Source organism: Chlamydotis macqueenii, chromosome 2 (genome assembly GCF_036417535.1).
Source record: "Chlamydotis macqueenii isolate bChlMac1 chromosome 2, bChlMac1.mat, whole genome shotgun sequence".
In the NCBI taxonomy this organism is placed as follows: Eukaryota; Metazoa; Chordata; class Aves; order Otidiformes; family Otididae; genus Chlamydotis; species Chlamydotis macqueenii.
Window position 1 is genome coordinate 141,510,746 of NC_141557.1, and position 71,512 is coordinate 141,582,257.

The 71,512-nt window shown below is 43.5% G+C and overlaps 2 protein-coding genes across 3 annotated transcripts; both read right to left on the reverse strand.

Moving 5' to 3' along the window:
• Positions 1 to 2,567: 2,567 nt before the first annotated feature.
• SNX31 (sorting nexin 31) lies at positions 2,568 to 35,482 on the reverse strand. Of its 2 annotated transcripts, none has more exons than XM_086742507.1 (14): positions 35,387 to 35,482; positions 35,266 to 35,309; positions 27,375 to 27,484; positions 26,182 to 26,246; positions 17,500 to 17,610; positions 14,151 to 14,241; positions 12,393 to 12,480; positions 10,461 to 10,530; positions 9,828 to 9,920; positions 8,972 to 9,175; positions 8,379 to 8,474; positions 6,471 to 6,548; positions 5,388 to 5,447; positions 2,568 to 2,778 (listed from the first exon to the last, which is right to left on the reverse strand). In XM_086742507.1, the coding sequence occupies exons 1-14, from the start codon at positions 35,450 to 35,452 to the stop codon at positions 2,683 to 2,685; spliced, it is 1,272 nt and encodes a 423-aa protein (XP_086598633.1). In that variant the 5' UTR covers positions 35,453 to 35,482; the 3' UTR covers positions 2,568 to 2,682. The 2 variants fall into 2 exon arrangements, with proteins under 2 accessions (XP_086598633.1, XP_086598632.1); XM_086742506.1 differs by having other exon boundaries at positions 27,375 to 27,489; positions 35,235 to 35,309.
• Positions 35,483 to 41,839: 6,357 nt separating this feature from the next.
• PABPC1 (poly(A) binding protein cytoplasmic 1) lies at positions 41,840 to 57,789 on the reverse strand. Its single transcript, XM_086741094.1, has 15 exons — positions 57,102 to 57,789; positions 52,065 to 52,258; positions 51,846 to 51,961; positions 49,834 to 49,973; positions 48,443 to 48,537; positions 46,877 to 47,014; positions 46,686 to 46,781; positions 45,964 to 46,236; positions 45,685 to 45,778; positions 45,387 to 45,497; positions 44,380 to 44,534; positions 43,865 to 43,949; positions 43,570 to 43,700; positions 43,180 to 43,275; positions 41,840 to 42,280 (listed from the first exon to the last, which is right to left on the reverse strand). The coding sequence occupies exons 1-14, from the start codon at positions 57,292 to 57,294 to the stop codon at positions 43,183 to 43,185; spliced, it is 1,914 nt and encodes a 637-aa protein (XP_086597220.1). The 5' UTR covers positions 57,295 to 57,789; the 3' UTR covers positions 41,840 to 42,280; positions 43,180 to 43,182.
• Positions 57,790 to 71,512: the final 13,723 nt, after the last annotated feature.

A 71,512-nucleotide genomic window follows, 5' to 3' on the forward strand; every position in this document is an offset into this window, starting at 1 on the left:
ACCCCCTTTACAGTCCTGGCGTTAGCCCTGTCTTTTCAGCACAATAACAATCTCCTTTGCAGCAGCCGATCAAAAACTTCAGTGTTGTCTAGGGAAAAAAAAAAACCTACTCCATTTCCCTTAAAAACAGTAATTACTATTTCAAAGACAGTTTTGAGGGTAGGTTAAAGACAAAAACTCTTCTAGTAAAAAAAAAAAAAATGTACTGCCTTTTAGTTTCACTTATTTTCCTTGTTTTCTCCCGAAAATTACGTTCTAAACCAGCACACCTACACTCGTCCTGCCAGGAGGGGAGCCGCTTTCCTCCCAGTTTCCCTGCCCTCCGTGATGAAGGCTGGCAGGGCATTCGCTGTCCCGCCACCGAAACGACCCCCACCACGCTGCACCCCACCAGGTACCGGGCCGGGCTCTGCCCAGGCCCCAGGTCGCTTTTGCCGCCGCTTGCGGTACCGGTCCCCGCTGGGCCCTGCCTCCGCTTCCCAACCGCGGCAGCGCCCTCCGGCCCGGCCTCGGCCTCGGCCTCAGCCTCAGCCTCAGCCCCGCGCCCTCCGGCCCCGCTCCCAGCCGAGCCGCCCCGCGCCCTCCGGCGGGGCCGTCACGGCCTCGGGGCGGGCTCTGCCGCCGCTGCCCCTCACCTCCCGCTCCGCGCCGCGGCGGGCGCGCAGTGCTCGGCAGGGCCCGGGCCCGCCGCACACACCGGCGGCCGAGCAGCGCCCTCCCCTCGACGCTCTCCACCGACGGACCGACCGGCCCCGCTCCCGCTCTCGCCGCGGACGGACGGACGCGGCCCCTCTCCCCGCCGATACCTGCCTCTCGCCGGCGGCGGCGGCGGCGGCGCGGCACGCAGAGGGCGCGCGAGGGCGGCCGGGCGAACGCGGGAGGCAGAGGCGCGGCGGAGAAGCCGCGCGCGCCCCCTGCTGGACGGAGGCCGCCGCCGGGGCCTCTCGGTGCGGCGGGAACCGAGGGGAGGCCCCTCCCCCCACACCGGGAGAGGCCGGGCCGCGTCCCCAGCGAGCGCCGAGCCAGGCACCGCCCGCCCAGCGCTCCCGGAGGGGGCCGGTCCCGGCCGCGGGAGGAGGCCGCTGCGCTTCCTCGGAGCCGGATCGGGGTGAGGCGCGGCCTCGTCGCGCTCCGAAAGGAGCTGTTTACAGCCCTGCCCGCGTGCTTTGGAGCACTTCCCCAGCCGGTGCGTAGGCGGCCTCCGGCAGCAAAGGAGGGAAACAAACTCTGCCGAGGGCCCCGAGCCGTAACGGGGCCTTCAGACCGCCCCCCCCGCTCGTCCACGGCCTTGGCGAGTCGGGAGTGAACGGCGAGAGGGAGGCACAGAAACGGGACGGGACGGGACGGTCGCCAGCTGAGCGGCAGGAAAACAACAGCTGGAGGAGAAGGGGCAGCAGCTTCAATCAGAAGAATCGCGTCTCTGATTTATGGGAAACAAAATTTCCAAACGTGTTAACAGTTGTCTTCTTTTGTTAAATAAAGCAAACACTACAAAGCTGTCAAAACTCTGCCTCTCTGGGATCTTTGTTTCCAACACTGCTGTGCGCACCGGCCTCCTAACACCACAAAATCCCCCAGCTAAAGAGCCGGGGGGAGTACAACTCCTCTGCACATGGGGGCTGTGAGGAAGTAAATGGGGATAAAAACAAACCAACCAACCAACCAAAAGTGGGTGGAGGGGTGAAGTTATTTGATTTCCCCAAAATATTAGTGTAGCTTTTCTTTATTTTAATTTCCCTCACACCCAATGCTGCCTTTCACAGCAAGGGCAGTAAAAAGACTCAAAAGCTCCCTCAAGCCTGGTGTGGAGTATCATGGGTTGGGCACTTCAATCTTCCTGCAGCAGGAACTAACGTAGTGGTGTGGTTAATGGCACCTCTGCCTTCATCCAGCTACAGCAGGTGCCTGTTCATCCCAGTTTCTGCTGCACAGTTGCCCTCCCCACTACTGTGCTGGAGAGTGTGTTAATGCCTTCACTCTCCAAAGTAGGGCAGCTTTTGAATCAGCGCTGTTGGCATCTCGAGACAGCAGTAAAGGCACCACAAGAGTCTATTCTACTTGGAAGGAGTGGTCGTGGTAAGGGGAATGATTGCAGCAAGCAGAACACTGGCACAGGTTGCCCAGAGAGGTGGTGGATGCCCCATCCCTGGAAACATTCAAGGCCAGGGCCGAGGGCCCAGCAGCCTGATCCAGCTGAAGATGCCCCTGCTCTTTGCAGGGAGGTTGGACTAGATGGCCTTTAAAGGTCCCTTCCAACCCAAGTACCTGCCTCTTTCAGACAGTGCCTAGGTGGCAATAAACTAATTACACCAATCACACTAATTACACCAGTACTCACAGAAACATTATGAACTGATTTGTAAATACTTATTCCTCATCTAACATTGCAGTACCGTTTCTAGTTAACCCTCCCCTTTCTACAACAATTTCAGTCTAGGGAAAAAAAATTAAATTAAATTTAAAAAGCCAAAAAGCATGTATGCAAGATGTCTCCAGATTCTTAGCACCCATTCAAACTGGTTCACTAGAGTTGTGAATACTATAAAGAACACTGCAAAGGCAAGGAATTAGAGCGAAGATTTTTTTTTTTGCCTTTATAATTCAAGGTTTTCACAATGCATTTATTATTCCCATGTTTATTTATTGTTTCTCATTTTGAAAGAGAGTATCTAAAATAAGTTATCACAGGTCCTCTTCTCTTATTTTCTCAAATACAGAGTCCTCTTCATTTGGCCTAACCAAAAATCTTTTCCTTGATATAAAACCCAAATGAACTACCTGCAGTGAAACAAATAAACAGTTAAAACAGTATATGCATTTCAATAATTATATATAGATACAAACATAAGCTAGAAAATCTGACTATACTGTTCAGGCGCAGTGGTTGATCTCTATGTTAGCATTTCAGAGAGAACAATTTTTTTTTTCCCTGCTGGAATAGGACACAAGAACAGTTGTTTCTGCTCTTAAGGTTTACTGCAATGTACTAAATATACTAACATCGGTGTTATTTGGCATTACAGTGGCCACAAGGACATATGTGCAGGCACTTTAACTGCCTACTAGGCCTTCTGAATTAGATTGACTACTGTTAATCACACATTCTTAACTTAAGCCATAGCACCTGCATAAATGATACCTTTCTACTCTGCTTTTCCTAAAGGGTACCAGGTACTGTCTGAAAATTCCTACCACCACATCACCCAGCAGGTATTAGCAGGCAAACCATATGCACCCAAGGTACAAGCAAGCAAAACTACACCCTTACAGTGCACATATCTGCAGTTTTCTGTTGTACTAGGAAAATTTATGGCACAGATTTCTATCTGGCCACTTGCAACATGGTATTTTGATATATATGTAAATGTCTCTCACAAAGCCATGGCAACCATGCTGCAATAACTAACATTAACACATTAGGAAACTGGAACCAAATTTTGCATGGTTTCTCTCTGTAGAAGTTATTTCATACATCTTTTTTCAAGATTTCTAAAAGACATAACAGCAAAATTGCCTAGATACAGGCACATGCTACAGCACAGTCTCTCTGTCTGCAAAGTCTACCTATTGCATATTAGTTAAATCATTTTATCTCTATTCAAAAGATTGTTCTTGATTTTCCTACTAAATCTTACTGCTGCTCTAGATCATCTATTCAAACAAGAAATGTACAGGCTGTTAAAATGTACAGGCTGTTATGCTGATCTAGTACTATCAGCATACAGCTACAGGATCACAAAGAAAACCAAAGTTAAGTTTTTATTCTCATGAATCAGCAGAAAATATTTGGCATAAGTTTTCAGAGTCCTTGGACAGCAGTCAGTTAAACTTCCTGCCAACTCAGAGCAAGACTCTTGGGGATACTAATGGCAAAATTATAAAAACCCAACTCAAACAACACTTTTTTTTTTTTTCAAATAAGAATGCAAAAAGATACACTCTTAATACATTTTTTTCAAGCATCTTGCAAAGATAAATAGAAGAACAGGAAGGGGAAGCCTTAAGAACATTAATATTGCAATCGTAGCATTTAGAAGTTAGCTAAGCATGGTTTAAGATTTTATGTTAATTGTCTGTCTAATAACACAGTTTGGTGCATAAAGACCTAAACCAGTTTGAACTTGCTGTATAGAACGAGGCATAGCATGCCATACTATTACTGGTTAATGCCACAGCATACCTTGACTTGCTTTCACAAACCCCACAGCATACCTTGACTTGCTTTCACAAACAGCTCCATTCAAATTGTCACCAAGTTCACCGAGTTTCATATCAGCAACCAGACACTGGACTAGCAAGACACAGCTGACGAGCCCAGTGGTTTTATGTCCAAGGCTGCTCTCCTCACAACCAAGGAGGCGTTTTAAAGTATGTTCAAGTCAGAACAATTACCTCAAGGCCTGAGTGTCACTAAAGCTGTACCACAGCAAGGCCACTGAACTGCATTCTTCAGCCATCATCCCAGATGCAAGTCTATTTGGAAAGTGGTGTCTCCCTTATTATCTGCAAGTTATTTGTGAATACTGAAGGCCAGAGCTAACCTAGAATGTTGTCTCCAGCAGTACAGAGCACTTAAAGGGGCAAGAAAACCCACCACACAGGTTAATCAATTTGCTTACTGAAGAGCAGTTAGTGATTGGTTTTATGCTGTTTCTGAAGATATAGTAACTTTACTTTTTGTCTGAATTCAGATTAGATTTTAGTTCTCTCTTTTAGAACTACTTCCCCTGTGGCCAACCACAGACTGTAACAGAGGTATTTATTTAAATTAATTTTACATTATTCCCTCTCCATTTATTTATTTTCTCATACTCAAAAAATGACTTGGAAAAGCAACATTTTTTAGCCATTTAGTTATTCAGGAACTATTAGCTATGAATACCGATTCCAGCAAATCAACTTGGAATTACATCTTTTACATGATAGGAATGTATATGTGTCGATACGTAACATGACAAATTTTGCAAATAGGTACAATTCCCAACTACAAAGAAAAATGACTGCATAAACAATCCCAGTGCGGAATCCAAGTACAAGTCTGTAAACTACATCAGCAGCTGCATGTGGGTACACACAGGCCATCTCTGTATATATTCTGGCTTTCTGTAAACTTCCAATATCTCATTCAGAAACACTCGCAGGAAGCAAATAAAGTGAAACAAGTTGTCATTAAACCCATGAAACTAAAATGAAATTTTTATTCAGACATATTTCTTCCCCTCTTCTTCCTTCCAAAATTCAAGTTTAGCTGCTTTTCCTACCCAAAGAAATTACCATTAAATTTATTAGGAGTCTCCCTAACCAGAAAAACAGAGGTTGGGCTAAAGACCACTAGCAAACAAGACACACTGTGTTTACATTTTGGAGATAATTTCTTACTCACTAACCTGCTTTTGTTGGATGCTGGATTTCTTACTACTTTTCATTGATTCAGGCGTCTCTATTTCCTAAATAAGATTGAAAAGTTTAAACTTACAATAAGCTTAATGCTCCCCCAAGTACTGTAACAAAATACACTGAGCATATCAGCATTCAGTTAAATCCAGCAGAAACAGTGTAGGAAATTAACTGGCACATTTACCTTTCTCTCCTAATTCTGTTTTAGTCCAAGCTACCCGGGTACTATCAGCAGCTGAAATATTTAAGTAATGAATGCTCACCTTCATAATTAAAGGTTTACTGTACTTCCATTATAAATAAACTTAGAATGAAAGATGAAATATTTTGCAAAATTAAAGTTGTTTTTTTCTTCTGAATCACTTACAAAGTTATGAAATAACATGCTGTTCACTGCCTCACTGCTCACTGTAATCGGTGTGAGTCTAGAAGATCACACATGTTCCTTCCTTTCTTTCCCTCTTCAAAAATTTGCAGTTAGCAGAGTCTTTAGATGTCACAAGGTTAAACGAAGGCATTACTAATACTGTAAGTTATTTTTAACAACAACAGCAAGTATCTAAACATATTTTCACCATTAAAGGCCTACGCAAAAGAGCACATTTTAGCTACAAATCAGATTTTTATTTTAACACTTTTATTTAAAACCAAAAAGTTTCTCGGTATGAACGTCATAGATCTCAAATTGGTCTAACATTGCAGCAGATGGAGCAAGTAAGTGAAGTGGTGAAAAAGTGAAAGCCAGAAACGGATACAACAGGGTAGAGCAGAACATACAAAAATTACGCCATAGATATCCTTTATCATATGCAGCAAAAACTGAAGTCAATTAGAGAGAATGCAAAACAGATTAATAAAACTGATGATAAACGGTCTTTAGCATTCAGATTATTTCAATAAAACTGAGCAAGGATGTACTTTTTAGCCAGTTAATTCTGTACTGAAATGTTGGAACATGCAAGATCCTTTTCCTCAGTGACATTTCTCTCAGCACATTTGAAAGAATTATAAGAGTAGCAGGCTTATTTCTTTTAAATACAAATTCAGATACCAACATACACACGCACACTCACCACTTCTTGGCCTTCTTTGGCTGCCTTCATCATCTGTTCTGATATCATTTTCTTCAAGCAGCAACTGAGCAAAAAGGCCTAAAGAGGATAAACCAGAGAACATTCTGGTTTCTTCTATTAAAAGATGTACTTGACTTTTCCTTTCCTCCTCCACCAGAAAAATTACAGTCCTTAACTACTGAAATATTACTTCCCTAATTTGGTTAATTTTACTCTGTGCTTAACAATCTTACAGTGAACCAAACTAGCTGCAGTTGCTTAAAGCCCAGCCTCAGCATGACTAACCCCTCACAGCACTGCTCAGAGTGGAGAATAAGAATTTTTATGACTGGTTTTGCGAGGCAAGTTATTCTCTCTCTAGCTGTCTGTGGCTCCTACCTCAAAGGCTGCCAAATCACACCAAAGGCTAAGTAAGGTTAATCAAATGTGGCACTACCACCACCAAAGCCACTTCAACAAATGAAGCAAGCTGGAGTTCACAGGTACTCAGCACTGCTGAAAAATCAAAGCCCTGCTGGTTACACAAGATGGCCACAACTGTTTGTAGACCAGCTCACAGTGCCATCTTGCACCACTAATATGAACGGGGCAGTATGCATTGATCCCACAGATGAGGTATCTAGCAGAGGCACCTCAGAGAGGAGTGGAGGTGTTCTTAGTTCCTTAAGCTGTCCAGTGAGCATGTGCAACTCCTTGGGATGATGCAGCCCAAGTTAAGGTCTTAATTACACCCTGAAGATGCACCTTACTGCTTATTCGCCAAAAGGAAGCATCTCAGGTAGGGCATCAAGCATTGAGAGATGCCTCAAAGACAAAATATTCTACAAGATCAGTGATGGAGGGGGGAGCCATCTCTGAGCAAGCTCCAAATCATCCAATCTTTCAATTTTCTGCAGCGGGCTCTTAGGTCAAACTCTTGTTTCTTCCACACAGCAGCGCCTTTCTGGTGTTTAGCTCTTCCTCACACTTCTGAGGGAAGTGGGACACGGGTTTTTTAATCAACAAGTCACTACATCAAACACAACCCTAATAGATTTCACAGGACAATTAATATTGAGGTAACTTTTTTTTCATTCTCCAACAGCAAATAAACTACAAAGCTGACTGCTTATGGCTCATGCTCTCATAAAACTTAAGCATGCCAGGAAGTTAACACTTATGAATAACTGTGTGAACTGCATCATCACCCCAGAATTCAGAAGTCATGTGTGAGAAATGAACCATTTTGATTTCACTTGAAAAATCCTGTCTGCTGCTGGGTGGGTCTCAGAGGCAAGAGAAGCAGTTTACTTGAATAACAAGCTCAATACTTTTTATAGAAGCTCCATACCTAAACTGAGACTGGTGCTGTCTCTCATACTGCAGAGCCTAGATTATTTGCTAGGCAGCATAATTACAGATGGATGACTTGAATTCCTGGATACCTTTCCCTTTAAAGAGCTGCCTGAAAATAGTGGGAGGAATGGTACCCTATAAAATCTTATTTAAGATTTACTCATATGTAAAAACAAATACTTATGTCGTCACATATTCACACCCTCCATTAACCAGTGATAATATAGCATATATTTTTATTTGAACAATAGGATTTACTGGGGAAAAATGGGAGTCTTTGACCTCAGGTGGGTCTGACTGGTTAACGACTTTAGATACTTACTGAGTCCAGTAAATACTATCCCAGGCTTGCTGCTGAGTGCTAGACATTTTTCTTAAATGGAAAAAGAAATCCTCTTCCCCTTATACTAGAAACTCAAATGCTTTTCCCCTGATAATTCCGTCCCTAGGCTAACTCACTTGAAAGCATAGCCACTGCACTCTGGTAGAGATGGACTAACCACTTTTGAAGATCCCCTATGGCTCTAAGATTACATTTTACTCTGGTCCTTTCCTAAAAGGATGAGAACTAACCTGTTTTGTGTACAAAATTATCCACTGCCATGTGCCTGAATCATTGTATTCAAATCTGAGCTCCAGAGTGTCGTCTTCACCATCCTTTGTAGCACCCTTAAAAAAAAAAAAAAAACAAAAACACATACCAAAACAATGAACAGAAGAAACAGCTAGAAAAAGCATTAAGGTGTTCAGCCTTAAATCAGAATTAGTCAATCAGTATATAAATAAAACAGCTGAAGATATGTACCAGAACATTTCTACTGGGGGAAGGACCAAGTGGGAGGTAGGGAGTCTTTACAAGCAAAGCTGGTTAAAGCAGTTCTCTTGCTCCCACACAAAACTGACAACTCTACCTCCAGCAGGAAAGCAGTAGGTAAAGTACAACATGGAATATCAAGGAAGGGAGAAAACAGAGTAAAGCTAGATAGTTTACTGCTGTGAAGGCTGCCAAGGGAACATGTTTCAGGATAGGTTTGAAAGGGAATAGGGGCAAATGGGAGGGATTTAAACCAGACTACTCCCTTCCCCCTAGATCTGCCCTTCCCTGTCAACCGTAAGTTTTCATGAAGAGAAAGTGAATTCAGATACAAAATCAGTGAAGTACTTACAAGAAAAGTAACCTGCCAACTTCTTAACCTGTTGATTTTAAAGCTGACCTCTTTGGTTTGGTTAGTAGGCAGTTTTATGCAGCAGTTAATCTCATTATTGCCAACATAGATGTCAGCTGAGCAGCCGCCTTCTGGATAGTCACAAATGCAAGGATCAAGCCGTACATATCCATAAAACTGCATTTCTTGAACCAGCTCCAGGAACTGCATCAAAAAGACAGAACTAAAGCAACTTGCTGTAAAGGCAAGTGAAATCTAGTGACATGGGAAGGAAAAGAAAAAAAAAAAAGGGCTATAAGGCTTTCAGATTCTTAATAGTCTTTCTCCTGGGAGGACACAGATTCACTACAATATGTCAGTGCTTGATTCAGAGAATAGTGCTCATAGTCCGGACTTAGAAACTTGATTTTTTTTTTTTTTTCCACTGGATAGTATGAACTGAGTCTTTTGGATGCTACTCGGATATGACAATGGGAAGAGATAAAACTAACCAGTAAGAAATACTGAGAACAGCAGTCCCAGAAGTCTGAATTTCCATCTGATTTCCTAAACTGGATGACAAATCTTTGCACCCAAGTTTAGCAAATAGAGAAGACTAGGATTCAGAGTCAAAAGCTTCTTGCTAGCCTTTGGGATCTAAGTCATTCTGTTGGGATATTTTTAAATGCTAGCAGAGATGACAACCTCCTTTTCTGTTCAGTGGCTCAGTATCTGACCAGGAGATGGGAGACGCGGGTCTCTAGCTCAAACTACTCTGCAAAACCATGGTCTGTTTTTAAAGTCAAAGCCTCTAGCATTATTGCTTAAAAAAACACTCCTTTGATCTGTTTATATTGTTTTTAAAATATTATTTTACCTTTGCTTTGTTTGCATTTTTTTGTAGAAATTCAAGTTCCTGCATTTGCCTTTCTGTTGGTTTAACCCAATTCCTCTTAACTTCCTGGATTGCCTGAAAAGAATTTTTAAAATAGCAAAAAAAGTCAGCAAAAATATGTTTCCTTTCACAAACAAACATTCAGAAACACACACACAGAAAGGTGTTTGTTTTGTTTTTTTTTTTTTAAAAAAAAAGGCCTTTGATTTTGCAACAAGTTCACTCTACATTGTTCTTTTCTTCTGAATGAACACTTTTCAAAGGTAGTACAACTCAGCACACCTACAGTTCCAAAATCAAATGTTCTCATATCATGGCAGAGTGCCTACATATAGAGACATATACATACATACACTTGAAAATAGAGTGGATGGATACCTAAATATGCCCCTTTTGTGCATGCACAGAACATAGATGAGTTAGAATCTCTAGTACATGAGTTTGAAGAAGAAAATAAAAGAACATGATCAACATGAGCTATACCCAGCCCTTAGAAAAGGGTTACAAAGCAGTGCTAAACCAGAACCATTTACAAACATTTCAAGAATTCGTACGAAAGATCAAATTAATGTGGGAAAGTGACCTTTTAAAGTTACAAAGACCTTTCAGTTTTACCTGCATATATAGCAAATTCAGTGACGCTTTACAATCCATCAGCAGTCTATCAAGAGAAGGATCCATATACCTTTTCCAAGCCAAGGAAAAAAATAATAAAATATGAAGATAAGCTTCTAAATATGGCAGTTTGATTTTTCAGCTAAATGCAATGGGAGCACAACCCAGAAAGATCCTATTACTTACCAGATTAAAAACAAAACAAAAAGCAGTTGTGCCCTTGAAGTGTGTACTATAGTCATTCTTTCTACATTGTAGCAGAATGGAAATACCAGGTTATCCAGTCTCTTCACTTTGATTTTGGTGGTACCAAACACAACAGTTACAATTTAGAACTAAAAAAAACCCTTTCCTCCTCCTTTTCTCAAACAATTCCACGTTTGTCTACATAAGTTGGTAGGACTCTCTGAGCATCCACTGCCACGCTGCAGTGCTAACATACAAAACCTAGCCTTAAGCTAGCCAGGTGCAGTACCAACTACGGTACAACTGCTGCAGAATCAGATCAGTACAGCAACAAAGCAAGTTAAATATTCAGTTATCCAAGTGCTACACTGCAACAGCTAGCTTGAGCCATTTTATTTAAAAGCAGCTTGGGTAAGCCCACTTGACAGTACGAGCAGAGCAGTGAGGGCCCCATGTCTAGTGCAGCTGTATTACTCACATTGCACAGGCGATACACTTCCTGTAGCACACAAACAACCCCAGCACTGACATTTACCACCTCTGTGCTTTGAAGCAGTGCTAGATGGAGAAGTATCTACTCAATCACTTTGTCACAGCTTAGAACCATGCTGTTCTTTCATTAGGCTGCCAAGTTCTGCTGTATATAAGGACACATAGAGAAACAGAGAAAGCTTTATAGAGGCCAAGCCCAGTACATTTAAAACTGACAAGTTACAAGCCTCAGTCAACAGGTTTTTGTGTACCTTCAAGCCAAGCAACCTTGCTTGCTGCGACCAGAAGGCATGGTCTGTTCTTCCTCTTCTGCTCCCAACCACGCTCTTTGCTCTAGCATTCACCTGATGCAGCCAATGCAACTCACAAAGCATGCAAAAATCTATTCCCTTTTTTCTTTTTCTTTGTAGGGAGAAGTAGACCAGATGGTAACCACAGCAGTGAGTCAGGAGACTGGCTCAGCTCTAGTGCCTAACTGCACCCTCAGGGCACTGTTTGACAAGCGGGACTTTGCCACCAGACTCCCTGTCCCCAGGGTTTATCCTCACCCACAAGTCAGCACAACTGTTTGCTGCACAGCAAACAAGACTGGGGGACTGACGCAGGCCAAAAATAGGCCAGCAAAACAAAATAAAAAATAAACAGCCAGCAACTTATTTTTAGGCCGGGTTAGCTCCCTAGTCCACCATGACTAGGTGGTTCACCATGGTGAACTCCCAGTTCACCATGTCTGCCCACACAGCTCTACCAGCATAACTGAGGAGGAGCCTGAGGTGCAAGCAAATGAAAGGGGAAGAGTGCTGTGCTGCTTCAGCCAGGCCACTTACCAAAAGAAATGCTCAAGCTATGGCCTCAGGTATTAAGTGTACATATAAAATGAGCACTCAGATAAGAAGTAATCCATCTCTGCTTGCAACTCAAAGTTCTCTTCTATATTGTTTACAGGTATTTGTGGTCACTGCATTATGCAGGTATAATTAGGAGGCACTCAGCCACAAAGCAACTCTCTACAGATTCTGAAAGACATAAAATAAATAGCTAGTGGCAGTAAAGGACACTTCAGGAACACTACAGTGATAAAATTTAAAACACACAGGGCCACAGAAACCCGTCAATTCAGTAACAAATTGGCCTCAGAGAAAAACAGTCAAGCTGTTGAGGCTTGATGACTTTGTAACTAAGTTAAAGAGATTTCTCTCTGTTTATAGCAGTTGTCATGCCATCTTGGTAGTTTCTCTCAAGCTTCTTGCTCACCACTTTCTGATCCCAAGCTTACAGTGCAACTCTTTCATGCTCTGAAGACTCACATAAGGAAGTTCAAAGTCTGCCACTTTTTTCACCACTGGGAAAAGAAAAACCAGAGAGACATTTGGTGAAATCTAGCGAAATAGCCCAGCTACTTTCATATATCAGTTAGTGCTGGTTAGCAACGTGCTTCTGAAGAAGAAAAAGACCTTAAATAAATTCTGGGGTAAAGTAAGGTGACAGGTTAGTTCTCTTCCTCATTTCTCCAAGGCTAAATTACATAGCTCTATTACTTACAGAATCTTTCCACTCCCTTAGACTATGCTCTTACAGAATCCTTCTCTCAGAACACAGCTAAGCAGGATAAATGTTTCCGCGTTGAAAGGACATGTGGAGGCAAGCTTTCAGGACAGGTGCTTTTCTTGAACAGAACACCAGACAAGAGCACTGTAACTAATTACAGCAAGAAATGCACATCACTCTGAAGAGGTCACTCCTTTCCTGAACACTTTTTAAAAATTATACGTCTAAAGGCCTAAACCTGTAAACATTTTTTTCTAAACCAATACCACAATTCAGCAGAATACAAACATGTGATTTTAAGCCTATAAGCATCTAAACATTTTTTGGCAGTGGACTGTGGGTTACATGTGGAGTTGATGTATTTGTCAGGAATATCAAAGATGCATAGAAATGTAATAAATTGAAAGCCTTTTCTGTTCTCCTGTGTATCTAATTACACCACAATATAAGGTAAAAATGAATCCATCTGCAACTGCAGTAGAAGAGTACATAAAATGTGTTATATCCAGATACACTTGAGACATAGGAACAGCCAGGGATTCTGTGTACTCAGAGATACCTCTCAGTGTCAGAGAGAAGGGGAACAATAAACAAAGAAGGCAAGGGAACAATAAGTAAAATAGACACAGACAGTAAAGTCCTACTCCACTGAGGAAGCCCAAGTTTACTACTGGACCTTCACCTTGAAGAGCTTCAGAAGAGCACTAACATCTCTGTGCCAATAAGAAGACTGAAAAAAGCTAAGGACTTGTCAAGCCCACACAGAGAGGCTGCAATACCTAACTTAATTTCTGTGAACAGCAAAGACCGTGTTCACTTCCCTGATGCGGCCTGAGCCTATTCCAGTCCCAGGCCTGGATCCACACTCACCTACACACCTGCCCACAGGAGAAACAGGACATCAAACCCATGAGAATGTAAAAGCCCCTTCACATTTTATGGCCACAAAGAGACTCACAACCCTGATTTACAGCTTGCTCAGTACCATCAAGGTTAACCTTAAGTTTCTATCAGTTAAGAAAGGAAACGTCATGATATAAAGGAAAGTAAGCCACAGACATTGTTTACAAATATAACAAAAGAGTTTCCTCTCCCATTGTTAAACTCAGCATGTGATCTGTAAATTAAGAACTGTTCTATGTAGGTATGGTCATCTGATTGAACGCCTACCCAAAAGATACACCCAATAGTTCCCATGTGGTAAAGTTGCTACACGTCTCGTAAACTGAAAGACACGGTGTTTCTATGTGAAAGTCCTGTCCCTGCACCACACTATTTATTGCCATACTTTGTTCCCCACTACCACTTTCCAAGCCGTGTGGGGAGAGGGCATTTATCAGACAGGATGGGTCTTTCAGCCTGAGCAGGCTCATGCAAGCTCTGTTCAGACTCCAGGTTCAGTCACTGCAGCCAACAGAAAAAAAATCCAAGGGAGAGCTAAGTTAAGCACCTTGTAAAACTTACCAGAGAGCACTCCATCATCATAATCTTGGAAGAAAAATAAGCTAAAATATTTTATTAATTCTCTTGGTAGCCCCATCTTGCATGATGTAACCTTTAAAAACAAAGAAGGTCAGAAGCTTAGCTATTCATTAGCATGAATAAGGAAGAAATGTTCAATACCCATTAATTTAACTTAATTGTTTTTAAATTTTCCCTGAGGTCTCATTTAACTGCCCCTTTAAAAAGCAAATAAAACTATTCCCATATTGCAGCATTTGAGTTTGTGAGGAGTTTCATAAGTTTCAAAGGAAAATTAAAAAGTAATAAAATAGAAAGTGTTTTCTATTCTGCCATGCATTTAAGCATGCTCTAACTTAAGGCGTGCGCCATGTTATTCCAGAGCTTTACTAGTAAATCCTCAAATCCTGTTGTACAGTGAGCACTGCGTGCTCTGAGCTAACAACATTGCTCATGAGCATCACGAATGTGTTCTTACAGGATATGTGTATTTTCCAAGCTGATAGAGTCCTCTTGTTTTTCTAGGACATACTGAAGTCCTGCCCCTGAAAGTGCGAGCCTTACTTGTAGGGTTCTACAATTTTGCGAAGGCTTCTGACAAGAGCAAACTTGAGCTCTGTTGAGCTTTCATTATTGACAGTGCACAAAGAGGAAAAATCCCACCCACCTTGACATTTGGATTGGTTTTAGCTTGCTGTGGCCCCTCTACATCTTTTCTGAAAAAGGGCAGAAGTAGCACCAACAGAAAATGCAGAAATTATTTGCAGGACCAGCTGCACAATGGGATAAGCGGGGACAGAAAAATCAGGCAGAGGTGAGCATAGAAGTCATTGAATCAAGAACTGTCTTGTTTTGGTTTAGGTCCTGAAAAAATTTAAGTTAAAGCAGCCATAACCTAAAAGAGCACAGTGCCATTGGAGCATTCCTAAATTCTGCAGTGACCATGATCTCCTGAGTTCACTCAGGAAAGTGGATCTGGTAACCATAAGAAAATTCTCCACCCCTGAGAATACTCCCGTCATAGATCATCTGGCAGATTGTGCAACCTGATAGAGGAGTCATGCTTTGGTCAAAGAAGCTGGACTTTCTTTGTCTGAGCACAAAGTGGAAGTACCAGTTTTGTCTTCTTCCAAAGGGTGCCAATCCTAAAACACTTCTAGCTCTGTGTCGCAGGGACAGCATTGTAAATTCAGTCATCTCCACGGTTCAGAACTGTTTCCTCCAGCTGTATCAGCCAGTTTAAAAAGCAGATATGTTTTTGTGCATGGAGAAAAAAAAGCAGACATCAAGCTAAATATAGGTTGGAAAGAATTGTTCCAAGTTAAACACATTCATGAGGTTTTTCTTATACTTGTAAATATCAGGGCTGTTACCAGAGAGGGCAGCAGAGCATGAAAATCACTTGCCTCACACTCAGTTCAGACACTAGGTATAAAGGGAAGAAAATTTCAGAAGTCCAAACACAAGAGAAAAAAGTGACAGCACCATCTTCCATTCTGTCTACCTCTGTACTAAGAAGTCCCCACAAATTACTTTAAGAAATTAGCCACAGAGCTTCAGTGTGTTATCCCTTAGTAGCATAATACTAAGTGTACCAGATGGCACTTCCCAGGAATGTCACACACAGATTTCAGATTCAGTAGGATTGACTTATTTTATTTCTTGGATCAAAGCACAAGCTGGTATATGCTGCCTGAACACCAGGATGAGTGACGGTTGCAAAATCTACCTCCACTGCAAAAGAACAGTGAATTTGGTAGCACATTTACAATAGCAAAAGCTAAATAATTCCTAGAAGTCCTATCTCATCTTTAAGATCACAAGAGAATGATGTCCACAGCATTTCAAATGTCATTTTTTCTTTGAAGTGCCACACAAACATTAAACATCTATAAAAGCAATATACAAAGCAACATACACCACCACTGTCTGGCTTGGAAATTACCTTGACCCACTGCAAAATTAACAAGTTTATCAAGCTCAAATTATTACTGTTTTAAAAAGTATATTCCTTTCTCGAGGTCCCTGTACATGTCTTAATCTAAAAATGTCTCCCTACTTCTTCCATCCTATTAGCACCTACTTCCCTCTCCCCAGATCAAAATTCCTATCTCCCTGCCACCCCCAACACTTTTTGCCTTCAGCATCTCCCACCCAAGTCTCCTGTTGCAAGGCCAACTCTGACACTTACCTTCCCCTGGAAGAACCAGTCCCAGCATTGCCTCAGGTGGTGCAAACCCCATGGCAGAACAAAGCCAGCAAGGGGTTACCACCCTGTGTCATCCAGCTCATGGTAACTGTGCACAGATACTGTGTGTTCTGCACCAGACTAACACACGTTAGCTTGATGGAGGAGGGTGAATGCATGTTAAGCTCGCTTGTACCTATGGCCAGTTGAGAACTACCTCCACAAACTCAGATCGCAAAGGCACAACAGAAATACAGTACACAACTTTCTGTACAATGAGAGGAAATTTCAGACTCCCATGACAAAGAGAAGTACCCATCTGGTAGGTGCATGCTTTGTTATTGCTCTTAAGATTAGGAAATGTGAGCAACTGAGGAAGAGGCTTTAGCCTTGTTTGTGCACGCCGACGTGCAAATGCACAAAATATGCAGTGCCGCTGCTGCTGCTCCTCTCCTGGCAGAAGAGGGAAAGCCCAGCTGAAAGTTTCAAACACAAGCCAGCCAGTTGTGTAAACATTTGGTTGCTACTGGTTTCAAAATGTAACTAGCAATTGTTTACTCTGTGTATTACACCAGCTGTTATGGACATCTCAGAGCCAGTGCTCAAACTGCGCCAACACTGCAGAGGAAGTCCCACAGTTTCACAGCAAACATTAAGGGACACAAAACAAGTAAGGGAGAAGCATGCTTTAAAACAGGACATACCAGTTGCACACTAAGTTTTAACAGCAGTGCACCAGCTAAGATATAAGCCAAGACTAGACCATCATTTCTGACTACAGTCTTCAAGCACTTTGACCCACACTATGCTAAACCAAAGGGGAGGTTAATTCAACATGTGTCCCCATAAGGAATGGTACACATTTTCTGGTTCTATCACACATGAAGGAAACCTGAACTTAACAGAGAAATGCCATAGAAGCAGAGAGTGTGTAACATTAAGAAGAGGTAAGTTATGGATAAATGTAAGAACCAAAAAAAGCTCATCTGCAAAATCAGCAACACTCCTCACCCCCCTTGCCCTGGTACAATAAAACCCTCAAAAATACAGAAGATATTCTTGTATGTCTTCAAGTAGGGAGTTTCATCCTTTGCTGACTGAAATTAACTTTTTGCCCAGTTCTCACAAATGGAAAATTTCAGCACCATGCTAGAAACCCATTACCTCTAGTACTCTTTCTGCAGTGTCAGATGTCTGGATATCAAGTCTAATATTGCTGCCATCAGCGAGGTAAACATCCAAAAAGGCTCTCTGGGTTTGGATCTTGAACGTATCCTGTTAGGTAGAAAAAGAACACTTTTATTGCCTTCTGTATTGCTGGAACCCTTCTGAAAATGCTGATGCTTCATTTCCCTATTTACTCCAGTAAAATAAACAATTGAGATTATTGTTTACTAAACAGTAAGTTACTAAAGCTTGCAGATGACAAAAACATATGCAGAACAGCAAGCGGGAAGATACTACAGAATGAGGAGGGTCACTTTGATGTCAAGCTGAGCACAGGTTACTTAGTCTCTCAGTATCTATAGGAACGACGCAGTCACTGTCCTAGGAAGTAGACAGTCCAAAAAGAGGAGGCAGACAAACAGCTGTATGTGAATATTCAAAGCCACAATCTTGCCAAAAGGAAAAAAAAAAGCATCCCTGTACCTACAAATAGGAAAATCTCCAGTGAGAATAATGAGGCTGTGGTGTCTAAATACACCAGAGCCCCTGCTATGAAATACTGTGCACAGTGACAGTGCCCAAGGTTCAAAAACACTGCAAACAGACGAGATGCAAAGAAGAAACCTGAAAGTATTTCGGTCATGAGAAAACAGGCGTCACAGTAAGTGACCTCAGAAAGCTTTCTCACGTCTAGACATAATAAAGGGGTGACAGGCCGTCAGGAAAACTATGGTACAGAAGCCAGATCCATTGGCTGTGAGGTTATGAGACAGTCAAGAAGTAAAACACTCAGAAATGGTGTATTCTCCATTCATTTTATATCAAGACTTTATAATTTCCCTAAAAGATTTTCCTGGGCTCAAACACAGAAAGCCCAATGTCTTGCTATGCACGAGAAGTCAGATTTACTTGTTTCAAGAGCATGGACACTAGTTTGAAAACTCCTTTTGGGGATGCATCTGGGTGAGATGGCAGAAACTCATCACTGCAGCTCCTCTTCCTGTTGACTGCCCTGCATGAGAGGACAGCAATGGTCCTTCTGGCATTTTTATTAATTAAGAAGTACTTCCATTGAGATTCATAGCAGAGGAAAAATTGCACATACTGCATGCAACATTAAATTTCCGTTTCTTGCATTCACCTTTGCTAGCCTGGTGGAAGACACAGGAAAATCCCTGGGAGCCCTCAGGTTTCAAGTACTCTCAGTACGTTGCTGCAGAGTCTTCATGGTGCCTGTATATTGGAGCATGTCGTGACTTCTGGGATGTCAGCAAGAGCAGGGTGGCCCAGCTGACATTCAGCTCCACTACCCCACTTCGGGTACCCTGGAGGACATGCTAAGATGTATGACTCCAGTTAACTAACTCAGCTCAGACTAGTAACTTTTGAGGGTCAGAAAGACCATATTTTTCAGTAAATCTGGCTTAATTAAGAGTTATTTCAAGGTAATAACAAATGCAAACAAGATGTGTTTTCTTCTACATCATCTAAAAATTAAGAACATGTCAACAGAAATTTGTAGCATGATATGTGGGGAAAGAAGTCTTAAGGAAAACCAAAACAAGACAATCTCTTATTTAAACAAGAGTTTCCACAGATTTTCCTGACACCCAGTATTTCACATAGCTGCATGCCCACACATCTGTTTGCACGGATTAAAGAACAAGAGAACCTCTTCTCAAGGCATTAGCCAATGCCCTGTTCGAAGTCCTTCTGGGGATCCATGCAGATTTAATCTTTAGCCCCAAACTAATTTCCTTCTTATCCGGGAGACAGGTCTAGTCATTGATCTTAATTAAAATAAGCACTACTTTGCCTCTGTGGAGATACAAAAGCCCTTCTCTGTCTTATATTGAGGATCATCTCCCATGCTTACCTGAGTACTTTACTACCTTCCTCAAATGGGAAGGAGCAGAAACTTCCTCTCAAATGCCTTTGGTGCACACACTTTGGTATGAAACATTTCACATGTGATAAAAGCGTATGTGAAACATGGAACAAACATGGGGTGGAGAGATCAGAATGAGATAAAGACATGTAACTCATTACTGACCCTCAACAAAGAGCAAGCAGGTCATTATGCAGCCAGTTTGTTGCCCAGGACCCAGCAGTGCTGAGGATGAAGGCAAGTGCAAAGGCTCACACACCACACTAAGTGCTTCCGGGCGTGGGCTGCTAATGCTGAGGTTCCCACAGGGAAAGGACATGGAGTACCTTATGCATCTACTTCTGCCAGATCTTCACTGCTGCTCCTGCAGCTTTCACAGCGTGAGTGCAGGCCACCTCATCCACTGTGGCATCCCAGGGTCAGAGATACTTTCCCCTTTACCATTCTGCCACTCAAAGGGAGTCACAGCTCACAGCACCCTACCCTACTTGCCACCTCACTACTCGGTAATCATGAGGTGCAGAAGAAAAGCATGATCCAAACTTTCAGCTACTTGCAAGCTGTTTGAGTTCTCCAGGAACACCATGCAACACACTAGTAGGCAGATAAATTTGAGGATCTACAAGAAAGGATGTGTTAGAGAAAATAAAAACTCAGTCCCATCTAGAAGGGTCACATTAAATATCACTATTTAATACTTAAACCAGTGGTTTCCACAGTCTTTTTTAAAAAAAAAAAAAAAAAAGAAACAAACCTGCTTTAATTTATCTTATTTGATTCTACTGAATAAGAAGCACAGTTTCATTTCATGGTCTTGGATACAAATTCCCTACTTATCTCCAACCTTTGATTACTGTTCTCTTAACCTGGCTATGTTACAACAATCAAAAAAAGACAATTATCTTAAACTGCTGGGTCTGGGTATTTTTTCCCCCTCTTTATCACATGCTTTTACCCCAGAAGGCAGAACTGTCCATGCCAGAAACGCCACACATTGTTCAGTGTTATAAATATTTGTGTTTAGCCTCTTATCAGCAAAGTATTGTTGAGACCAAAAAAAAATTTACTTACATAAAAACAAAAGGAGGAAACAGTGCAGTCTGTAAGGCAGGAGAAGACAGTGTTAAGTGAAGAAATACAAATACAGACATGTCCCTAAAACAACACAAGAGAATCCAGCATAAGTTTAATACAAATAAAGGGAAAAGCATTCATCAGTGTTGGTGATAATCCATTTAGTGAGTGCACATGGCAATCCCAACCACTTCCAAAGTGGACTGAAAAACACTTTCAAAATAAATTTGCAGCAGTGAGTCAGAAGAGTTTAGATCTTCTCCCAAGCTGCTGTTTTAATTTTGGAAAAAGCAGTACAGTCATTGCCTCAGCAGTACAGTCATTGCCTCATCTACTCAAAACAGGCACCAACACAAAAAAAAAATCCTACTACTACTTCAGTAATACTTTTCAAGATTCCTACACTTCTGCTCCTGAAATTCAGGGAACATGCCATGTAGCTAGAACTGGACACTTTCTTGTATCCCTTAATACTGCTTATTTGAATCTTCCCTTAATGCTGTCACTATTACCTGTGGTAAAATCTGAAACATCTGGAACTGCTGCCTACTCCCCACTTGCCTGCTCCAGTAGCTTGAAGAACAGCTCAGTCATTAATATAAGAATACAGAATAATACTGAGCTGATGAGGGATTTTCTTAATTTTTTTTTTGTTTTGATGAAAAGAATAGTTTTGAAAAACAAACAAGAAACCCAAAAAACCCACACCACCCAAAATAAAACCAGAAAGCCAACAAAAAACCACAAACAAACAAAACCCAAAAAAGGTATCTATTATATAGTTCCCCCACAGGAAAAGATACCTAAATTTCTTTTTTGTTCCTCCTAGTTTTCCATTAGAAAACTTAAAATTAAGTTATTTTGTTTCAACAGCAGTCAACACCAATCTGAACCCTCAGCAAGCTCTCAAGGGATTTGTTGCTCAGCTATGAAGCATGGGCCATAAAAGGAGAAAGGATGAGAACAGAGGCCCTTATTACAACATATTTGAAAAGAACAGCAGGTCAGGGGACTGAATTGCATCTTAACATTGAAAGAAAGAAAAAACAGACATCCTTGAATTAAAATTCTGTAACTTTCTATGCCAGAAATTTCCCCCAGCGGCCAGCACACGAAAGTCTGGAAGTATGGGAATTTCCCCACATGAAATTCAGATTTCTGGCCAGCTGCACTTTTGAAATAGAAGTTCATAACTAAGAAAATCAACCTGGTTTGATATAAAACAAATAACACTTTTAGAGCAGTGCTAAAGTCATAGATACTCAGTCTGACTTCTGTTGGTGTACATACACATCCAAACACATTTGAGGAATGTTACAAGCATGCATTCCTCCATTGCATGCACAAATGGTAAGTGCGTTGCAAGTGCAGAGAACGCATGGTCAGAGACAGGGGCTCTGTCCAAGAAAATGCAGCCCATGATTAGATCAGCTTTGATCCCTGGTAACACCTGCATGTTTCTGGGTTACATTTTACCTACACACTCAATAGCATACACACCACAGCTCTCTTCTTCAATCCTTTGTCTCATGCTTGCTCTTCAGAAGGAAAACCACCTTTCATCAGAATCCTTTGATGAAGGACCACATAAGAACACTGCTTTTTACCTGTTACCAGGCACTGGTTGGCTCTATTTGCTCAAGCACTCTAACTTCTCATTTGTCCTTTCACCAACACCTGAATACTTTCACTTCTAGCAAAGCTGCTGTTTACCAGCAACACGGACTGGCAGAGGTCAGCCTCTTCAATCACTAACTGCAAACCTCTGCTGCTGCTATAAAATGTCTCAGTTTTATTAATAAATGCATAATGACTGGCTGTCCTCATAGTTTCATCCTGAGTACACCACATTACTCCATGGATACTCAATACAGAGACAGACCATGATCTCAGATTACATTCAAGGATCTAGATGAGTTGCATTAAAATAAGACTGATAGAGATGTATGTGACTGACAGGGCTGTATGTACCTACTCATATCATGTTTCTCCTTTCAACACAGCCACAACAGTCTCATCTTGTTCGTTACTTCTTATAAGAACTGTGCCATTTGTCTCTGGGGGCTGGAGGTAGTGGGGCACATACTGAATCTATCTCTCCAGCTTGGTTACTAGCCAAGTTAGCAGAGTTTGGAAGAGTGGAGGAGCAAGGAGGTTATGGATTAGGCTGTTCAATTCTGCTATACAATAGTGTTGGTAAATATTTCAGCAATGTTTGATTTGAGCAAAGCATCCATTGTGCTAAGCTGCTTCCCCACGTGTTAGGAGCGCTGCTGTCCCCTGACAACTTCTGCCATGAGATTAAGTTGCTGGGGAAACAGGCAGAGCATGCCTGCTGTAAGGAGCAACCTGCAACCACCTATGCAACAGGTAAAGGTGGTGCTGGGCAAAAATGGAGGCCTGGAAAGCAGGGTTAACCTGCATGGGCTTGTCCTGACTTGAAGAGTTTGCCCTGTTAGATATGATCAGGGGGACACAGCTGGTTGGTGTGATGCTGAGCACAGATATGGATGAGTCATGTTCAGCACTGTCAGGCAGCTGCAGTACAGCCATGGGCCTTGCACAGCACTCTCACTCCAGGGAGTGCTGGTCTTGGCACACCCTTCACAACCTTGTTCAGAAGCAAAAACACATTACAAGGACCAAAAAGGTCTTAAGTTCAGTTTTATTTTTCCTTTGCATCTTCTATTTTAGTCAGTAATAAGCTCCTAGCTCAAGATATTTGTATTAAATACTACTGGTTTTAAACAAGCCAAGAAAACGAAGCAAGCACTAGCAGACTACTTGAGGACAGCTGTATTTTGTCTTATAATGAAAGACAAGAAATGATGGTGAAAAAATGTCAGCAGTACTTTTTTTCCTAAAAATACAACACCCTAGCCTAGCAATCTAATTCGCCTCTGGTTTCCTATCTTCTCATTCTATTGAAACTGAAAGTTCCTATTATAAAAGTCGCACCATTTTTACCTGCAGAGAAATCTGTGCTCAACAAACAGCTGTGGTGGCAGAAAAGCAGCTGACTGCTTCCCATTCATCGCCACTTGCAGTGTGGTCCCTCTGCCACTTCTCCCACATGAGCTGGCAGGTTGTTTGTACAAGCGTGCGCTAACTTGTTTCAGGTATCCAAGACTGACTAGTCAAAGCCAGTCCACGTCACTGACAGAAAAGGAGCATGCTATTTCATAATTTTAATTATATTTTATTCATCATCCTTCTTGCAATGTAACTACAGCAAGAGCAAGTCTGGGGTAATGCCCAGTTTTAACACTAAGCAGCAGTAACACTGAAACCCTAACTAGGTTTTCACTCCTAAGCAACATGTGGGACGCTAAGTGCTGCCTACACATCTTCAGCAACAGAGATGGAAAGAACAGTACAGAGGTGCTCTAAAGACAAACCTCACTCCATGTCTTTCAATGCTGTTACAAAAATTTTGTCACCCTGCCACAAGACATCTTACAAGTCACAGTATACTAATAAACACTGGAACATGCCTAACAAAGCCAATTTGTTGAGTGAGATTCTTTAACAGCTAGAATTAATACTCAGTCAGCCATCAGTTAACATCAGCTGAAGGCCCCGTGCACAGCTAATGACAGCGTATTCACTCCTGTCTTTCACAGAGTTATTTAATCTCTTAGGAGTTTGTTCTTTACCATAATGAAAGAACACATAAGGCACTACTGCTATTTGTATTATGAAGCAGTAATTTACCTAAGCACAACCATTTTAAGTTTAATTTGTAAACAAAAAAGCTGGAGAACCGTCTTTGCCAAGCAGTAAGCCTAAACATTATGTATGAAAATCCATTGTATTGTGGAACAGAAATTTGGGTTAATATTATGTCTTGAGAATGTACTGACCTTGCACTAATATTTAAGATGTAATTCAGTGCCTACCTTGAACTCTACAAAATAACTGACTGCTCTTGGCAGCAGTCATCACGTGCCTTAAGCAGCACACACACATATGCACATGCACTTAACCATGGATCAAGTACTGCACAAGTCACCTCTCCTCACCAGAAGGGCCTGCAGTAAAGAAAAACTTAAGTATACAATATGATTTCTGATGCTATGTTAAAAGAAATCCACAATACTGACATGCCAAAAGACATCTTTAAACATTGCAAATATGCATTTTGAAGAGTTATTTCCTGACAGAACTTTGCCAGAAAGTCAGCTGGCAGTGTTTGAGGGCAAATTACAAGCATTCCCGATAGATTCAGCTTTCTTTAGCAGACCTGTTATCAGTCTAATTAAGACTCAGCAGTAGTTCCTGGGAGTTATCTTCAGGGCTGTAACAGGCATTGGATCAGAACTAAAGAGAGACTACTTTTCACAAAATAAATCCCTAATCAGAAAGCAGTTCTTCAGTCACCGTCTTGAGCACTTCAGCGCATCTGAATTTAAGAGACTGTAAATAAACTGTATCCTTTTATTTATGAAATATATAGGGAAAACCTTCCTAGAATTTGTTAGGAATATTTCTTCACACTATTTTCTACAGCCTTTCTGAACTCCCCTTACATACCTTAATCACACATGGCAAGCGAAGAGCTCGAGTCACAAAATTCTTACTTGGTCCTTCAAAACTTCCCCTCTCTGGAAGCAAGGTTACAGCAGCACCAGCGGCATGCCAAGCATTTCCCAGAAGACTAAAGCAGCCTCCTCTCCCTGAAAATGCTGTTGGAGTCATATTGCATCCACCTGCTCCAACACACTACTATCCTCTTAAGGACCACAGCAGCTAGAGAGGCGGTAAGGGAAGAAAAGGGACACACAGCACCTTGCAGTAGTCAGACTGAAACGAGAACTCTCCAGGCTCCAAGCAAATGGAAAGTCCAGGAGCTACACTAGACCAGGACTAAGCAGAAGACAAATATCCTGTTTCTTAGTAGGGCTCATTACTTTCAGCTCCACACCATGCTAACTGAACTCATCAGCTGTCAGGCTGAAGTCAGCCTGCATCCAGGTAGCACAGGCAGAGCTTCCAACCATTTGCAAAACTGGGTAAACACACTTAAGAGTTCTTCAGGAGTCATGACTGTGCCCTTATTTTACACTTATGACAAAGTTATCATTATAGAAGCTAGCATATATGCTCATAAAATTTGATAATTATTCTCTCCTCCCCTCCTCCTACTCTCTTCCTTCAGATGCCCATCCCTGCCAAAGAAAGATTATACATGTCAGGACCACATTAAAATATATTTCAAAACTCATCTAGGTTGCAACAACATGCCAGATTCTGCCCATCACTACAGTTGCAAGATAAGAGAACACAACATTTTTCACAGCAGTCATCAATACACTTATCAGTCCAAAGCACTGACACTATCAAAAACCATTTACAGTTGCAAAACCCAAGAATGTGTGTAATCCTTCTATTGAGCTCTCACAAAGACTCTTCTGGGAACTATTTAGAGGCAAAAGATTCATCAGATATGCCACAGGATATAAAAACAAAGCCAATAGTTCTTTCCATGTGAGAAACAAGTTTGTACACGGACAAAACAATAGCAATACTATTATTATTGCCACCCAGGCTTCACAGAGAGCACTCTGTCATCAGAACTTGCTGCTTTACAAGACAGACCAATACGCTAAGAACACAAGGAAAGGAAGATAGCAAAGGAAGCTTTGAACTCAGGAGGTAGGATAATATTTCAGCTCTTTCATATAACAAGCTATTTGGCTGAAAAATGCAAAACTTACCTGCTGTAGCTTTCGGAAAAAACCTATGAAGACATCACTTTTGATAATACTTGAATCCAAAGTAACTGAAAAACAAGAGGAAAAGGGGCAGGGAGGAAACCAAACTTAGCCAAAAGATTAAAAACATGACTAGTGTAATAATGTATGTGTAATGACTAGTGTAATGATGATGTAACCAAGATGTATACAGCATGACTTTTGGTTAAACCACCGGCGCTACTTTACCCATCCTTTGGTTTCTGCACAGCTACCTTTACTAGCCCATTGTTAAATCACTGAAGCCGCAAACAGTGCAAGATATATGTACTGTTGCTATTCTCCCAAAGCAAGACTACAGTAGGATTCTTGGCCACATAAGTCCATGGTTACTCATGACCAGTAACTCTAAAAGGAACTGTTAAATATTCCAGTGAAAAAAAAAAAAAAAAAGATAAGATAATCACTAAGCAAGATTTTAAAGACTAATCTGGAGTTTGTTTTGTAAGTCCTGGCATAAAGAATCTGAAGCCAGAGGCTACAAAACCTCTTTAAGCTCATTCCCTCACACACTTTTTCTTGGGTAGTTGAAATGGTTGTATTTTTTTATTTCTTGGCTTACATGAAACTCACCAGAGGCATTCCAGGGAACCTGCAGATCTGGTTTATAACACAATACGTTGCGCCTGAAATTCAGTTTTTCTACAAACTCTTATTTTGTTATAATTCGCACAAGTCTGCCTGGAGAGCCTTGAAGAGAAGATATTTAAGCAGACCCCAGTTCCATACTACATTTCTACCAGTCCAAGTGCCTGTCTTTCCTGCCTCCCTCTTTTACCCACCAGCCATGAGTTCTCACACCCAGCCGTGTGTCAGCTCTGGCAGTTGTGCAGCAGCAGAGACCAATGGCTCAGCTCACTGATCCAGAAAAGACTACAGGCTGCCACCAGAACGAGAAGTTTGGTTAAGTTTACTGTGAAACTGCACCCTTACATTTGGGGAAAGCTGCAGAAAGGCAGCCACTTCAGAAATAAGAGAAATACGATATGCTGCTGTTCTAGAGCCAGTGAATCAGAGATGACAGGGCTGCAATGCTTAGCCTCAGCCTTTTAAGTACACTCTTCCTGAGCTCAGTGTAGAAGGTAAAGCACCTTGCAGTCACACTTGTAGACACAACCTCAAAGGTTTCCGCTTATCAGGTTGTAATACAAGCTTACCATTCTGAAGGTACTGCTCCAGCTGAGACCGTCTCTCATCTGCCATTGACTTGGTCATTGCCAGGTAAAACTTTGGAGGGAAAGGAGGCACAGCACTCCCGAAAAGCCGCCTCAGCTGCAAAACAGCCAAAGGAAAGCTCTGCATCAGTGAAGAAGTATTTCATAGTTTCCAAGGAGTTTTCAACACTCTTGTTTTGACAGCAAGACATCATGACCTGCTAAGGGCATGGGTATACCCACCCAGCACCTCCCGATGGCCCTTAGCAAGGACAAAGCCTTTGCCCAAGCAGTCACCAAAAGACAGCCCAAGTGAGCAACCTCTTTGCATGGGTTTCTTGTTTTTACAGTCTTACCACTTCTGAGCTCCTGCTCTGAGTCAAAGAAGTAACATTTTATTAACTCTATCAGCTAGGTCTTACACACCTCACGGACAAACAAGATATGGTTACAGATGTCTCCTCTTCCCAGTGCATCCATACAGGATTTCTTGGATCTATATACACAGAACTACTTCGTAAGAGCTGGTGACTTCCACCCTTGACTTGTGCTACCTCAGAGGCTGTTATTATTTTGTCCATGAGAGATAATATCTTTTATCAGATCATCTAATATTGTCAAAGGAAAAAAAAACAGCAAAAACCAGAGAATCTTTCAGGAACATAAACTATCTGAACGTTTGATTCTTCCTCCAGCTACATCAGCTGGCAAATAAGAGCATAATGTCTCTGTACAAACCCTATCTCATTTAGAAAGAGAACTGAAAGGACTAGAGAACCACAATTACATTATCTTACAACAACATAAGATAGTTCCAGTACAGGTTTGGGCAGTAGTTGATCACTTGGAAGTGTAAAAATTCTCTGCTGTTGGCAAATGTTCGCCAACGACACCAAGCTGTGTGGTGCCATTGACACGCTGGAGGGGAGAGATGCCACCTGGAGAGGTGGGCCTGTGCAAACCTCATGACGTTCAACCAGGCCAAGTGCAAAGTCCTGCACATGGGTTCTGGCAATCCCAGGCACAAATACAGGCTGGGCAGAGAATGGATCAAGACCAGCCCTGAGGAGAGGGACTTGGGAGTGATGGTGGATGAGAAGCTAAACATGAGCCAGCAGCGTGTGCTTGCAGCTCAGAAGGCCAACCGCATCCTAGGCTGCATCAAAAGAAGTGTGGCCAGCAGGTCAAGGGAGGTGATTCTGCACCTCTGCTCTGCTCTCGTTAGACCCCACCTGCAGTAGTGTCCACTTCTGGAGCACCTAACATAAGGACGTGGACCTGCTGGAGAGGGTCCAGAGGAGGGCCATGAAGATGAGAGGGCAAGAGCACCTCTCCTGTGAGGACAGGCTGAGAGAGTTGGGGCTGTTCAGCCTGGAAAAGAGGAGGCTCTTGGGAGACCTTATAGTGGTCTTCCAGTACCTTAAGGCGGCCTACAGGAAAGACGGAGAGACACTCTTCAGTAGGGCCTGTTGTGACAGGACTAGAGGTAATGGTTTTAAAAGAGAGGGAGGTAGATTCTGATGAGATATTAGGAAAAATTTTTTTACACTGAGGGTGGTAGAACACTGGAACAGGTTGCCCAGAAAGGTGGTGGATGCCCCATCCCTTAAAACGTTCAAGGTCAGGTTGGATGAGGCTCTGAGCAACCTGATCTAGTCGGGGATGTCCCTGTTCCTTGCAGGGGGGTTGGACTAGATGACCTTTGAAGGTCTCTTCCAACCCAAACCATTCTATGATTCTATGATTCAAAGTTATCTCAAGAGAAGGAGGAGCTATGTTTACCATCCCAATATGCACATTACGAAACACAGAAAAATACAGCAAGTTTGCCTTGAACTTTCCTTCACCTAAATCAAAACAATATGGCATCTAATCAGTGATATGAGACTTCTATAGTATGCTGAGACATTACTACCAAATAAATTTTCAGCACTAGTTTCAACTTAGCAATTAGTGTCCCTAAATCCTGTGAAAGATGACATTTTCCCTCTGGCCCCAGTTGCCCAAGTCTTTTACATGACTTCAACAGCTGAAGTCTGAAGAAAAAAAGTTTACTACTGCAAGAATTAGCAATACCTTTTCCTGCCCGTTGGCTAAAAACAGGAGTGAGACATTCTCACAGCTTCACTTTCCCTACATGGGCTACACACTGCTATTTCTGAGTTCCTGATTATTAGATACGTGTGAATCACTCCGAGATACGCAGCATAAAAGAGTCAGATAACACCACACGCTTTGGTTTAGTTTTTGTTTTTAGTTTTGTTTAGTAACAGCTAGTATAGAGTGCTTTTTATCTTTAAAGTCCTTCACAGATGTGATCTTCCCCCAGAGACTGAAAAATACTATCCCTGCTCTACAGGCAGGCAAAACTGAGGACATACAGCAAAAAATTTGCCTGAAGTCAGAGCACCATTGACAACAAGGAGGTCCTCTTCTCCCTCTGTGTTCAGGCCATGCCTCACCTGCACAAAGCTGCACTGTTATCATTGGTTTGCACAAGCTGAGACTCTTGCCTACTCTAAAAAAAAAAATTAATTCACCTCAGTGCTGGCTGCCTGGTAAGTTTCTTGAAATGCAATTGTGTGTCCTCAGAATTTGGACTACACAGAAGCAAAACTTCTCCCATCTGATTAGACTTTTTCACATCTCAAAGAATTAAAGAAAAATGCCCGTAAACAAAGTGTATATTTGTGTACAGTGTTGAAATTCCACCAGACTATCAGCCATCAGCATTAAATTTCATTCTAGCAGAACAAAACTAGCAAATATTCGTTTTCCCAAAACCAATAGCCTAGGCTACATCTTAAACACAAGTCAACAACAACACTGTACCTGGTGGTGCCAGGTGCCAACTGCCTGCTGCCCTACCAGACCAAAGCCACCGTAAGAGATGGGTTCCCTACCCCAAATCTGCTTCTAACCTTTGTTTTTTTTGGAGGATCTAGGCTCATTTCTGCAACCTAAAGCCACTCCACAGAAGGCACACATCTCAGCCCTGAGCCAGGGTGCCCTGTGCAGCACCATTTTCTCCTGACTGCACTTACTTGACCAGACAGGTACTTCCAAGCCATCCTGCTCCACAAGCAGTCCAAGGGGACAAGCCCCATTCTTTGGCCTCTCTACATGCCTGACCAAGCAGCTTCTTTGCAGACACTAAGTGCAGCTCCCATCAACAACACACGGAAGCTGCTTGGGCCTGTCCTGCCCCACAGCTGACAATCCAGCACTGAGGCTGGGCACAGCTCCCCATCCCACAGGCAGCTTCAAGAGTAAAAAGCCCTCAGGAGACTGGATCATGAAAACACACTTAAAGCTGACTGTGCTAGAAGCCCAGACAGGATGTTCCAACCTAGTAGAAGAGGTACTTAATATTCCTCCAAGATTTACACCTAAAAGAGATAGGAGCAGCTTCCCTAAATATGACAGTTTTAAGCTTTAAGAGCTAATCTCTCCAAAAAGGGGAGTAAAGACACACACCATAGCTGGTGCTGTTCCTTTTTCATCTTTCTGCAATAAATATTTCCCCTCCTCAGCAGGAGATATCATCAGTTTTAAAGTGTAGCTGACCAGAATTAATCATCTCCTACTTAGTCTAATCCCACAGGTCTGCTTTTTGGTGTCAGGTCCTGCTTATGCTGTCTAGACGAGCTGTTTCACCCAGGGCCACGCTCTGTGATAGGTGTGCAGATGCCAAACTCAGATAGAGCACCAGAAACAAAACTGCTAACCGGAAAAAAACAGCAGCATTATAACTATAAAGCTATTATGTATGGATTATATACAGAATGAACAGGCCTCTGGGCATTTCCTTCTTAGTTACCTGATTAAAAAAAAGGAGACACCATTCTAAGATTAAAAATGCTTAAACATATTTCATGTGAAAATTAAAATACATATATGCAGAAACTATCCAAGCAATCAAAGGCATGAGACTATTCTGGTACATAACTAGCTAGATGAAGTTTAAAAAAAAACCAAAAACATTTTCTATATTTAATTCCTTTTCACCAATCATTTTATTGCAATTAACAGATTTTTAGAACTATTTTCCCAACAGCCATTCATACCAATCACAGATGCTGCTGACTCAGTAGAGGCTGGCATCATGATCAGAATCCATGAGTGTTTCATTTCACTCTTAACCCTACAGCGGAGACTTCCTATTTACTCCCTGTTGAAGTAAACCAGTGAATACTTCAACAATTGGAAGAAATCTGTTCCTTCCAGTCCTACAATAGAACATAGGTTCATTATTACATTTGAACAAATGCAAACAGCACAACATCACAAAGGTGGAAACCAATGAGAGCCTGTGTCTTTAGCAACTGTTCAATTTTGAGGAAATCCAGTAACGTTTTTAGTGCATAAACCACTGTCCAGGTAATCTCTAGCCTCACTCCAGAAGATCCTGTCACTTGTTATTCTTGCAAGCACGCCTCACCTCTCTATAAGCAGAATAAAGACCCACAGCTCTATTAGGGGTGCTCTGGTGAGCATGGAGTCTCCACAGAACTGAAGCCAGAGGAGAACACAGCTACAGTACAGTGAGCACTGCCCAGCTGTCCTTGCATGAATCTAGGGCCAAAGCTTAGATCCTTAAAATGCACATTCACCTGCCATTGACACTCCTGCTGAAGCTGCAGTCATTCACAGATAATGCCTACACAAATCTTAGTCCAGCAAGTGCAAACAATAAGGAACACTGCCCAACATGTATGGTGTTCACCCTGAGCAAAGGGATACTGGTTCTCCAGCTGTCCTTCCTACTGCCAATAACACCTAAATACTCAAGACAAAAGGGAACCAAAACTGGATTTCCCACAATTGAATGCTCTAGCTAGCTCCTAAAAGAACGGGGCAAAAGGGGAGAAGGCAGAGCCACCTCTGGACCCTCTTATGGCCAACACAAAGCCCCATCTCCCAGAGGAAGTTCAAGGGAGTAAACCCTCAGACCAACACAGGCACCTTCCAGCAATCCACAGCCAACTACCTGTCTTCACAAGAGGAGATTAGCTGAAGTTGCACTGCTCTCCTCGGCATCTCTGTCAGCCCTACCTAAACAGCTTCTTCCAAGCAAGATCTCTTTTAGGATATCATGCTTGTTGTTCACACCTCCCTCTATAACACTTGCCTCGGGTACTCAGCTTAAGGCTGTGAATCTCATTTGGAGGTAAGGAAATACTGCTGAGTTCATATACCTGCACCTCCCCATTCAATAGTGTAGCCAAAGCCTCATATGCTCTGTTACACTACGCTACCTACTACCAGTTTCTGAACAGTTGCTCCCTTCAGACAGTCCTTTTGTAGAAAACAACTGCTCTGGGAGACAGTGAGGAACAGTTTCTGTCAAACAACAGAAGCACTCTCAGAACATAAAGTGATGGGGAGCAGGAAAATGCACAGCAAGAGGAAAAGACACAAGAGAAAAGAGGCAGGTAAGGCACAGCATCACAAACAAAAATTATGTGTCCTGATTTTGTGTCACAAGTTAGGAGAAGAGCTTGTAGAGGTTGAATAGCAGTGCTTTAGAAATTGTCACCCTGAAGATCAGAGGCACAACTAGTCCTGCATCACATCCAGAGTACTGTTCAAGAAATACCATCAATCAAGTATAATTATTCAGAAATCTGTCCATGAGGGAAGCTTTTTTCTAATTCACATCCTGCATCCATCACAGAATTCTTGCATCTGTGAGGCTTTGTGAACACCACATGCAATCTGGTGAGAAGGGTGAAATTACTGTATCCTGGAGTTTAAGACTTCTTATATGTGTGCATTTTTCTATCTTACCAGAGTATTTCAAGGAAAATAAGCAGAACGGGACATAATAATTATAGACGAGCAACCTCATGTAAGTATAGGGAAGAAAATTAAGGGACAGCAGTGTAGTTGTTAAGCTTCAAGACCAAGTATGGCAGCTACCAACAGCAGGAATTAAAAATAAAAAATCAGCTAACAAGTTGTAAAGCCCAGCAAGAGGCAAACTTTTAGTTACAGAGGATGCAGAGAAGGAAGAGATTTTGCTGAGAGCATTAATGAAGTTAAAACCTCTTGAGCAAGAAACAGTAAGCTTTAAAGAAAAAGCAAGCAAATACATAAGCTGTTTCATTAGCTCAGATCTGTTATCCAAAATGCTCCATTAATCAAAGCAAAATATTACTGTGAGAGCTCCCACAAGGAGAAGAATTGCAGAGCCAGAGCACAAGAGCACACCTCAGCAAACATTGCTTCACATGGCAGCCCTGCTGCTGACTCAACGGCATTTTAGCTGCGCTACTCCAACTGTTTGTGCTGTCACACAGAGCTGGGAAAGACGGACTGATCCCCAGCAGTCCATCATCCCCATCCTTGCCTGAAAATCTGCTCCAGAGTGGCCCCATGACTTCAACGGAGAGCACAGGAAGGAGCTTGCCAGAAAAAGGAGCATGCACCTAAACCACTACCATGAGAAGCATTCATCAAACAGGGACCTAAAGTAGAGCTGTCAAGGTAAATTAAGGCTGCTTAGCAGGGATAACAGTGTGCACTCAGACTGACAAAAGAGCTGGCAGAGATTTCACTTGGAGCCAAGGACTGGCAAAGGCCAGAAAGATCAGGCTAGCAAGGAGAAAGCTGGTGGCCACTCTGCCTCCACAGAAAAGCTCGATGTCACATGCTCCCTTTTATCTTCCCAAGAAAACCAGAGGAAGGATAGAGGGGAAGGGATAAAGGCAATTTGGTCAAGAAACAGAAAAAAAGCAGACACATAAACAGGCAGATTCAGCCTGAAATAATCCGCTTCCATTATTTGGGACCATGTATTATTCCCTGATGCCCATTTTATCTTGAAATACTCCAGGCCTGTGTCCAGCTGTTTTGTAATTGCCTCTGGGGAAAGGGTCACTCTTGAGGTAGGTACTTCGGAAATTTAGGCCAAAAGATCCAAGACTTGGTTAACCCCTGGCGTGTCCAAAAAACCCTGCAACTCTATACACTTTCTAGAGTTGTTCATAGGATTAAAGACCCCAGTAAAGCAGTTGCACCTGTCTCCCAGAGGCCAAGGAAAAGAGGCACTAGAAGCCCCCAACCATTAAGCCAGTTTACCAAGACCTTCTGCCATGTCCCTTGTTTTTTGGGGTTTTTTTTTTTGTTGTTGTTGTTGGTTGGTTTTTTTGTGGGTTTTTTTTGTGTGTGTGTGGGTTTTTTTTGTTTGTGTGTTTTTTTGGTTTTTTTTTTTGGATCTGCCTCTCAGTTGCTGCTGGATTTCACCCCGCAAACACAGCTGCCCCACAAGCAGCAGCTCTGCCCCTCCACCAGCACAGCATCATGAGGAGGGGGCACGGGGCAGGGTGTGAGGGCAGGGCACAGGCTGGGGCCAGGCACATTCCTACGGTGTCAGCGGAAAGGAAGGCTTCAACAATATGGATTTAGAATCCTAGAACAGTTTGGGGTTGAAGGGACCTTTAAAGGTCATCCAGTCCAACCCCCCTGCAAGGAGCAGGGACATCCCCAACCAGATCAGGTTGCTCAGAGCCCTGTCCAACCTGGCCTTGAATGTTTCCAGGGATGGGGCATCTACCACCTCTCTGGGCAACCTGTGCCAGTGTTCTACCACCCTCAGTGTAAAAATTTTTTTCCTAATATCCAATCTGAACCTACCTCCCTCTATTTTAAAACCATTACCCATTTAAAACCATTTGGGCAGGAACAACTCGATGTCCCCATCCCCACTGGGCCTGTGAGGGCCGGGAGAGCTCCTCCTGCTCCACAGCCCTCACCGTGGCCCGGCCTGGCTGCGGGCTCGACCGCGGGGCCCGACCGTCGCCCGCACTTCAGCAGGCCGCCCCCACCGAGCCCTCCCCGGCCCCTCCAGCCGCCCCTCACCTGCCCGTCCCAGCGGCGGAGCTGGCTGTACCGCGCCTTGCCGAGCAGGAAGCCCTCCAGGCACACCGAGTACAGCTGCAAGCACACCACCGATCAGACCCGCGCCCGGCCCGCACCGGCCCCCCGCCGCCCGCTCCCCGCCCCGCGCCCACCACGTAGCGCCCCCCGCGCCTCTCCCGCAGCTCCTCGGCGGCGGTGATGCTGAAGTGCAGCTTCATGGCGGGACCGGGCCGGGCCCGCACGGCAGCGGCGGGCTGCGGGAGGCGCAGGTGTGAGCAAGGCGCGACGCCAGGGGGCGCTGCCGTAGGCACAGAGGCGGAAAGGCCCCTCAGGCGCAGCCTCGGCGGCTTTTATTTGAAATCCCCCTAGAAAAAGGGGCGGCTCTGCCCCGGGGGAGGGGGCGTGGGGGGTCTTGTTGGGATTCAGGGGCAACGTGCGCATGGAATTAATGCCCCAAGCGGTGCCTGCGGGGGAAGCAGTCCGGCTGGGTGGGCGGCAGGGTGACCTGGTGCCCAGCGGGGACGGAGCTGGCCAAGTGCGAATAGCGCTGGGAAGGGGAGTGCGAAGTGATAATTCACTACCAAGTGGTGATAATTCACTGTTTTTCAAGGCACGAGAACTCGGGACTGTCTGGCGAAAGGGGTATGCAGCAGGTTTGTAGGAAAATAAAATCCTTTTTTCACCCAGTGCCTTCCTAGAAGTCAAATACAGTTAAAATGGCAGACCCATCTCTGGCCTGGGACTTTTGCTTATCACTAATTACCAGACAATAAAGATGAGTTACGCTTACTGGATTTCATAGCTTCCTTTAGCGTATTTCTGGTACCCCTGAGGGAAAGGCGCTGCTGGAGATGTGAAATGAGTTCATCAGCATGGAAATAATGCAGCTGAAACGCCTCCCCTGCAAACCAGGGCCTGACCTAAGTGCAGTACTCCGGCCTCACCAAAAGGCCCTTCATCAGAGGAAGAAACTTATTTCGCGAAGGCCATGATTCACTAACTGGGGAAAACCCCTTCCCGGTGGAACAAGGTTTGTACGTATTTTTCAAAAAACAGTGTTAACTGTGGGCATTCTGGAGAACATGGAGGAGAGTAACTAAAATCACATTGCGTAACATGTTTGATAACTTGATTTATTTTTCTTCATTTGTACAGCCAAATATAACCAGTCTGACGACTTCTGGAGCACCCATGCAACCGCCCTCTTACAAAGGCAGCTTTATAGCTCCTGATGTCACGGCTGCCCTGTTGTACCTGGGATATGAGGCACCTGCACCCTGGGAGACTCTGGAACTCCTTTCCCTCCTGAGCAAGGCCCCTGTGGCATCCTTGTTGGCATCCCAAGCCACTTTGCAAATCCACATTTCCACTTGTAGCCTGGGAGGCAAAGCATCTGCAGAATGAGTTTGATGGAAAAATGTGAGATATAGGCAAACAGAGGAAAGATCTATGCTCTGGGCCATGGGCAGGAATTTTCTACTTCTGATGTCATTCTAGGTTGGTGGTCTCTTCTCATCTGCCTGAATCTGGTTCCCCTCTGAAAAACTACAGGAGGGGAAACTGAGCTACCTTTGGTGGCAAATCTCTCTTACAGTGGCATGAAACAGGATTAAGCAAGCTTCCACTTACGGATGTAACAATCCAATATGTTTTGGGCTCACTTTTTGAACTGTAGTCTCTGTTTTACGTCATCTGCTGACTTCAAGTTTAACCTAGACTACATGTAACCCAAGATCCCAGATACTGCAATGTGACACAACCAGTTAGCCTGCCCAGGGCATCATTTTTTGTTTTCTGAATGCTCAGATATCACATGGAATACTTTAAAGTGTGCTCAGAGCTATACAAATGTACCTCTGGACAGTTGTAGCCAGCTGGAACATGACTTGATTAGAGAGGTTTCTTTAGCAGGTTATGGGGAAAGTAAGAGACTATTTGGCATAGATGTACTACTCTTAGTACTTAATGTGCAACAGGCACCTTAATGTTAGCCAAGCTTGTAATTTCCTTTTTTTCTTGATAATTATATTCAATCCCAATACATCTGGTTCAAATTATTTTTTGAAAATATTCTTTCTTTGTTCTTGTTGCCCAAGTCCTTCAAAGGGAGCTCCAACTACATGTGCACCTTGTGGTTTTGGTGTACCTAAAAACATTTGTTTCAAATTTGTATTCGCTTCAAATGCCATGTCCTAAGGATTTGTAACCCTGCCAGCTGTGTTTTCGTGTGGCTACAGCTACTATCCATTATTATTGACCACGTTCTACAGAAGGTAAGCAGGACTAGAAGCTTTCCTTTGCAGAGGCAGTCGTACCACACGCACTCACAGTTGCCTAAGGAACAGCAGTTAGGCTGCTGGTGTGCTGAAATCTCTGCCTGCCTTTTTGAGGAGTCATAGCTTAGGGGGTTTTTTGTGTGCTCCTCCTGGCTTGTTGGTTGAGGAAAAACCTGTGAAGAGAGAAGGCAGTGAGTAAGATGGTGACTTCCAGCTCAGAAAAGACAGGATCCCAAACGCAAATCATCAGCTGGTGGGAGCAGGGCGTACAAGGATTCCCCAGGTTTCAAGTCTTCACATGATAAGTACTTGAATGCCTCCTTTGCTAGCAGTTGAGCTGCAGATCCTCTTTCAGTCAGCGTGCTGCCTCTCAAAGTCCGTCAGAGAAGACCTGCAGCATTTCCTAGCCAGACCTTGTAGCCTTCCTATGGCTTTTCATTGCAGAGGTGGTCTGGGGCTCTATCACTTCCCATGATGTTAATGAGGCAGCTAATTGATGTAATGGGACATAGGATTCAGTGTTTCTCTTTGTAAGGAAAGGATAGTCCTTTAGGACTTTCCTTTAGGAAAATGAGAAAGAGGCAAAGGAAACAAGGCAGTTTAATTCAAAGTGCCCGCTTACACATGTCGTAAGAAGTAATCTGAGAGAAGAACTGAGACTTTTTTGAGTGACCTCTGATTCCAGTAAATCCAGGCCTGTGCTGGATTTACTCAAATGGCCTCTCAGGGACAACTCTGGTACGTGGGAAGCTATGAAGAATTCACTAATTGTTTAAACTACTCCAGCAGGAGGTGAAAATGTTGCTCATGTTTGGGGAGCAACTCCAATGGAAGGATTAATCCTAGAAATGGAGCTTCCTATTTAATCCCAAGTAGGATGGCTGGAACTGCTTTGCCACATACCTGAAACACCTAACTAGGAAAGCCTAGTGAATTGTGGTCCTGAGGACAAGACTGTGGCTCTCTAGCACATCCGTTTGGACCACAACTCCTCTACCTATTGAGAATAAATACAAATCCTGGTTGTTTTTTTGGGAGGTTTTTTTCCATGCAGTTATTCCAAGAAGAAATATGTCTATTAGATGCAGAGTTCAGAAAACCCTTTTGCCAAGAATTCTGTTCCAAAGTGGTCAGTGGCTGCCTTTCAACATTCAGTTATCCATAGCAATCATTAACAATGCTCCCGAGAAGGAAATGCATTTAGGTGGTAGGACTGAAGATGTCCTTATTTATTCGAGGGTAGACACCTAATTAGTGTAAATACAACTGTAATGACATTGCCTGACTCAGGAACATCTTGATTTCCACTACCTTGTCCCCTCCTCCCCCAAGACCCAGTGAAATCCAAATATCCTGGACTTCTGCAGAGCAGCAAAGAGAACATGTGTAATCCAAATTGCCTCCGCACCAAACCTTTGCTTTAGTTTCCCATAAAGCCACATTCTGCTTGGAAGAGCGGGTGGTGAATACAGTACCATTCATTCATTCCAATTACCATTCATTTCAGGAGCAGGCTTTTGGCTGCTGCTAAACTCTGAAGCATTTGCTGTGCTTAGAAAGGAAGATGGAGAAGAATGAAATACCAGAGGATCCAGCAAAATCAGCTTAGCACTGGGTGGCTGCAGGGCAGTAGAGGATCAGCATAAGCCTCTGACACATGCTGGAGGGAACGTGTGGCAGAAGGAAGTGACGGCCAGTTAGGCTGCCTAATAACCCGAGGGGACAATGCCCTGCCTCTGCTGAGTACTGTGATTTTTCTGTGTGGTGCACTGTTTTACGGTATCTAAAGATACATTGATACAGGCACTAACAAACACATTGTTCATTAAGATTTGAAAAAAACAGAACAAAACAAAACACCCTGACATTGATTAAACAGGTGTCTGTGGTATACAGTGGGAAATTACCATGTAATCAGGAGTGGGAAGAAATAAACCCAACCAACCCAGGCTTTTGTTTTCTTAAGCTGTCATGATTGCCTCAGCAGAATTGCCTCACAGTTTCCTTCCATCAGTAGAACTACCTAGTATTTCAGGCTGGAACAGGTGCTAGTGCTTGACACACCCACAAAAGCCTTCTATGAAGCTGGAGGAACACCTCTTTTCCTGCTTTTTCAGTTTCCCCATACACAAGAGGTGAAGTAACTCGCACCTTCTTATAAAACATAAAAATTAGTTTGGTTTAACTCCAGCAGATTCACCAAAGACACATTATGTCTGATCTGGGGAAACAAGAAGTGAGGTGGGCTCTTACTTTCCTGCTAGGGCCCCGAAACTCCTGTAGTTAGGTCTTCATATCGTCCTTTAGACCTTCCATTGAATCTTTAGTATCATCCAATTCTTCAACATTTTTATTATGGTGCTAAATATTTTTAGGTCTTTAAAACTGTCTCCAAGGGTTTAATGTTTTTATAGTTGACATTATATAAAATTATGGTTGTACATTCAACCTCTTATGTACAGATCTTGTTTGAACCACCTCCTTTGTAGGATTTACCATCCAACTTCAAAAATTCTTAGTTGTACATTTCAGCAAGATTGCAAATTAAAGGCTAACCCAGTCTGCCTCCATCAGGACAGGACTGAACATAAGAATTGTACAAGCTTAACCTAATGCTTTTACAGTGAAGTGAGGGATTTTAAATAGGATTTATTTATGCCAGACCAATTTCACCTCCTTAGGTTAGGCTTATTTCTCAAATTCACTTAACAGAAAAAAAATCTGAGGCTCTTTGCACAAATGGAAAATTAAGGCCACTCTTGAGTTGTCTTTTGGGGGACTTCAGAAAGCAGTGGGGCCCTAAGACTGTGACAAGGGGTCCGGGGAACACTGGCATTCTTCCCATACAATACAGATCTCAGAGCGCCTTTCAGAAAGAACTTGCTAAGCCCTTCCTGTGATTCTGTACAAAGCATATTTTTTTTTGAATACAGCAACTGGTGCCCAATGGATTGTGGTGGCTAAGGGTCATGACTTCCTCCACGACTAACAGATTCCTTTCCCACATCCCAGCCTCACAGGTTTTCCTCTCTTCTCTGTACAAGGACACGCCATCTTCACTGCTTCCTTTCTCCCCCAGCATTATCAATTTTGATTAAGCAGCTTACAGAGCCAATTATGGGCTAAACTGGGTATAAAATGCATCTCATACTCTGCAAGTCTGCAGAAAGTACTCCCTTAAAAGGGGGGAAAAAAGCAAGGCAGCAACCGTAGGATAACCCATCTGTAGATGGACAACTTCCATGCATCTGCTAGCTTACACAGTGAAAGTTTGTTTTACAACAAAAACTCATTACTGTTTCTCAATTATGCATTTACTGGTTTTAATCCTGCAAAACTCCCCACCTCAGTAAGGTCCTGTACCAAATAAAACACCTCACGTGCTAGTGTTGGCTCTTCTCAATTTTGCTGCCACTGGTCATTTGCTTGGACGCCCATTTTAGTGACACACTGACCTGAAGGTCTTATCAGCCGCAAGCGAGGACAGGCTTATTTCTATGGTATTGTGCTCTAGATCAGCTCTAGATCAAGCAGCAATTTATTTTAAAAAGGCACGCCCTCCCTTCAATCCTCTTTAAATGACAGTCAAACACACATCTTTTGCAGAAAGAAGTTGATTCCTGGAGCCAATAAAACTGCTAGAATTATTTCACCATTCACAAATTTGATGAAAAACCCACAAAGTTTTGCATAAGCTCACTGTACGCAGAGCTCTGTGACACATTACAACTGCAAGTAACTGAAAGATCTTTGTAGTGAATACTAAGTAATAAGGAACAGCATTCGGTTTCAGATCACTTTCTCAGTTTTCAAATCAGCCGATTTAAAGTATCCTAACTGTATTCTTTTTCAGTAATAATTTAGTTACCAAAGAGCTAGCTTTCAAAGTTGCCTCTGACAAGGATTTGTTCAGCACAACAAAAAAATCCAAAATGCAGCAAAGCTAAAATTACTTACTCTCTTACTAACAGGAAGCAAGAAAAGCTAACAGTAGCCATTCACTTGTTAGGGAACACAGCATTAGAAATACCCGACTCAACGGGATTAAGCAGTCCTGTCCACAAAAGGATTTTTACTGTCTAAAAAGCATTATTGTTTTGGTTACTATGCATTCAAAATTTAATATATTACTACCTGAAAACTGCTAAAACATAGAATCACAGAACAGAACAGTTTGGATTGGAAGGGACCTTTAAAGGTCATATAGTCCAACTGCCCTGCAAGGAGCAGGGACATCTCCAACATACTACAGAGAGGGATTCTAACCTGGCATTCTGAATGACAACCTTATCAGAAGTACACCGTACAAAAGAAACCATCACAAGTCAGTCAGTGTTTAAGGAATTTTTATTAAACCAAGAATTTTATAATCCAAATTACGTTTCTTTGCTCAGCTATCAATTCTCACTGTCAACTAAAACAGTGGTGATATTCTGAGCTTTTCCACAGTAAAGAATTACAAAATTAAAGAAAGGAATGCTTTAAATTTTTGTACTGTGCTGAAAATTCTTTTCCCTCGGGTTTATAAAACATTAATTTGTATTTTTTATTTTACTATTTTTTTTTAAATTTTAAATCAATAAGTAATCTAGGACTAGCATTTGTTTTGCTAGCCCCGGCGTTGCTCTGTACATAAGCTTCAAAGTTTCCTTTCCTTTTTTTATTTATTTTATATTTTGCAATGTTTTTCTCAATATTTAATAATTTTTCCATGTTTAGATTTTTTTTTCTTCGGTGAAGCGAAGTTCTAGATTGTAGTCCCGGATCTTTCTGCAAAGAAAAACAACGTTATTAGGTTTTAAAATTAAAGCAACACCTTATGTTTCCTGTCTTGCTTTCTGCAACTGTAAGCCCAACAGTACTTTGGGCTTTCATGGTATCAATCATACCAAAGTTCTTTACAAGCAGCGTTATCAGAGGTATCCCCCCACTTTTTAGAGACATGGAAGTAAAGTGTCACAAGTCTGTGACACCTGGTAAGACAAAACCTAGTCTAGAAAATAAACATTACTCTGCAGAGCATGGCCTTGAACAATGGGTACACACAGTAATTTGTTACTGTAACTACTGCAGATCACCTCTACTCCTAAGGCCAGCATACCAAGGCTCATCAAATAACTACGCTAGCCGTATTTTTAATTTCCAATTGCTAAAACATCCTGGTCTCAAAGTCTGGGCATCTTAGTTTAGGACAGGCAACTTATTCAGCCATTGTTTATCTCCAGCATCACTAGCAAAAAAAAAAAAAAAAGGAAAAAGAAGTGCAGAAGAAACATGACTCAAATTCTGCCTCCAGAAGGAAAGTTACAGAAATGAAAAGATCAAGAAAAAAGGTAAATTTTAAGTGATCAGATGTTAAAGCAAGCATCTTAAACTCATAGCTGTACATGTGGAAAGTAACTTCATATACAGGCAAAGCCTAACTGGACCAGCAGAAATAAGACTCCTACAGCATTCTCAACTCTGTGACATTTTCCCCTTTCAAAATTGTAAAGATAGCATCTTTTACCTCTTCCCGTCACGCGCAAATCTGTTTACGACTGTGACCATAGCTGCTACTTTGTTGGCTGCAAATGAGACAGTGCCTGGAAGCATGCTGCTTCTAAAGCCATGGATGAAGAACTGTTGCCCCAGTCAACCTATGAAGCTACAGTGCTCAGAAAACTTACTTATTAAACACTTGGAACCCCAGTGGGATTATTAACTGCCTTTTGAGCAGCTTCTTTAGCTTGGTGGGCTTGTAGTACGGCTACAGCTTCATCAACCTGTAAAGTAAAAAAGAAAAATAAAGAGAAGCTTAGTTAATTTCTGTATATTTAAGTTAATGAAACAGTTTACATTATACATACAAACAATGCTTGCATTGTTAAAAGCATAACATTAAAGTTCCAGTTCATGTTAACGCAAGTCACTGCCACCCTCTGGAAGAGGACAGTCTAAGTTCTTGTCCTAGGCCACTGTTGAATTGCTGCTACTCCAGTGTGCCAGCATAAGCACCTTGTTCAATCAGTGTAGACTTAATTGCTGATAAAAACAGCAGAGGGCAAAAGTCCACCTACCTTCGAACGAAGAGACTCAGGAGACTCGAGCATGTGGAGGAGTTCAGAGTTGTCAATCTCCAACAACATGCCAGTGATCTTACCCGCCAGAGTAGGGTGCATGCTTTGAATGAGAGGAAATAGACGCTCACCTAGAGAGAAAAATAGTTAGAGTGACAAATCACATCTGACAAACACAGGCTAGATAGACCTTGTTCTATGGATAAAACCATTTATTCTGCATTTTAAGATTTGTAAAAGCATATTTTGACTGTACTTCAGCTACAAGGCATAGACAAAGGTATCATGTACATACCTAACATCTGCTTTTGTTCTTGTGGAGGGGCAGAAGCCAACATGGAAGCAGTCAAGGGTTCCTGACCTTGCACATGGACAGCAGGCTGCAAATTAATTTAACATCATTTCAAAATCAAATTCTAGTTCATAATAAGGTGCAGCTTCAAATATCCAATGTTCCACAACTCAGCATAAACAATGCCTACACTGTCAGAAACATACAAGAGATTACAACTAAGTCAATTTGATCAAATAGTGCTGGTTAGAGCTGAGTGATGCTGGAGATTACTATCAACCACCCCATTGTGGAGCAAACACAAGGAGAATTCAGGCTAAGGTATCAAGCAACCTGAAAATACAAAGTAACACAGGATCACATCCTGTCCCAGGTAAACTTGAAAAATACTTAAAACCCCCCAAGGCCTGAATTCTAGAATTACAAAGGCAACTCTCAATCATAAGCACCCCTCTCAGCCACCTTCCCTCTGCAAAACACACTAGCAAAAGCATGGACCAGTTCCTAAATTTACATACCTGCTGCATAGCAACCTGGGGCTGTGTATTAAGATGCTGCTGAGGATTACGAACACCTGCAGCGTACTTGTATTGTGGTACTGTGCGTACAGCAGGAGTAGCTGCAGTAGCTGCTGCCGCAGGACGTGGACCCATTGTTTGTGTTGATGTATTGGCTGAAAAAGTAACACAATTCTATATGTGAAGAATTCATTTTTTTATTTAGCCTACACTGTTCGAGCTAAAAACAAACCAGCCCAAATTGAATACCTAATTTAGGTATTGTATTATAGATTCATCTCAGTAGTATTGTCAACTGTCACATCACTGGTTGTATCTGAAGGTTCAAAGCTCAAACTCTACTGGATGTTACTTTCCAGTCACTTCACTAATGAATTGCTTTTCTTACATGCTATTGAAAAAGATCTATGAGAAAACATTCACTTTGGTTGAATATTAATTTAATTTAATTCTAACCTCAAAGGACACTTGATTTCCTGAGCACGTTATGTCAACAGTCATCCTAAAAAAAGACACTTTTCATGAAGTAGATAGCTAAAAAATACTACTGCCTAATACATTCTGAGAGAGTTAAGACTCCATTACAATCAATACTGCTTCATGCAGTGATGTGCAGATTCTGCATACTTAATACTGGATCACAGTACTCTATGAAAAAATAAGAGCTAAAATTGTATCACCTCAGTATTTTTACATGCAACCTATTATTACAATTGCCACAACAATGTTTAGAAATGGCAGAAGTTGTCATACAATATTATTAAATGCACACAAAAAGAAGTGCTTAATATTAAAGAGAGAGGGCCACAGCAGGAGTCTTTGCTGGGACAATATTTAAAGCAGCTACTAGAAGGTGATACTAGGTTACTCATTTAGTAAGAGTCAGAAAAGGAGAGAAGTGTTACCACATGTGATATTGAACTTAGGAATGCTTTTGAAAGATCATTCTGAATCAGCAAAATTAAAGAAGAAGTCTGTCACTTAAAGCTTGCATAAATGAAACTCACCAACACGTTGTGTTGACATGACTCGTGGAACTTGTGAAGAAGCTGGTCTCATGGTACTAAATGGTGGTCTGGGTGCTGCTGGGCGGATAGCACCAGGCATGTTTTGGAATGCTATGTTTAGAGAAAATATATTAAGTTACATGCTGAAATACTGAATGGTGAGAAGAGTTCAGAAGCAATACCATTTACATGACAAACAGAAGACTGATACTGTAATGCTGTGAAAATGTATTTAAAAATGCAAAGGTAGATGCTATGGAGTTTACTGCAATCACTGGAAAGAGGTAAAGTGACTTACGATGAGGTCTGGCACCCTGAGCAGTCCAGCGAGGACTAGGTCTAGCAAGTTGAGCGAGTTGATTAGCAGGATAGTATGCAGCACGGTTCTGAGTCTGTCAAACAAAAACATTGTGTAACTTTGTCATCCTTGAAGGGCATACTGAACAGTCCATCACCTTTCTGCTACAAAATTAGAATGCTGAAATTACGGACACATACTAATAGCTATATTTACGGTTAAGTCTAAACAGGTCTTCTACACAGTGCAAAACATTCAGTTACTCATCTCTATACGTACCTGTGGGATAGCTGCCATGAAGTAACCTGAAGGAGGTGCTGGTTGGTAAGGGTTGATTACAGGATTAGGTACTGCTCTTACACTTGCCATCCTCTGCATATACTGGTTGGTGAGATGAGCCTGGCGCTCTTCTTTACGCTGGGCTAGAGCTACATATAATGGTTTAGTAGCCACAATTCTACCATTCATTTCTGTGACAGCTTTGGTGGCTTCTTCTGGTGATGAAAAGCATACAAATCCAAATCCTTTGCTGCGGCCACCCTCCATCATGACCTGTCAGTACATAATTTAGTTTTAAAACAAGTGAATGTTGTATCTATCCCTACTCAACTCACACAAGTTTCTTTTTTCAGCTTGCTAGAAGGGAGAGTACAGATTTGTTTTACTGAATTGATTTATAAAAAGGAACTGCTTAATTAATAGCTGATTGTTTACTGAATATAGATGAAAATATCAGTGAAGTAATAATGAGCATGTTATTACACTGAAAAGATGTCATTTTTCTCACATTAACATCAGTACCCAGTTTATATCAAGAAAGGACAATCGTATGTGTTTAACCTGAGATGTAAAAAAATCTAGAAAGCAGATGTCCACATATACAGTAGCAGTGATAAGTGGCTGGGTCACATCTGCTAATCAAATAGATCATCTTTGCTTGGTGAAGGATCACTGTTAATTTTCAGAGAAAGGACAAGCACAATCTATAAACTTTACTTTACCTTAGCACTAGTGATTGTACCAAATGGGGAGAATTCTTTTCGAAGACGTTCATCATCAATTCCATCATCAAGATTTTTCACATAAAGGTTTACACCCTAGAAAAAAAGCAAGTTATATTTGAAGGCAAATGCTCCACGTATATCTAAAAATATCACAGAATGAAGTTAGTCCTCTTGGATTAAAACTGAACCTGGTATCTGGTGATCCTGTCCTGCTTCATTTGTTCAAACTTGCGCTTCAGCTCCGTCTGTCTTTCCACCTTTTTCTGAGCCCGGCCAACATAGATTTGTTTCCCATTGAGCTCTTTCCCATTCATCTCATCTACAGCCTTCATTAACAAACAAAAGGTTAGCAGTGCTTTGTATTCCAGTATTTTTCAGGCTTACAAAAACCAAAACTCAAATATAAAAAGTTACATAAGGATTCCAGAAAAAGAGCCAATCCATCTAAAAATATCACTATCTGAAACAAAATACCCCAAGACTTCCCTACTTAAACAGAAATTGCTTTCTGAGTCTGCTTCCATCCAATTAAAGAAAAGTCACAAGGGATGCAAAAAAAATTCTTATATGAAGCTGGGAAAAACAAAACAAAACTGTAGAACCCACTAGTTTTTCTTTACTGTATGCTAAGCGACAGCTGGCATAAATGGCTCCTTCCCCCCCCCCCCCAGAATTTCTACTCTTTCATTAAGGAAAGATTATGAGAATATGAACTTTTTTCCTTTACACTCTTTTGAGTTACAACTATTAAGATATGAAAACACTGGCACAGATTTATTCAATTAATTTAAAACTAGAGATCACCAGTGTATTGCAGACCTTCTTAATGTAAGCCATTAAAAGCTTACCTACTCAGATATTAGAATTTTATATGACAAAACACTGTACATGTGATTCTGACTACTGTAAGAGAAACAATTCATCAATCAATGTATGCAAAAGTGAACAATGTAGATGTAAGACAGACAGGATTTGTTCTAATCTCTTGCTTGTACACTTGCATTACTGACAAATCACAGAAATGCCTTTTGAAAAGCAAACTTCATTTGTTGCCCTGGCTTGTTCTGTGCTGAGTTTTTCTCCTGATGTTACGTCCCTACCACCACAGCCAACTGACACATCAAAGCAACCAGCTGACACAGAATTAAGTTATACAGCATACTGGCATGTTATAGACATATACACAAATTAAAAGGACCCATCTTCCCAAGTTAGTCTTGAGAGTAAAAGCAACACCACAGCGCTCTGTGACTATTTTCTGTGCCAAACATGCTCCATAAAGCTAATAGCTTTCCTGCTGACTCTGCAGTGCTGAAGTTCGGAAACACAATCCTTTCTGCCTTGCACAGATGTCTTGTGCAACCAAATTGGATCCAATGATTCAACTGGGTTTTGCAGAGATACAGTAATTTACTATGCTTGTATGTTGCCCAGCATGAGGGAATTCAAATCTCATGGAGACCTTTAAGCAAAACTACAACAGGTTATTAAGTGATTCAAGAGTCCCCACTTCTACACCAGTTCCAGCTGTCTTGGAGTATCTTAACTTAAAAGGCTCCTCAAATCAACTGACATTTGCTCATAAGAAAGCATTCTAAACGACAGAAACCCTGCTAAGTCATTTAGGAAGCAGACACAAGCAGTGTCCTTGACCAATTAAAAACCCTCACTGAATTCCCAAGATTTCAAATCACTCAATGAAACATATTTGTGTCTCAGTTATAGAATCCCTAAAATGGAGTCCAAAAGCTTACTTTTTGGGCATCTTCATGTCTTTCAAAACTAACGAAGCCAAAGCCTTTGGATTTTCCACTCTCATCGGTCATAACTTTCACACTTAGGGCAGGACCTAAAAAGAGAATGAAATACTTATGCTTCATATACAGAGCATATTCTCTTCACGTTTTCAACATCCTATTTAGAAGTTTCAATGGTTTGTTTCACTTGTATTACCAAAGGACTTCTGCACCAATAATACCATCTAGTAAACATCACCCATTAATGTATAATTGCTGAGTTGCCCTCGATGCTCAGCTTCAGCCATTAGTCTCTCATGCTGAATTTCTTCCCTGAATTTCTTCAGCCAAAATGGGGTAGAAATTTCAATTCAGAGTGAATGAAATAGTTTTTCTCATTAAAAATTATAACATTTAAAAAGCATTAATGCTTCCATCCTTAGAAATAGGCACTGAAAGCCAGAGAGGAGGGCTTTCTATTAGGTATGTGCTTATTCATTTATCCCAGTGAAAGGCCATCCCAGTTCAGCAATTCCAAACCTTTGAAAAACTGCAGTTCACAGACTCAGCTGAGACATATATTAGCAGCTAAATTCACTACCATTTCAACCACAGATACTTTAATAGAGAAAAGGAATTTCCTGTAAATGCTGATTAGGGGTGCTATAGAGTATCTTATAGAAAAGGCTTTGTCTTGCTTTACATATCTGCTGGAGAACAGCAAAACCACAAAGGAAAAAAAAAATACAAAAAGAAAAGCTGAAAATAAAATAGATGTGCTTTATAAGCCAGTGTAAGAACCTGAAGCTGAAGTAAGGAGTTTGCCATTTCCTATTTCAATGGTGACACATCATATACATTACTGGATCATGATCATATGCCTGCCATAATTTTGCCCCATGCATAACTGAGGATCGAGACAGAGTCAAATAGCTTGCCAATGGAAAAGTTCCTTATAATTTCCTATTAGGTCAACCACCACAATGCAACCGAATAATGAAAACACAGATATCCTTAGCAAAGGTAAGCCTGCAGGTCAATGAAAGCAACAGCAAACTCATTTGTCATGTATCCTGTAGTGAATTTGTAACATCAATCTGTACTAAAACAGAAAATGCTTCTATTTGCAACTTTTTAAAAAAGGCAAAGCCCATTTTCAGATTACTGGAAACAATTCTGATGGTAGGATTATATATATGCTATTCTGGCTAGTTAAGATTCTGCAGTGGATATTACTGCACTTTGAATGTGAAATTGGAATTAAGCATCGACTTTTCAGTATCTTTTTTTTTATATCAACATCAGGCAGACAGCTGATTCCTTGTATTATAAGCCACTGTACAATTAAAATATAAAAAGTAAACTGAAGTTCACTCATGTTTATATAAGTTTAAAGTTTAAGACATTACCAAACTTGCCAAAGAGTTCCTTAAGTCTCTCATCATCCATGTCTTCTCCAAAATTCTTGATATAAACATTGGTGAATTCCTTTGCTCTGGCTCCAAGCTCTGCCTCACGTTCCTTGCGGGATTTAAACCTTCCAACAAATCTAATTGGAGGAGAACAGAATAGAGTAATTAAAGCAAGACTGTCAAGGTTTAAAAATTTGCTGTAATCCTCTGACATCGTATTTTGTTCTTAATTCATCTCGTTGTTCATTACAGGCACAAAATTCTTTAGATAAAATATTTACAATAAAAAACTCCATCAGAAAAACAATTTCACTATCCTTTGCTACATCAGTGTGCTTACCACAGTTACTAGCATAAAAAGGCTTTCAAATCATTGGTGAGATTGTTCACTCTTATAAAACAGCCTTTGACAACAGGAGCAGAACAATGAAAAAGAGTACTAGGTAAAACAGCTAAACAGAAATCCTAGGTATCAGCATAATCCCTATGCCATACTAAAAACTTGGCAGCCTTAAAGCAGTTACAGTTCTCCAATCCAGCTTGTAAGCAAGGGATATTTAACTTCCCCCACTCCCTTCCACATCTTTCCAGTCTGTATCAAAGCAAGATTTTTGTTTGGGTTTTTTGTTTGTTTGTGTTTTTAAATAGGTATGGAGAAATAGATTGTTCAACTTGCTCTCTTTCATCAAACACCATTGCATATTGACTGGGAACACTAAAGGTCAGTTTGTACTGTCAGAGAAGGAACAGAAGCTGAACACAACACTCTGACCCAAGGAACTGCTCTAGCAGAGATATATTACATGGCTAGCACTGATTTCTAATTGTAGTAGACTTTAGCTCTCAAATTTTATTAGATTATCCAACTTTTTAGTTCCAAATCTGACAAATCCAATAAAGTAGCAGACAGTTACTCAACTTTCTCTTAAACATTAACAACTTCACTCGATTTGTAGTAACCAAATATGGTAAGAACGATAATGCAATATGTTCAGCAGATTTTGGTAGCGAGTGAAGTACTTTAATTCACTTTTAAAAGCCTAGCCTGGATAGAAATTCAAAGCAAAATTAACTCTCATGATGCATGTTATGAAACAAAGTTTATGTAAATCATATGCTTTTATTACTATATGCTGAAGGTCGTATAAAGACAGAAGCTGAGTAAAAACATCCACAGTATTGCCAGTCAAGCACAGAACAAGAAGGAAAACTGAAGTGTCAAAATATATGTTCTCCCTGTATGTGGCTTGATCCATCCATCTCTACATGCAAAAACAATCCATGATGGTAAGCTGATGCTGATTTCTGTCATCCTTTTTCCAAACCCTCTTAAGTATTTACAGAGCTTTTATTCTGCAACTATTCCAAATACCATAACGATCCCTTAAGCATAGCTGAGAGGTGCACTTGGCCCACCTTCCCCCCAAGCCTAGATATCACTGACCAAGTAGGCAAATAACCTTTTTTTTCCTACAGCATAGTACAGTGATAGTGTTTAAAACATTATGTTTCTGTAAGTTTTATTTTCTACTCCTATTTCCCAGATATGCCTATAAACAGACATTCATATAAAAACATTAGCATAATCAGTCATTCAGGACTGAGTAACTCTAGAGCTTGAAGTTTCATCCAAAAAATGGAAAACACACCTATCTCACAACTCTTATAAAGAAAGGATTATTCAAATACCTAATGGGTTGTATTTTATCTCAGACCAGTAAGATCAGAAAACCAGAGAAGTTCCCAAATCCTCATTACAGCACTCGCTTGTAAAACAACCAATACAACATTTCTTTCCCCTAGAGACCATTATTAGCATTTTCTGAACTAATTCTGTCTTTAGAATAGGCAAGTGATACAATTCGCAGTATTCCTGGCATCAACATTCTAAATCCCCTTTAAAATTAGTGAAGTTTAGAACAAGCTGCCTTTTCTAGGTAACCTTTAAGTATTTGTCTGCTATAAAATAAATTTCAGTCTGATCCTCAACTAGGTATTTATGTACTTACACTTTGCGGTCATTAAGCAGCATACCATTCATTTTTTCAATAGCTCTTTCTGCAGCTTCTTGTGTCTCAAAATGTACAAATCCATAACCCTTGGATCCATTTTCATCACATACCACCTATTAAAGAAAAATCCTGTTGTAATACACATGGGATGTTTCCAGTGTAAACTGAGTGTTTTTTGCGTCAAACTATTAAACGCATCAATAACTTTCCACTAACCTTACAAGAGAGGATGTTTCCAAAAGCAGAAAATGTGTCATACAAAGCTTTGTTATCAATTGATTTGTCCAAGTTTTTGATGAAGATGTTTCCTACACCGCTTTTACGTAGAGATGGATCGCGCTGAGACCACATGATGCGCACTGGTTTGCCTTTAATGACATCAAAGTTCATGGTATCCAAAGCTCGTTCAGCTGGAGAAACATCATAGAATTAGTAGGAAATGCTAAAGTTATCTTAATAAGCACACCAACAGCATTTAAGTACCATTATTCATAAAACTTTTCACTATTTTAAGTCCAACACCACCACCAAGACGCAAACCCAAACCTCCAATGAAAATAAACCCCTTTCTGTTTTATACAAGTAAAAACTGGCAAAAACTCCTCAGCAAAAGCTGCACTTCGGAAACAGGAAAGAGCACAAGTCAGCTGAGCAAGCTGTAGAAACCTTAGCAGCCTGAAGGACTGGACCCTACTCTGAGAAAGTGGTAAGGTGACCAGAGAAAACGTATTACGTGATGGCAATTACAACCTATTCCAAAGGAGGAAAAGTTTTAACACTTGTGAAAATCAGCTGGCCACTCCCACATCACGTAGAAGTGTATTGTATCAATAAAAATGCTTCTAGGGGTACAGCTTGTGCCTGTATGAGGCCTTTTGCAAACATTAACATACAAACTCCTAAATCATGAATAACCCTAAACTGAGAAAATTTCTTGGCTAGGTGTAGTTCAAGCCTGGTTCAGGCAGCTGTTCCACATAACTCTTTAGTGACGAAAAAGATCAGTGATGGACTTCCCGGCAAGCGACTGTTCAAAGAGATTTAACACTAGCATTTAATTTTTAAAATCTAGTATTTTATATAGAATATATATATTTTTATATATATATGTAGTTCATGACAAAATACATACAAGCTGAATGAAGGAACAAACATTAAAACAGCAAAACAAAGTAACATAAACCAAGTTTTGTAACTCCAATGGAGCGGTTTTTCCAGTAGAACTCCATAACTAACTCTTCAAAGCCTGAATTTAAGATTTCAGTGTATTCAGACAGGGAAGTATCAAGACTCCTTCAGTTTTCATATGTCCCTTCAAAGCAATAATACATGCCCCTGTGATGTTTTAATTCAACAAGGTTTTTAAGCAAGAAAGAACAACAGTTCTCAAGGATGGCAGACGTATTTTATGGTCTCCCATATCAGCTCCTTTTCATTGTTGTTCCTGTACATGTGGAAGAACACTGAAAAAAGTCCCAACAAATAGCTGAAGTCTCTCCCATTGGTACTAACTCACTTCACTGCAATGTGCATATAGCAGAGCAATGTGATATTAACAAGACTGAAATCAGTTTAGCATTAGTTTAAAACCAGTAACCATGTCAGTTAATTGTTTTTCTTAGGAGAAGGACCAAGGAACAATCACATTGTGAAAACCATTATTTTGTGGTTTTGTTCTTTAAGTGCTGCTTTTATCTTTAGCTATGTTGCTGGACATCATGGCCAAAAAAAATTTGCAATCAGCCTCTGGTTCACCTGGTACACCACGTTCTACGTCCTTTCTTGCCATGTTTTCAGATTACAGGTGAACTTGAAGATTATATTTTCTGAAAGACATCTGTAGAAGTTGACAAAACAGACATCTAACCTTTTCTTGTAAAAGAAATCATCTGTTGATATTATTTCCATGTTCACATGACAGTAGCAAGTCAACAACTGATTTAGGTTAAAGCCACAAAAGATATAAACACTGTCAGTCCTTTAAATAAGTTGACAAAGCTTCCACAAACTTTGATTTAAATTAAGCAAGAGAGAAAAGACAGGCTAGATACTAATAATGAGGAAAAAAAAGCATTGGAAGGCTTTACATTACAAAAGAAAAAAAAATGGCCAAAAAAGTAAGAACAGTGGATATGAGACTGGCCACAGTAACACTTCGGTACTGCCCTGGAAGTCATTAGAATTATTACTGCCAGCACCAGCAAAAGTGCCAGCAACAAACAGTTCATTATTTCCAGAAGTAGTAACAGGGCTTCCTTTACTAGAAAAGAGGCTTTTTCTATTCCATGCTAATTGCTTCTAGAATAATCCTGACACTCCTCAAAAATGTGTGTTCCTGGACACATTTCCCAAACATCTGACTCAAAGTGGGTCCACGCTAGCCTTTGCAAACATTACTCCTCTCAAGTAATAGGGAGCACACATTTTTAGACCAATTTCTCCATAAAAGAAATACCTCAATACCTCTCCTCTGTGGAGCAGAAGTACAAGAAATGTAAAGATTTCTGCTTAACGAACACCACATTGTCATTCCACAATAAATTTTGAAACATTAGTAGAATACATCTGCAACCAGGTATAAGCTACTCTCAGTAAAATTCACTACTAGTAAAAGTGGCTTATTTCATTGCATTTCAGCCATAAAAGGCTGCGTGCTCATTTGCAGGAGGCAATTCCATTCAGCAGTTAACTTGTTACCAAGTGGACACACCTACCCATGCTGTACTTTTGCTGATTCTGCTGGAGCTTTTATTGAATGAGTCACCAGTTCCCATTTTAGTTGTGAGCAACTGGACAGTCCACTTTAGTAACAATTTCGAAATCACACGGAATATACACTTACTGCTAAACTGTGCTAAATATACATAGCAACAGCTATAAAATAATAAGCCTCTGGAAACATAACCATTCAAAAGATCTGAAGGAAGAAGTGCAGTTTCGGATTATTCAAGAATATTCCCAGTTTAGCAATTAAGCAAGATTGCTGGGGTTTTACTCTGGACTATGACTCAAATTCAGAAAAGTCACAACTATGAAACGTGTGCATACCTCACAAATGTGTCATCAGGCCTAACTAGTTTTTGGAAGAGCTACGAGATCCCTAGTTTGCAGACAGCTGGTAACGTCAAACACACCTTCAAAGGTTTTCAAAACCCGAGCTAGTTGTTACTAGCTGTTTAATAAGCATAGCTCAAGATGTAGCTAAGAATTAGGTTCAACCAAGAAAAGGCAGCTAGTTTGGAATCAAAATGAAACCAGTATTACTGTTAAGAATAACCACTCATCCTCAGAGCTCCTATTTCAAGGTTTCAGTAAATGGATATTACGACAAAAAAAAAAATCAGCAAATGCTTTCTAGGTATAGAAAGCAAAAGTATAATCACACAATACCATTTAAGTATATTTTAAACAAGTGCTTCCAGATATGGGCCAGATGCAAGTTTGATACAGATGAAAAATACCTTAAGCTGAATTAGACAAGGGGTAGAATAAAATGTGTGCTCTTGCTTCCCAAAGTCTGAAAAATACTTTAGACATCTGGAATAACAGCATTTTCATAAGAGGCACATTCTGAAATTCTGAATGCAAGCCCTGCTCAGGTGAAAAAGCTGTTATTTGTTCCCACATTTGACAAATTACAAACCAAGTCACAAAATGTAGGGTTGAGCAGGTTGCCCAACTAATGACAATGACAAAGTTGGCCCTTACAGAATTCTGTCATTATTGGGGAGAAGCATTTGAATCACCTTCAACTTCTGCCTTGACATTATCACATCAGAGTACTGAACTCTGCTAACCCCTTATTTTTATTTTTGAGAATAAACTGGACAATAGGTTTTTATCGAATGAAAGCAAAGTATGTTAAAACAAACATTCAAATCATCTCATCTTAAACAATGGCTGAATAAATTAAAAGCTCTCTGAAGCGAGAGCGCTGATAACAGGTGAAATATCTGCCAATTAAAAAGATGAGAGTGTAACTTTTACTAGTTACATACAGATATCATCAGTACACCAAAGTCTGATTGGATAATGGCTATATACCAAAGCAAATTTTTCTAATTTCTAAGAGGCTTGTAATTTAAATGTCTTACTTTCATATGCTTGAAAAGAAAACCATTATCATATAAGGCTGTTTACTTAACTGCTTGAAATCACGTATGTTCTAGCTGATCAAATTATTATTTTCTTTTAATTGGAGTCCACAAAACTTACAACCAGTCACACTTAGTTGTTTTATCAAATCACCCTCCAAATGAACAAGCCCGTTTACAAAATCTAGCACAAACGTGACCAGAACTAGATGGAAAGTTTCTTTGCCGATATAACTTTAGAGAACCAGCAACACATAGTGTAAAGCAAGTTTAATAAAAACACAACTTGGGAAACATCGTGTCTGAGAGTTTACTGCAAAGAGAAATGGATTAGAACCCAGCTTGCTAGATGAAGAGCAAGCAAAGGAGGCCCAAGTCATTTCACCCCCTCCCTATATGTGACAGATCTGCCACGGTGTTTTAAAGTGTTATGCTTCGGCCTGGGCTTTTGGCTGGACGTCTGTGAAGCTACCAAGCGATCCTGGTTCGTCCTAGTTCCTTCTTTTGGCCTCTTAATCACGCACACACACCCAGCTCCTGCGTAGTTATTAAAAGGTACTAATGACTGTGATGTTTTCTCCAAGCTCGCCTTCATCTCGGGCGCCTGATGCAGCCGCGCACGGACGCCCCAGCCTGTGGAAAAGTCGCCCGTCCGCCCGCACCCCCCCCCCCCGCCCGCCCCCACCCTCCCCCTGCCCGTCCGAGGCAGCTCCGCCAGGCCCCGGGCTTTCGGCGGGGGTGCCGGGTCCCTTCCCTGCCCGTCGCCGGGGCCTGGCGTCAGTTTTCGGTTCCCGGCGGCGCGGAAGCGCCCCCCCCTCCCCCCCCGCCTCCGCCATCCCGGCCACGAGGCGCGGGCGGCCCCCGGCCGCGTGTCAGCCAGCGGCGGCCCCGCCGCAAACTTCCCCCCACGTTCCGGCAAGTTTCCCCCGCGCGTCCCGGCAACGCCAACGCCGGGCACGGGAACGCCCGGGCGGGGAGAAAATGGATGCGGGGCGAAGCGGGGGGGGGGCGGGGGGGCGGGAGGCCGCGCCGAGCGCTGGTGGGGGCGGGGGAAGAAACATGGCTCCTCCGCCGGCGGCCGCCCCAGCTCTCCCCTCAGGCCGCCTCGCCCGCCGACCCCCCGACTCCCTCCTCTCCTGCCCTTCCCCCGGCCACTCACCGTCGGCGGGCTGCTGGAAGTTGACATAGGCGTAGCCGAGCGACCGCCGGGTGATCATGTCCCTGCAGACGCGGATGGAGAGGATGGGCCCGGCGGGGCTGAACTTCTCGTAGAGCATGGCCTCCGTCACGTCGGGGTGCAGGTCCCCCACGTAGAGGGAGGCCATGGGGTAGCTGGGGGCGCTGGGGTTCATCCTGCCGCCGTCTCCCGGCGCGGGAGGGCAAGGGGGTGGCGCTGACGAGGCGAGGAGGCCGCGGCGGCCCGGCGGTCCGTGAGGGCTGGGGCCGGCGGTGGCGGCGCGGGGGAGGAGGGGGCAGCTCCGGAGGCGGATTCGAAACTTAACGGCTGCGGGAGGCGGATGCGCGGCGGCGGCTGGAAGGGGCGGGCGGGTTCTGGCTCACTCCGTGCCGGGCCTGGCGGAGGTGGCGGCGGCTGCTGGCCTCGGCGGGGGTCGGGCTCGCTCTGTGTCTCCTCTCGGCTGCGCCGGGTCCGGGGGCTTCGCTTCACCGGGTTATTTTATATCAAACCGGCCGGTTGCAGAAGGTTGACGGGATGTGGAAGAGGGGAGGATTATTTTTTTTGTAAAAGGTTTTTTTAGGATTTTTGGATTTTTTTTTGCTTTTTTTTATATTTTTAGTAATAAATGGTGCGGCGGGGCCGGGCCGGCGTGTCCGGGTGTCCGGAGCACACGCACTGCGCACACAGCTCCGACGGCGGCCGGGGGACAAGGGGGAGGCCGCCGCCCCGGCCGCGCACTATATATACCCGCCCCGCCCCCACCCGCCCCCCCGCCCCGCACGCCACGCACCGGCAGCGCGCACTGCGCAAGCGCCGGCGCGGGGGCGCGGGGGGGGGGGGCGGAGAGACGCGCGGCGCCCCGCCGGAAGGTGGGGACGGCAGCTCCTGCGCATGCGCCATGGGGGAAACGGCCGGGAGGGAGCGCGCCTGCGCCTGCCTACGTCACGGGGGCGGTGCGGGTGCTCAGCGGTAGGGCGCATGCGCCTATGTGAGAGCACATGTGCGCGGCGGCGGGGGGGCGGCCGGGTCAAAGGGCGCGTGCGCAGTGAGCGGATCAGCGACGAGCGGGATAGGGCGGGAGAGGTTGGCGGCCGTGCGCATGCGCCGCTCCCTGCTCCGCCCCCGCCTCGCTCGCGCCTGGGGCCGCCCATCCTGGGGGCGGGCGCCGCCGCCGCCGCCAGTGGCGTGCGCGCGCGGGCGCAAGGAAGGTCGCGTGCCGGCCGGAAAGGGATGGGCCTGGCCGATCTCGTGGCGCATGCGCGGTAGGGCTGCTTCCGCCGCGGGGGGTGGGGGGGAGGGAGCGAGGGGGTGGCGGTTCCGCCCCGGGGCGGTGGCGGTGCCGGTGCCGGTGCGGTCCGGTCCGGCCCGGCGCGGCGGGGCCTGGCGGGGCCTGGCGTTGCCGGGGCGGTGCTGCCTCAGCACGTTTGGGCCTGCGCGGGCTGCGGGGTCCGTCCCGTCGCGTCCGCAGCGGTTCCGTGTGGGGATTTCGGGCTGCGCACGGGAAACGGGCCTCCTCCCTCCCTGCGGCGGCTGCCGGTGCCCCGCCCGTGCTTCCCAGCGCCTCGCCTGGGCCGGGGGAGGGGGAGCTCGGTCCTCGGGGCTGCAGCCGTGCTGTTAAAAGTTAGCGAGGGCTTTCTCCTGCCGGTGTACAGCCTCGGGCCTGCTTCGGACGTTTGTTTTATTTTTTCAAGGCTGACTCGGACGGTTAGCCATCACGTCCCAGGCCTGCAGTGCTTGTACCGGTATTCAGAAGCTTTGCTGGCTCATGAGGAGCCCAGCGATCCCTTTAACCACCCCCGCCCCCCTGCCCCGAGCTGTGCAAACCATAACTGCGCCTTTTCGGTATCGTGGATTTTGCTTAAGAAGCAGTAAAAGACTGGAGGAAAATTTGGAGCTGCATTTCCAGGAGGATTGTCAGTTGACTGGCAAAGCTGGGTTTAGCAGAAACACCATTCTGCTCTGGTTATTCCTTAAGTTTAATGTATTTGGTTGCTGTGTTTTGTGTTAAAGCATTACAGTTTTGGTTGTAGATTGAATAGTATTGGGCGTTACCACACCACCTCTTTGTAGTGTTAATGTGCATGTAAGGCATCTGCCGTTATTCTAGGCAGTTTGGGGGCAGATAGAAGGCAATAAGGTCCCGTCAGAAGCTTGTCAAGTTAGTATTGTGACCTGTGCTATGTAAATAATTTTTCAGAGAGAAGAAGCAATCCTGTGGACTTTAGAAAACCTGTGACAGGCATACTGGTGGTTTATTTTTAGCTAGCTTTTCCAGCCTGAAAAAAACATGAAGCCTTTCACAAAAAAGGAAAGTAGGTTCTTATGTTTTAAAATTGTAGGGTTTTTATTACCAACTAATTAAATGTGTTTCAGATTCTTGCAGAAGAGTAGAATCAAATCAAATGTGCTTCCATTGCTGCTAAACAAATTAGTACAAATGTAGGGCAAGGAGCCAGATCTTAGATTTGCAAAAGTATTGGAGATAACAGCTCTTTTATGTTTAATGTAGTTTTTCTTTGGGGGGAGGGGTGGGGGTGTTGGTTTTTTTTGTTTGTTTGTTTCAGTGGAAAGAGGAAGAGTTGTCTGCATTTTTGTATCTTGTTTTTATTTCACCAGCATTTACCATCTCAGGTTTAGAGCTGTAGGAGGGAGCACTTGTGGAATTTTACTGTCACATGTGAAGGATTCCACTTGCATTTAGCAGCTGCTGTGGTTTTACTGCTTCTTGTTGGAGGTCACCAAACCCACGGCAGAACTGGCATCTCCCCATCTGTTTCATGGGAAAGTAGGACACCTTCACTCAACTGCCCCCCCACCCCGACCCCGGTGTTTTAAACTGAGGTACTGACTTAGCATTTGAAGCAGCTGACAGATGAACCTGTCCTCTTCTGCTGGCCCCGCTACAGCAATGCTTGCTTCTGTCAGGTGAGTAAAGCAAGCGGCCAGAGTCAACGGTATCTTATAGTGAGGTTTGATGTGTGTGTTAAAAACTGAACTGTGGTTTTTATAGGGAAAAAATATCTCTAGTTTAAATACTGGTTTATAATGCCCTCCCTAGGACGTACTGTGTACTGTTCTTGTTTCTGCTCTCTCCCTTCCTTACTCAGTTCTGTTCTTCAGCATACCTTCTTTCCCAGACTGTCCTTTTTCACATTGCTGTTTCTTTCACATTTCTCGGTCATTGGCACCCGGGCATATCCTTACATGTTTCTTCTTTCCTGGGCGTGTTCTTGCTCTTTCGTGTGAGTTAGGTCACTCTGTTTCTGTCCTCAGCCCTCCTGGATGATGGCAAGAAAGAGCCAAGAGCACAGTAGGGCATTTCTTCTCTCTTGCCCAATTAAAAAAAAAAAAAGTAAGTTTTGTTTGGCAGAGAGCGACTTTTTGATGATGTTGCTCTTAGCCTTTTAACAACCTATGGCTTCAGAGTTTTCTAACACTAAATGCTATTAGGGAAGTAAAAATGCACTCTTAACCTTAGAGGGATATCCTGCAAAGTTCAAATTACTGTTCAGAAGCACTGGAGCTTTCTAATGAAACGTGTCGAGTATTTCTTCTTTCGTCAAAATATACTTCTTGGGTCTTGCCCTCATAGATTGCACTCCTTTTGCTTTGACTTGAAGCAAAGATGTAGCAGTTAAAGTTTTCCTGTCTTCTCTCCCCATACACCCCCGTACTGTCACAAAATGTTAAATGGGAAATTTGGATATCCTTTATAAGAGAAAGACTCTTTGCAGTAGGAGGTAGGTATAGTTATCTGATGGTGCCCAAAACAATTATCTTGTCCTTCTCCTATAACAAATTCATTAAACTTATTTTTCAAGATATGGCCTAAGTGTTGTAAGGCAACAAGAAAGGATGGGTTTGTGGTTGAGGCACAAGATTTGCGTTAAGCCTTGGATTCTTGTGCTGGCAGATTCTGCTAGTCATTTAGGATTAAATCTCATAAAAGACTTGATGCTTGCCTGCTCGGCTCTGCCAATTGCCCACCCAGAACTGCAGTCCAGAGCCCTGAGTGAGGTTTTGGGGTCCAGAAAAAATTTTGGCAGGAGAGCCCTTGTTGTGTGTTAACTAATATTCTCGTCTGGGTCTCTCCAAGATCCATTTTAGCTTTGCTGCTCTCAAGTTCTGTGTGGTGGGTGATAAAAGTTGCTGTAGCATGCTTGTCTCATCAGCTGGGCTTGTTGCCGAGACCCAGTGTATGCACTGTCATTGCAGGTGTTACACATGCGTAGCTGGGCCTAGAAGTTGGCCCTCTTAACAGAAACTGCTTTTTTTTTTTTTTTTTTTTGAAACCCCAGGCTTGAGATTTAGCTGGAAGACATAACTCAGTGTTTCCTTTGTCAGCTTCATGGAATCTAAGCCAAACAGATATTGAATGAGGGGGTAATAATTCTTTAATCATAAATCTTTGAAGTTTTTCACGATGCAGATAAGACTACTTACCTGATGGACACATTGCCTCCTTTCAGCTAAATGTTAACAGAGCTACCAAATAGGAACAAGAGCAAAGTACGCAGCATTTTTCACTCACAGCTATTCATTCATATTTTAGACTACACAGATACGTGTTTTCATAGAATCATTTAGGTTGCAAGAGACCTTTAAGATCATTGAGTCCAATCATAAACCGAACACTGCCAAGTCCACCGCTAAACCGTGTCCCTAAGTGCCACATCTGCACATCTTTTAAATACTTCCAGGGATCATAACTCAAGTGAAGAAATTTTTCCTAATATTCAATGTAAACCTCCCCTGGTACAACTTGAGGCCATTTCCTCTTGTCCTATCATTTGCTACTTGGGAAAAGAGACCAACCCCCACCTCATTACAGCCTCCCTTCAGGTAGTTGTAGAGAGTGATATGTTTTCTCAACGTAAGTTCTACCAAAATTAAAGATCTTCTGTAACATAAAGCTCTAAGCAGGTAGGTTTTATTTTGCGCCAATGGTATTATGATTTGTGAATGCAATTATTTCTTGTTCTAGGCTATCATGGAAATAGGAAATTTATTGAAATGTGTTCAGACTTCAATAAATTTCTTGTCTGTTGCCTAGGAATTACGACTTTTTGATACACAATGGATTGCACTAAACTGTTGGAAATGATGCAAACCCAGCTTTGTAATTAGCCACAGGAAGCATTTTTAAATTGTATCTGAAAAGTGCTAATATTGAAGATCGGTTGTTTTTTTTTTCTTTTCTAGAGTAACACAGCTGATAGATGATTTTAAAAAGAAAGTTTTATTGTTCAGAATAGACATGCTGTGCTTCTGAGTTCAGGAACTGCATGATCTCTCTCACATCTCAGCATTTTCTTTTTCTGTTCAGCTGCACAGCAATGCCACGTGCTAAAATTGCATTGTGAAAGCTAAAACCTTCAAGGTCTGTGTAAAGAGATAAGGAAGAACATGTACCTTTTGAAGGGGAGTGCTGGTTTCTTTAAACCGAGTGCCTAGCTGATAACGCTGTTTGCTTTTGGTAGCCTACTTAGTCCAGATAGGCTTTTCAGTGCTAGATAATCTTTTGAGCAGAGCCAATCCCAATTCTGAGTAATTTGTTTAATAAAAAATAAAAAGAAAAAAAGAAAAGAAAAAAACCAACTACATCAAGAGCTCGGAGCTATGTATTTTGAATCTTCTTGGACATAGGCAAAACTAGTTTTGCTTTTTTATTTTTGGGGCTATTTAGTGAGTATTTTTTACTCACAGAAAGAACTGCATGTCTGTTTCCTTTGCTGAATTTGTGAAGGAGAAATCATTTTGGCAATGAACAGGTAAAGAAGTGTCAGGCAGTCATGACATGGGAAGGGTAGTGGTTAATTACTTTATAACGTGGCTGAAGCAAACAAAGCAACAGGTTTGTGCGGTTGGATTGTATTCTCTGACACCAAGTGCAGCTGGGGGAATGGGAAGATACCGAGCTGAGTTTGGTCAGGAACATTGCAGCATTTTTCCCCTTGTATCTCCTCGAGTGTAGTCTGTCTCCCCCCTCCTCAAAGAACTGGTGAAATACTAAGCCTTGGGAGATGCTGTCAGAGTTAGAAAGATGGATGGGCAGAGGAAGAGATCCTAGAGTGAGGCCTGGGGCTCGGCACGGAGCTGCTCTGGGAAGGCTCTGGGACACTGCAGTGCAGGAGCCGGGAGAGTCCGTGCCTGGCTGTCACCGGCTGTCCTGCAGGACAGGCTCAGCTGCTCTCGGTCTCCTGCTCATTCTTGGTCTCTTACCCTTTCTTCCCCGAGAGTGAGCTTTGTGCTGCTCCATCTCTGTCCCTAAATCAGCCACCTCCCCTCAGCCACATCTTCTGCTCTGTTTTCCTGTCCTCCTCTGCCGGATGCAGGCCACCCCCCTTGCTTACAAACCACCAAATTAAGGTACTGTGAAAAACAGATCCCTGTTTTTCTCTCCTTCTGCTCTTTACTAGCTAGAATCAGAATTACTTAACTCTGAGGCTTGCTCCCTTCATCAGTAGCTACAGTATTTCTTCCTTAAGAGCCAAAGTAGTTGAAGCAAAAACATTTGAGTATCATGTTGCTGTTCCTGAGTGTCCTTGAAGTGCCACACAGTGAGTGGTGTATACTTGGGGAAACACAGTTATTGCCATATTTCTATGCAAACACCTAGATTATGACAGATTGTAGACTGCTAAAGATGCAGAACTGCGGGGGGAAAAAAGAGACGGGAAGTGTCCTAGCCCATTCTGGCCCCAAGTGAGAACGCTGTATCATGCCAACTGAGATTTTCCAAGCTTTTTCCTAGAAATCCTCCAAGGATGGCAATGCAGTAATCTCTAAGGCAATCTATTCTGGGGCTTTACTCTCCTTAACTTGGAAGTTATTTTCCTAATGTCTGACCCAAGTTTCCTTTTTTGCAGTTCCTTCTCATTCTATCCCCAGTGGAAGTGCAGAACTTTTTTTTTTTTTTTCCCCAACTACTTTTCTCGTAGCAAAGCCACGTCTCCCTTGGAGGGCATGCATTGGAAAACATTAGTATTTTTCTTGTGGTGCTGGCTCAGTGAGTGGGTCAGACTGGAGTGAGCTCTGGCACAAAGAGGCAACGTGTGTCCGACGGGCATTGCTGAATTAGCACATACACATGATAGTGATCTCTGCCAGCACCTGCCAATCTCCCGCGTGCTATTCCAGAGCAAGTTGCTATTGCTTTGCACACACACCGCGTGCATGATGGGGTGCCAGTCCTTTGGTGTCGTGGGAATTTTGTGTGTATATTCCCTGTGCAAAAGGCTGATGGCAGTAGCATAAGAGCAATGACAGCTGGAAGGACCAAATCCTCAAGGATACTTTGGCCAATTTCTCTACATAAAGGCCTTTAGTTGTTCACTATGACATGAGATTGCCTATATGCAGGACATATTCCTGTGTTTCTTACTTCATGGATGATGCTTTCTCCTAAACTTCTCTTGCAAGTCTCAGTGCAGGCACTTTAACCATTTTCTTGTAGTCCTGCCACCCTTGAATTAGTAGCTTGGCATCCTCTGACCCAGCGCCAAAACCCTGCTGCCTCTGAAATGTCAGGCTGCAGTTCCTCTAGCGCAGCCCCTGGCAGCCCATAACTCATTGTCTCGATTCACCTGGTGAGCCAAAGAAAAGTGCAAGGAGGGTTTGAAAATGAAGTACAAAGAGGAAAAACAAAAGGCAAAATGAAAGTGAAGTAGGATATGATTCACAGACCTGCATGAAGCTGAGCCAGGCAGGGTGGCTGCTGGGGTCACGGGGCTGGACTGGTTTCTGTGCATGGCCATGCAGGACCTCCTGCAGCCTGGTGCTGCTGCTCTGGAGGTGGTTCTGCAGCACCAGCCTGGCACGGGAGGATGCCTGCTGGGGAATGCGTGTGCAAGGCATGGAGAGGCAGTTCATGCACAGCATGAGGAGTTGGCTGGTGACAATAAGCCCTTACGGACCCTCAAAATGAGGGTCATACTTGAATGAGCTCCCATTGAGTCTGTGCTGGCTTGGTTGAACTCTCCCTCCTCAACTTGGTCCGTGCCTTTTGGCTCCACAGTGCTGCACCCACCTCAGGACCTTGCAGATCCACTTGCCAGGATCCCCTCTCCCACTACCAGCATAATTTCTGTGCTGTGCTCACTTTTCCAGGGTGACTTGAAACCATTGCATCAGTTGCAGGAGGGTCTGGGCAAACATCTGGAGGAGTCAGACACAAGAGCTGAGATCAGAGGCAGGAAGACCTGCATATAGCAGGTGCTCAGAGAGGAGGTGCGAAGAGGATCGAAAGGCTCTGTGTTTGAAGGGAGCTGGTGACACCGAGGACGAAGGGGCAAGTGGAGAGCAAGGAGGAATGGATGACAAAACCTCCAAGGCAGCTGTACGAGGTGCCATGAAATCCTGGCCACATGAAGACGTGAAGACACACATGAAGACAGAACCTGCGTCAAGCCTGCTAGTATGAAGTTAAACCATCAGGATCATTTGGACAAACTTGACGCACCACGAGGAGTTTATATCAGTGAGTGCTTCATGTCACACACTGCTTTAACTCAATTTTAGGATATTGCAGCTCAATTTACTGTGTCCTCAAACTGTGGCCCTCACTTGTGAAAGAAGCCAGCCAGCTTGCCCATAGCGTGACATGGGCTTTCTGGCCAAAGCTTGACCTTGTTCCCCCCTCCGCCACTGACATCGCAGCAGAGTTTTTCTCTCAGTTCAAAGGGGTCGTACTGGTGGTTAATAACTGCCTTATAATAATGCTCTTACCTGTAAGAGGTGGGAAGTGCGGTACTGCCATTGTTAGGTTAGACTCGATGATCTTAAATATTGGAAATCTTTTCCAACCTAAATAATTCTACAATTCTAAATATCATAATAACTGTTCAGTTCAGGTGCATTTTGTGCGTCTGTGGCTTCCAGTGCATTTTGGGTTACAGGCGGGACCCAGTGTGGCCAAACCTGGTGTTTTTGGAGAAGACTGGGAGTGTGGCCCTGCCCGGCCATCCTTTAGAGGGCACTGACCGATCGTTTGTGGTTCCACCGGCGGCTGAACATCCACAGGGACTTGGCTGCCACTGAGAGGACAAGGAAGGACCATTCTCCTTTCCTGCTTCCTTCTTCCCTTGTCCTCAAGGCTTTATCCCTTTTTCCAGCCTGTGTGGTCCTGACCACTTCCCTCTTAAGCGTTGGTTGGTTGTAGGGTTGGGGTTGGTTGTTGGGGTTTTTTGGGCAATGAGTTAGTTTCTGATGTTTTAGTGACTTAAATCTGCTTGCAGAGTCAGAGCTGACACAAGATAAGCAGCAAGGTTTGTGCCCTGGGACAGAGGGAGGCTGTCCCAGTGCTGATAAAATGTTAATTGGCCTTCTGGCCTCCTATGAAGCTATGTCCTTTGCAGCACAGTTCTGGAGAAATAATTAGCACTAATTGTTTGGTCACCCTGTTCTACCCCAAAAAAAGAGGTGAGTGAAAGAAAAGGAGAGAGATGAAAGGGCTGAGTGTTGGTAAAAGGACTGAAGAGAGAGATGGTGCATCAAGAGGGGCTTCAGGCTCCAGGGCTGGGAAGTGGTCTGATAGGGCGAGGATTTCAATGCCTGCCCGGAGGAGCGGGAGCAGACCCTCTTCCAGAGCAAGGCAGGGTTCCACTCAGAGCTGTAAGAGGTGCCTAGGGCAGGATTTAACATCTTATATGTTTGGCTCCTGTCCCCTTTCTCCTCACAGAAGGGCAGGGCCCAACTGGTGTGGAAAATAGATTGTGGGTCTCTGGCTAAGCACCTCGATCTCGCTGAAGGTCTCTCCCACTGCTGCCATGTTATCAGCGTTAAGTAAAACACACTTCATTTTTGTGTCTCCTCAGGGTATCAGTTCAGACTCCTGGAGCTGCCTGTGTCCCTCTTGCCATGTTAGCTTCTTCCCCCTTGGGCTTTGTAGGAGTCTGTGAAGAAACAGTCAGTGAGGGGAGGGAGGGGAGAGCTGGGCTACGAGTGGAGCAGGAGGTCTCCTACCCACTGATAACCACAGGGCCTGGGCCAAGGGCTCCTGCTGAGAGTGATCCTTGGTCCCTCCACAGCTTCTCCTCCCAGCTGAGAGGGTCTCTGCTCCCCCTGCTATGGGAGTCAAACCAGTCCAGTCACCTGCAGCCCCAGGTGGGGGGGGGGACACAGTAACAAAATGCCAGGTAATGGATAAATTTGTAAATGGCATAACACTGTACAAATTCCCCACCCTTCCTAGGAAAGATGAAACTCACTGCCTTTGGTGCTGGGGAGCTGAAGGAAATAGACTGTTATTGTCAAGCAGGTGTTGAACTGGGGCCTCTTGAGTCCTGGCTGTCCCTGCAGAGGAGCAGAGCAAAAGTGCTGGCTGCTGGAGGTCGTGGCAGATGCTGGTTGTGGATGGCTTAGAGGCACGTGAATATTTTGGAGTTTTCCTACTTTCTAGAAGGCTCCCAGCATCCATACCTGAATGTCCTTGGTGGAAGACCCTCTTCCATGTGCCTACCCAGCTTATGGCTGTTTTAGTGAGAAATTCCAAATCCGTAGTTGTGATGGTGTTTTGTTCCCACCTCACTCAAGAGCCTCCTGATGAATCTTGGTGAGAGTTTCCTCCCTCAGGCTTATGTGTTTGGTGAATGTAGCCAGAGCTCCAAACACTGGTGACTTGGCCCAGAGAAGTGAATTATCAGCAGTCTATTGCAACGTTGGCCTCGCTCAGCCTCGGCCAGGGCTGGGTGCCCGTGGGCGTGATGTGGTGCAGCACGAGCTCTGCTCCACACCGTGCTGAGGGCTGGGACAAGAGGAGGGCAAAGCATGGCATCAGGGCATAGCACATCCAAAACAGGACTGGAAGAAAGGGAACAAGGGGAGGATTACACCTCGCCCAGCACTGCAGGCTTAGCTCAAAGCAAGGACTTTAAAAACAGCTATGATACTCCCTTTGCTTGGACTGCGTAGTCCAGGGAGCATCCCCAGCTACTGTGAGGTAAACTTTTGAATCCAGATCCCTGCTGCACTCATGTGCAGCCTTCCCTCCACCCTGAGGTCAGTACTTGCTCAGTACTTGTACAGCACTTGTACAAGTGACAGAGACAAGGATGCCACAGGATGTGACAAAAAGTCCTATGGACAAGCGATACTCTAAACGTGACTGCTTAAAATGAAAGGTGAACCATTAAATGGCCAGTGATTCTGAACTGCAGTAGCATGATTACAGTTAAACACAAAGAGAGAGGAAAATGAAATAGAGCTACTAAAAATGTCATTGCAAAAAACAATCCAAAGAAATATCATACGAACATAGGAAAAGGAATGGTCTTTTCATGCGCTACAAGCTGCCACTTTTTGAAAACATCAGGAAACAAGCTGTTGAGTGGTGGAACAGATAAAACCAGGCTCCCAACCTCCTCTGGCCCACTGAATCTTGCTGCCAGCGATGTGGCTGCTGGGCCAGAGGCAGGCGGTGGCATGGCCACCCCAGCTGTGCCCACTTGTTGGGGGTGGCCGGTGCGGTGCGTGTGCCGAGTGGCATGTCCTCTGCCATCAAACTGAGCTCCTACCAGGTGAGCTTGGCCTGCCTTTCCATGGACAGGGTCACTGATACGGGTCTTTCTCTTCTCTGCCCAGCCACTGACTGTCAGAAAACTTCTAGGAACTCCAGTATGTTGGAGGCATCTCGGCTAAATTTGATCGACATTACCTGGGGATACTGGGGAAAAAACAGGCAGACAGGCCTTGGGATTATACAAGTCTCTTGCCTTTATGAAATGCAGAATAAAAATAAATCCAGAGCTCAGAAAAGTGGCAAATGGCTCTGGTCGCTGCAGAGTAGCAGAGACTGAGCCATGCAGATGTGCTCTGTGTCACAGAGGCACCCAGCAAACATGACACAGAGCTGGGCATGTAGCACTGGAGGGTATGTCCAGCCAGCACGGGGATGGCTGCCCAGTGTGGACCTTCACCTGGTGAAAATCTGCTGCTGCCATCTTCCTCTGCTCTCAGCCTGGGCTGTGCCTTTTGCAAGGTGTGAAGGTCTTCTACAGGTCAGATGCCCCAGTGCTGAGAGCAGTGATACTCAGGTACTTCAGAGGACTTGAATGTAAAAGTCTTCAGGAACAGCATGGAACTAGCATGGCCAGCAGGTCAAGGGAGGGGATTCTCCCCATCTATTCTGCTCTTGTGAGATCCCCATCTGCAGTACTGTATCGAGCTCTGGAGCCCCCAACATAAGAATGACATGGACCTGTTGGAGAGGGTCCAGAGGAGGCCACAAAGATGATCAGAGGGCTGGAGCACCTCTCTTGTGGGGACAGGCTGAGAGAGTTGGGGCTGTTCAGCCTGGAGACCTTTAAAGGTCCCCTCCAACCCAAACTCTTCTATGATTCTCTGATTCTAACATGCACTTTGAGTTGGATAGGCAGGAATGCAAAGGCAAGCAACAGGGCTTTCATAGCCACAAGGGTGTGGCTATGGGTATAGACTGGTTTCTACTAGGTTGGGTTTTTTTTTGTGCTGGGTATTTTTCTCCATAAGAACAAGCCTGTTTCATCCAGCAGCACCTTCCAGCTCTGCTGCTGTTTTCATGCTCTTTGCCTATGGCGCCTGCTGCATGGGCATGAATAAGCAGATATATCAGTGTGGCGCACTGGCAGATTCCCAAAGGATCTGCAGTGAAGCGAGCGCAGAGATCCAAAATCACCTTCCATATCATGTTAGCAAAGTACAAAGCCTGAGGGTGCTGATGCTAGTGTAGCTGAACAGGGAGGACTAGGTGAGCTCTAACTCCTCCGTGTCTTTTCTGGCAGCGCTGCCCTGTGGGGCTCACGCTGGGTTTTGTTCCGCGGTCCCTGTGCTCCCTCGTGCTGCGGCCAGCTTTGCATGGCAGCAGCACAGCCTCCCTGGGGTGAAAAAGAGGATAACGGCAACTGCCGTCTCCTGCAAAAGTGCCACTGCAGCCAGGTTACTGATCTTCAAAACCAAGTTACTGCTGGCTTAAATGTTGGGCAGAAAAGCAGCCCCCCTCCCCATCTTCATAAGACCTGGCTGGGCAGTTCAGACTTGACACAGCTGAATTTCTCCACAGGGGTAGAGCCAGGATGTTGCCAGATTATAATCCAAAACCTCCCCAAATCCAGGTGGAAGTCATTGCAAAGTCCCCACAGAAACTGAAGAGTACAGTCTACTTTCACAGCTGCCCTTGGGCTGTGGAGCTGCCCAACGGAACGTGGGCAAGAATGCGGAGCTGCAAAACGGGGCTGCCTTCCTGAGGTGCTTCGTTCTCACATCCTGAATAATCCTGTCGAGTTTCAGAGTGAAAATTATCTTGTATTCTGCTCCAGGAGGACCAAGTCCAATAAGGCAGAAGTGTCCCAACACAGACTACTCTGTAGGAAGCTCCGCTGCTCATTAGCTTTGGCTTTCCTAATTTTCCATGTAATTTCCCCACCTTCACTTCTTGTGACAGATTAAGCCTTCTGCCACTGTAGCCAAATGGTGGCTATCTGGGGCTGGAGCACCTTGATTAAAAGGGCCTCTCTTCTGTATTTTGTTATCTTGGAGAGGGATTTACCTCCAGGCTGCACCCGATGTCCAGTTACCCATACCTGTCACCCATCTCAGCACTTCAGTTTTCTTGCCTATCCCCCTTTGAGCTTTGTTCTTATCGCAGGGTCCCCATGAAAGCCAGCAGTTCCATAGCCAAGATCACTCACTAATTCCCGCTCCCGGGGAGCAAACAGGGGCCCTGACACATATCGCTGGCTTTATCAGAAAGGAGGCTTGTATGGTGAGAAACCGCAGATGGCAGGAATACACAACCGGTTGTGCAACTCCTTTCCCTGAAGGAAAGAGTGTGCCGTTACCGTGAACAGAGTAAGTCAGAGCAGCCTCACTACTTCCACACTGCTATCCCCCAGCTCTGCCATGAGGGAAGAAAATCCCCCGTGGAAGAAAAAGATGAATTTAACATCTTTGTTGGCGACATGGACAGTGGGATAGCAAGTTCGCTGATGACACCAAGCTGTGTGGTGTGGTCGACACACTGGAGGGAAGGGATGCCATCCAGAGGGACCTTGACAGACTGGAGAGGTGGGCCTGTGCCAGCCTCATGAAGTTCAACCAGGCCAAGTGCAAGGTCCTGCACATGGGTCATGGCAACCCCAGGTACAAATACAGGCTGGGCGGAGAATGGATCGAGAGCAGCCCTGAGATACTGAATCCTGGCTAAGGCAACAGGCTGCCGGCTCATGGTGCAGACAGGTCACGGTCTTGGGCCATCTCTGAGCACCTCTGAGCAACCTGCAGAAAGTACTTGGTGCCAGTCAAAGGGCCATGGGGAGAGCTGAACCCAGCTGCCCGGGTGGGTGAGGCCTCTCGCTCAGCTCGCTGCCAGCCCTGCTCCCGGTGACGGGGCTCTCTGCAGCCTCCCTTGCACTGTTCAC

Coding starts and splice junctions, on each gene's coding strand:
- SNX31 (XM_086742506.1), bottom strand. CDS start 35,452: ATGAAGCTGCACTTCAGCATCACCGCCGCCGAGGAGCTGCGGGAGAGG. Junction 17,611..26,181: donor TTTTCCGAAAGCTACAGCAG/GTAAGTTTTGCA, acceptor TCTACCTAACAG/GATACGTTCAAGATCCAAAC. Junction 6,549..8,378: donor TAATTTTGTACACAAAACAG/GTTAGTTCTCAT, acceptor TATCCTCTTTAG/GCCTTTTTGCTCAGTTGCTG.
- PABPC1 (XM_086741094.1), bottom strand. CDS start 57,294: ATGAACCCCAGCGCCCCCAGCTACCCCATGGCCTCCCTCTACGTGGGG. Junction 46,237..46,685: donor GTACAATCACTAGTGCTAAG/GTAAAGTAAAGT, acceptor ATGTACTGACAG/GTCATGATGGAGGGTGGCCG. Junction 43,276..43,569: donor CTGAGTCTCTTCGTTCGAAG/GTAGGTGGACTT, acceptor TTTACTTTACAG/GTTGATGAAGCTGTAGCCGT.